At 28.0% G+C, this 72,089-nt stretch overlaps 3 protein-coding genes across 6 annotated transcripts; all 3 read left to right on the top strand.

The window, feature by feature from the left end:
• Window positions 1-16,947: 16,947 nt before the first annotated feature.
• Window positions 16,948-28,744, top strand: LOC129315395 (protein ZINC INDUCED FACILITATOR-LIKE 1-like). 2 transcript variants are annotated; one of them, XM_054959046.1, is made up of 17 exons: window positions 16,948-17,234; window positions 18,327-18,367; window positions 19,741-19,801; window positions 19,932-20,034; window positions 20,250-20,352; window positions 21,160-21,213; window positions 21,486-21,548; window positions 21,850-21,899; window positions 22,024-22,099; window positions 22,385-22,561; window positions 23,656-23,743; window positions 24,576-24,661; window positions 24,763-24,870; window positions 25,751-25,795; window positions 25,900-25,988; window positions 27,003-27,046; window positions 28,255-28,744. In XM_054959046.1, the coding sequence occupies exons 1-17, from the start codon at window positions 17,057-17,059 to the stop codon at window positions 28,365-28,367; spliced, it is 1,479 nt and encodes a 492-aa protein (XP_054815021.1). In that variant the 5' UTR covers window positions 16,948-17,056; the 3' UTR covers window positions 28,368-28,744. The 2 variants fall into 2 exon arrangements, with proteins under 2 accessions (XP_054815021.1, XP_054815022.1); XM_054959047.1 differs by lacking the exon at window positions 18,327-18,367 and having other exon boundaries at window positions 17,105-17,234.
• Window positions 28,745-40,086: 11,342 nt separating this feature from the next.
• On the top strand, window positions 40,087-49,601 carry LOC129315394 (protein ZINC INDUCED FACILITATOR 1-like). Of its 3 annotated transcripts, XM_054959042.1 has the most exons (17): window positions 40,087-40,779; window positions 41,302-41,342; window positions 42,552-42,612; window positions 42,700-42,802; window positions 43,333-43,435; window positions 44,074-44,127; window positions 44,212-44,274; window positions 44,575-44,624; window positions 44,749-44,824; window positions 45,326-45,493; window positions 45,918-46,005; window positions 46,398-46,483; window positions 46,582-46,689; window positions 47,508-47,552; window positions 47,656-47,744; window positions 48,208-48,251; window positions 49,060-49,601. In XM_054959042.1, exons 1-17 carry the CDS (start codon window positions 40,599-40,601, stop codon window positions 49,170-49,172), a joined length of 1,473 nt encoding a protein of 490 aa, XP_054815017.1. In that variant the 5' UTR covers window positions 40,087-40,598; the 3' UTR covers window positions 49,173-49,601. The 3 variants fall into 3 exon arrangements, with proteins under 3 accessions (XP_054815017.1, XP_054815020.1, XP_054815019.1); XM_054959045.1 differs by lacking the exon at window positions 41,302-41,342 and having other exon boundaries at window positions 40,089-40,779; XM_054959044.1 differs by lacking the exons at window positions 40,087-40,779; window positions 41,302-41,342 and adding an exon at window positions 41,462-41,472.
• A 7,818-nt stretch (window positions 49,602-57,419) lies between these two features.
• LOC129316639 (protein ZINC INDUCED FACILITATOR 1-like) lies at window positions 57,420-69,009 on the top strand. The gene is made up of 15 exons (XM_054961047.1): window positions 57,420-57,459; window positions 57,554-57,656; window positions 57,872-57,974; window positions 58,295-58,348; window positions 58,433-58,495; window positions 58,807-58,856; window positions 58,979-59,054; window positions 59,695-59,871; window positions 60,825-60,912; window positions 61,556-61,641; window positions 61,745-61,849; window positions 62,473-62,517; window positions 62,627-62,673; window positions 65,585-65,628; window positions 68,236-69,009. The coding sequence occupies exons 2-15, from the start codon at window positions 57,565-57,567 to the stop codon at window positions 68,346-68,348; spliced, it is 1,143 nt and encodes a 380-aa protein (XP_054817022.1). The 5' UTR covers window positions 57,420-57,459; window positions 57,554-57,564; the 3' UTR covers window positions 68,349-69,009.
• Window positions 69,010-72,089: the final 3,080 nt, after the last annotated feature.

Here is a 72,089-nt window from a genome sequence, read left to right as displayed (position 1 = left end):
TGTTATAAATGTTCATTATTCATAGCCTTTAGAATTTTTTTATCCTTAATGTCCTCATAAATGGCATGAAAGAAATTTCTAATCTTAATAACTTGTAACCTTCAAATGTTACATACACCATTATAGACCTCATTATATTTTTGTAACATTAAGGTAAAACTTAAATGGTTGGAGACCTACAAATAAAGGTCATGTTCAAAGTATATGTACACTGATGAATAAGAATTATTTTTTATTGTTTTCTCTTCATTTCTTATATTATCTTGTTCTTCTCTACTTTTTATATTAACTATATTTTACAACAATTTTGATAAAATTAAGAATATTTGAATATTTTTTTCAGAATTAATTTTGAGTGAATAATTTTACTATTCAAAATCAATGATGGTCAAAATTTGAAATAAAACAAATTTTAATTCATCTCAAATGGAGTTTCAAAAATCAAATGGGACTTAAAAAGATTATGGTGTTTGGATAAAATTTTTTAAAACTATAATTTTAAACCTAAAATTGATTCTAAAAATATATCCAAACAGCCTCTTAATTATGCCCTAATGCAGTGGTGATGCCAAAACCCTAGGTCAAGAGGTATAACATTTTAAAATTAATAATTTAAAAATAATTTCATAATTTAAAAAAAAGCATATACATACCTTATAATTGTACCTCGCGTGACTTCATGTTTTGAAATTGTTGAGCTATTATCTATTCATCTCATTATCAATACTAAGGAAAATATTTTTTTAATATAAGTTATTAGACAATTATTCATCGATAAATCTCCCATACGATTCCGCATTTAATTTTTCACAAATTTCAAAATAGAAAAGGCTCTTTACACCATTGCTATGACAACAGGTAATATCATTGTCAACTTCAAAAGAATATAAACTAAGGGATAAACTATATATCTTCTTGTTTCCATCAATTTTTGTGCAAGGCTATCAATTTCTTGTAATGATACAAATTCAATATTACTTCGCATATCAATGATGTAAGTCTCAAGTTGATTATCAAGCACGATTGAATCAGAGCAAGAAAATTCACATGAATAAAACTTAGCAAATTTAATTAACCTTTCTTTATTAAAAGTTAAGAATGAATTTGTCAAATTCGAACAAGACATAAAAGGATTATAGAATCATGACCCAATAGCTTTAATTGGGTTGAGAGAAAGAGTTGTTATAAAAAGAGAAACCCAATAAGGAGTGGGCCTTATGAATTTAGAAGCCCAAATTTGTTTTTGGATATTTATTTTTTTAAAATTTTGATTATTTTTATAAATTCAAACAAACATCATGAAAATTTATAAAATAATTTTTAAAAAAAATAAGTGATTTTTTCATGAAACAAACTAAAACAAATGAGCCTTAAATCTATTACTTGGTAAGTTGCTAACAAAACTTGTAAAATCAACTACATTACTTATTAAAAATTTTACCATGTTTATTTCCTTGTATTACTTGTGTCACTGCAACATGTTCAAAGAATGATATTTTAGTCATTTTATCTTACAATTTTATTTTAATTCGGGCCCAACATCCCACAATGAAATTTCATATTATATTCAATTTGATTTGACAATATGTCATATCTGAAGTTTTTAGATGAAATTATCCCTTAAAAAATCCACCTAGCTCTGTGTATTAAAAAAAGATCTTATTGAAATTAATACCTTATCATAGAATCTTTTTACTTCTCAAAAAAAAAAATTAATATGTTTTACATACCAAAATAAAAAAAAATCTTAAACTCATTAACTCTATATAAAAATTCAATAATTTTTTAATTTTTTTTTATATATATATATATTTATATTTTCTCTCACTAACATTTAATGAAAGTAAAAGGAAAAACTTATGATAAAAAATCAATAACATATTTTTCATATCACATGTGCTAAAAAAACTATAATTGACCGGGAAGCAAGTGGATAGATCCTTACTTCATTGATGTGTGAGTCCTAGAAAAAAAAAATCATTTCAATGACACCCTTTGATTTTGACATTATTATAGAGATATGTCATAATATTTGCTACTTTAATGTATATCTTATAGGTATAATAGATACAATATAAAAGTATCATGTAAGGAAAGTGGTTGTTTCTTATCAAAATAACACCCCCACCCCCCCCCTATGTTGGTGTTTGAAATATATCCCTTATAAAGTAATTTTTTGATTTCATAAATGGGAATACTAGAAATATAAGAAAAATTATCCAAGTCTTATATTAACTCAAGAGGGATTAAATTAATTATAAAAAAAATTATTCATTGGTAAATCTAAGACATTAAAGGCACAAGTTCAACTAAGAATAAATTACCTATAGGGTTACTTGTGTTAATTCATAATAGAATTTTTAATATAAATGATTGAAATAGAACCGTCAAGCTTATGCAATAAAGGCAAAACACCTTGTATAAAAAGAAGGAAAAGAAATGGAGATATTATCTTGTCTATCAAATGTAAGTGAGAAATGTTAAGTTATTCACCTTGTAGCTCAAATCCAAAATATAAGCCCAATTATAAAATGGGATCTCATTAGAATAATAAGAAATTCTAAGTATTTATATGTGATAAACCCGAGCTCTTAAATGTAATGAGGGAGCAACATCCTGTGACCATTTTCTATCTCTACACAACGTGTGATGCTCTCTCTCTCTCTCTCTCTCTCGCTCTCTCTCTCTGCGCGTGCGTGTCAGTGTGTGGGAGAGAGAATTTTGTACTAATTTAATTAAAAATAAAGTATTTTTAGATATAAAAAATGAGTGCGTAATCTTTTCCAAGGAATTATTCCATGACGTACACATTTAATACAAAAGGATGACTTCGTTGGTTTTTGTTTTTAGGACCATGAGATATGAATTTGTCACTATATGGGGTAGGTTGCATTCTTGATTCTTCCCATCATTATCATTTTATATATAGTTTGAGCTTTGTAGATTATTCATCCGACCTAAAGATAAACAGATAATCCAAGTTGGACTTGTTGTCCTTGTACGTATTTTATTTGTACAAATTTAATTGTTATGAGGTGATCGACAGAAAAAATCATATATGCTGGGAAAAAAATATGGCATCTTATAAAATTGGATTTGATTGTCATTTGATATGAAGTAGACAAAATTAAATACTCCATCCATCCCTATGGGTACAAGTATTTTTTTATAAGCTTATTTTATTTCAAAATATAAAGAATGTCATGATATTTTTGAGTGATTAGATAATTTTTTACTTGTCTTGAAAAATGGAGAAGATATTAATTATATATTTTACTCATCACCATCATAATATTAATTGTGACATTATTATGAGTAAAACTGAAAAATCATTATAATCTTATGTTATTTCAACTAAGTAACAAATTTTTATTGATATATGAAATTTGATTAAAAATATTTTATGTATAGAAATAGAAGGAGAAATTATCCATGCATGCATCAAATTAAGCGTCTTAATAATGAATAAAAATGAGTGAGACTGAATTAATGATGGAGTCGTACTAGTAGTAGTAACTGCTAGCAACAAGAGTGTTGATGGTGAAACCTAATAAGCACGGCATTCTAATTTCAATTAAGTCTTGGGGGTTTGAGTTTCTGAATGAGAGGAGCTTCAAAACAGAAAATTAAATCTAGACAATACCTTCAATTAAATCGTGAACGATTAAGTATTCAGTGGCTAGATAACTTAAAGTCATCATATAAACGATATACTCCTATACTTTACTCCTTCATACAGTAATATAGAATATTGAATAATTTTTTTAATTTTTTTCCCTTTATATATCCTAAATAAATCTAATTCGTCCCACTCTTTTCATTTCATGTCCGTGTTTTTTTTTTTTTAAGACATAGCTTTCCTCCTCCTCCACCTTCTGCTTTTACCATGTGAGATTTTTAAAATTTTTACAAGTATGTCATCGATTGGTATGTTGTATATGGCAACAGGCTATTAGAGACACATTAATCATAGTACTTAATTGATTTATTTAAATTCTTTTTAAAAAGATTTTTGTTATAAATAAATAAGTTGAAAAATAATTGCTATGTGAGATTTTGGGATTTCGGTAGGTATAAAATGAATTAATTTTTGTGTGAGATTTTTGAAATCTCTGCAAAATTTTAATTTAATTTTTTTTTAAAAAATCCTTTTTCAAATAAGAGAATAAGTCTTTTTTATAAATTAAAAAATAAAAATCTAATTAAAAAAATTAATAACTAATAATTTTATATAATAAGGGAAGAGGTTTTTTACAATTAAAATTATTTTTATTTTTATTTGAACTAAAATTTTAAAATTTTTTAAGACTAACTAGTATTATATATCACAGCCTTGGCCTTTATTTAAGATTCTCCCTGTAATTTATTTTCCAGTGACTTTTTTTTTTTTTGGGAGATCTTTGACCGTCCTCGTGAATGCCATGGGGAGAGGGGGTGACAGAAACGACAAAAGCGTGGGGATGCATCGCCTGCATGCTTAACTACTTTTAAGAAAAGATTGAACCCTTTAAATTAATCACTCCTCTCCCTCTAGATTTAATGATTTTTTTTTATTCAGCGTCTCAAAATATTCCTTCAATCTTAAATTATAAAATAATTTAAAATAACATTATATCAACAAATAAAAGTTAGTACCACGGTTTACAAATTTATTTTAAAAAAACTATAAAATTTTAAAAATATTCATACACACTTAAGCATTATTCTCTCCTTTTTATAATATAAATCATTTTTAAAAGTATTATTTGATTCAAAATATATTAATTTTTTGAGTTGTAATTATTGGTTTTTTTTCAAAAATAAATTTATTGATAATGACTTTATATTCATCATAGGATGTTTAATAGGGGTAGATATAAAAAGATAAGATTAATTTAAAAATAGATAACTATTTTATTAAGATGAGATTCAATTAAATATTTTATATTTTTAAAAAAGGGAGTATAATACTTGGATGGTGATATATCTTTTTTTTAATTATACACTTATTTTAGTGAGTATCAATGATTATGTCTTGCATTAGTCAATGTGATGAGTATTTGCTATGCTTTACGGTATGATTGGAAAAATGTAAAATGTTTTTAAAAATCAAGATTTTTGAAAAATATAAATTAATTAATACTGATTTATATTATAATTCAAAGGGAGTGTGTTACACTCGTTTTCAATTCTCAATTAATTTGAAGGATATATTAAAAAATATTATTAATAAAATCTTCTTTTTTTGTCACATTGTCTTATATTTTAGAATAACAAAATATCTCTAAAATTATTTTATAGCTTGGAATGAAGGTAGTATAAAATACTTTGATAAAAATATTTTTTTTTAAAAATATTTTTTCCAATGTTATGTTTTCTATTTATTATTTTCTTTTTTAATACTCTTTCATAAAATAGAGTATTTAAAGAATACCTTTAATTTTTTTTGGAAAGTAAAATTATAAAATATATTTATTGAAGTTATTAATATACATAGTTTTTATCTAAAAATATCTTATAATTTAATAATATATAAAAATAATTATATTTTCAATATTAAGTTTTATTTAAATTATTTAAATGTCTTACAACTTGGATAGGAGGGAGATTTTTCTTTCTGGGGTTAATTTGTCTCAAGAATTTGATTTTTAATTAGTCTCAAGGATTTGATTTTTTATTTTATTTTAATAGCGTGTCGGATTCCTCCTCCTTATACTGTTAACTCCGTTGATCAAGAAGTTAACTTTTACTCATGCTTCCACACTCAAGCATCTTAACTTGCCTTTTTTTGTTATAAAAATTACCAAAAAAATATTATTAGTAAATTTTATAAAATTTATAAAATATTCATAAATTTAAATCTTATGTATTTATAACTTAATTAAATATATTTTATAATTAAATAACGAGTATTTATAATTTGTAAAAAATGATAACTTGTAAATTAAATTGTAAATATTCAATGTTTTAATTATAATGCTTTTACAGCGTGTTTGGAAAGCTAATTTATTTTTTTGCTGAAAAATTGATTTTGGTGTCAATTATCCAAACACCAATTTTTTTTCAAAAAATCAATTTTATCCAAAAAAAATTGATTTTTGCCAAAGCTGGAAGTGTCTGCGTTCAAAATTACAAGGCATTGAGAAAAATTATAAAAAAAAACCAAAAATTATAAAAAAGGCATAAAATTTAAAAAAATAAAATTAAATTTTCTTCTCTTCTCTTTTTTTCTTAATAAAATTTAAACTTTAAATTCTTAAAAAAATTACTAACATAAGTTCTTGTCAACCACCACTTTTCACTTAACAGTTACTATAAAATTAATTTAATAAAATATTAATAGGTGGAGGAAAATTAATTTAATTTAATTTAAAATTGAGGATCATTATAAAGATTATTGCAAAGATCTAGATAGAGATTTTGCTTCATTTGTTACATTGCTATATTTTTTTATGTTGTCAAATTTTAATGCGATGTTTAATATCTTCGTCAGATATGACTCATATCCATGATGTCATTAGGTATCAATTTGTATATTATCATCTTCATTGATTATTGTAAAATTAATGTTGGGTATTTAAAAATTAAATCTTTATCTTTTGTTAAATTTATTTAAATAACTAAGATATATTGAGTTACTTTTTTATGTAAATTTAAAAGTTAATATCAATGTAATTTAATTTTTTAATTAATTAAATATGTAATTTAAATAATATATTTTACTTCTTAAATAAAGGTAACAATTTTAATAATATTATATACAAATTTATTAATAATTTAATTTCAAAAAGCAATGTCTTTATGGTAATTTATATAGTTAAAATTAATTTTAAATAAATTATCCAAATATTTTTAATTTTGTTAAAATTAATTTAAAAAAATAGTATTCAAACAAATTACATTATAATATAATTAATTATGATTAAAATTTATTATTTAATTAATTATTTTTATAATTTATTATACCCAACTAAAATTTAAATGGATACTTAATTAAGTTATCCATATATATGATTTAAATTTTAAATATTTTATAAATTTTATGAAATTTTTTTGTACGAATCATTTTTTGTGAGAGCTGTTTGTATTTTTTCTTTCTTTATTCATGGAAAAAAAAAAAGAATGAAATGACTAGAAGAGAGATTGGAAAAGAATTCCTTTTTCAAGGGAATCATGGTGAGTTTTAAAGGATAAAAAAAAAATTGGGTCATATTAAAGGATTAATTAATTCACAAGTGTTAAGTTTTAAAAATTATAAGTGTAGCTCTTAATTTTATAATTTTCTTATAAAAAAATTATAATTTATATTTAAATTTTTAATAAAAATTTATTTTTAATTATGTTAAAATTTTAAAAATAGTTATAATTTATTACAATAAAATATAAAATTAAAATTAAAATTTATAAATTTTTAAAATTTAACGCTTGAATTTAATTTAAATTAATTAAACATTTTAAAATTTATTTGTCATTATTTTTTTTTTTTCACCTTTAGAGGAAAAGAAAGCTGAGAGAAATATATGATTAGAAAAAGTAAAGTAGTTACATTAATCATCATACAATATCAAATTATATTGAAATTTTTCCTCAACAAATCTCCACGAGACACATGTTTTATACTGGCAATGTTTATATTGAAATTATATTGAAAAAGTAATGTTTATATTAGGTCCTAATTTTTTTTTATTTCCACGAGACACATGCATGCTCCTTAAAAGGAGCATTGCCAATTAGCCTAGTGATTAGGATTTAGGACCTAATTGACCTACCCAATAAAGGTTCCAACCATTTTTAAAACATTTTTTTTGTCACATGAACAGCCATTCCTCGAGTGAATTAATTATGCCATTCTTAGTTAATTGCAAATTAATGAAATTGAATTTTTATACTTTTGATTCAGTTAAAACTTAGCCCCTAAATTTTATCTTAACATATTTCAGTTTTATAATTTTAATCACTTAAAATATTAATTTTTATATTTAAAAAAATAAAAGTATAATGACTAAAGTTTTTGTTAAGTTGAGAAAATGTATAGATTATATAAATTAGCCTGAATAATTTGTCATGAGCTGAGTTCCAAAAACTCACTCAAATAAAAAATGAGTTTTTTTAACTTAACTATTCAAGCTTTAAACCAAATTAATCATTGTTAGCGAGAATAAATACTTAAGTAGGCCGGGTGCACTACATCGTTTGTGATCTGTTCAATAAACATATGACATATGGATAGCATTAAATACAAGTTTATTCAGATATTAATGATAATAGAGAGAGAAAAAATAAAAAATTAAATGGTTATTATGTTATAAAAAATAAATTAATTAAAAATATTACTCAAAATTTTATTTAAATTATTTGAAGCATTTTAATTGAACAGACTATAGATGACTTGATACACTCAATTTACTGAAGTATTTCTCATTTATAAGTTAGGGATTGACCGCATAACCTATATTTTAAAAAATCTATGAGGTGATCGTAAACTATGGTGGATAATTATATTTTTGTAATGATTTATGTTGATTTTTCTATTAATATAGATAACTATGTTATTATATGAATTCTAAAGTTTCTTTGGCCAAAAAAAAAAATTTTAAAGTTGATGAAATATTGACATGAGTTATATAGGTACAATGAATTTAAAAAAGTTCAAAAAAGGAAACAAGTTAAATAAATTGATGGGTTGATTCATTTAACATACCTACTCACACGATTTGACCCAAAAATGAGTTGAAACCAACTCAATCAATTTTCTCCCTAACTTATATGGTTGAAATTACTCATATTCCTATCTCAAATTTCTTAAAGTTTAGAGACTAATATTTTAACTGTTAAAACTATATGACTAAATTGTATTAAGTTTAAATTGAATGACAGAATTATAACTAAGAAAAAAATTATAAGAATTAAATTATATTGAATTAAAATTTAAAAACAGAACAAACAAACCAAAATTATACTGCCAAATGATTAACTCTTCTTTTTATTTTATATCCATTTCATTGTTTTAAAAAGTTGGATGTTAAAAAATATAAGATATTTTTAATATTTTAAGGCATAGTTATTCTTTTTTTTCCTTCTTAAAAGTGCATCTAATGAATAAATTACTTTATATTCATTTAGAGTGAAATAATTTATTAAATGAAGATGTGTATAAAAAGTAACGTTAATTTTTAAAAATAATTATTTTATTAAAGATAAGATTTAATTAAAATTATTTTATATTTTTAGATAAAGTGAATACCTATTTGAACCAAACAGTTCAAATAGCTTTAGTGGGAATGCAAACCGAAGCAAGTTAAAAACAAATGGGTAAAACTAAAAGATTATGCTTTTGGGCAAAACGCTTTTCCGAGCAAAGCTTGCATTCAGAAAAGCAAAAGGTTAGAAATTTACTTGTCATTATAAGCAAAAAAAAAAAAAACTATTTATTAAATATTTAGATTTATAAAATAAATATATATACATTTCCTTTAGTTATATATAAAAATTAGGGAGAATATAATTTTTAGTCTCTCTAATTTTATTGAGTTTTGCTTTTAATTTCTATAATTTTTTCAGCATTTTCAATATTTATGGAGATTAAAAACACTAAAGAAAATATGAGGACTGTAAAACAAAGATTACTTGATATTTCTAAAATTATAAAGGTTGAAAAGACTGAAAAAAATACAAAAATCAGAAATAAAATACGATGAAAATATACGAAGAACTAATGGTTATGGGCATGTTCGGAAACTGATTTTTGGGAATAATTTTTGTTTTTTAGAATAAAAAAATTAAAAAATATGTTCTGTAATATGTTTTAAAAAAGTATTTTAGAAAAAAAATATTTTTTTAAAAAATAGATAAATAAAAATATCTTTTAAGTATTTTGGGATTATTGTTTTTGAAAATAAGGGAGAATAAAAAAACCTTATTTTTATTATTTTTTATTCTCAAAATATGTTATACAAAATATCAATTTTCAAAATAATAAAATAAAAATAATTTTAAAGAGATCATATATTTTCCCTATAAATTATTTTTACTTACCTCATTGTAATCAAATTGAGTAGTTGAATTATTGTTATTATCTAGAAAAAAAAAAGAAATTTCTAATTCACTCTCTTTAAATGCTTTCTCTCATGCAACATTTTATTCTATTAAAAAAATCATGAAATGATGAAATTAAAAAATAATTAATAGAGCTAGGAAATGGTTCGCTCAACCCCTACGAGCTAAACCCGTTAAGGCAAAGCCATGTTTCCTTTAAACATGTCATTTCTCAAAGCTGGCATCAATTATTAGGACTCAAAGCCTGGCCTTAAAGCTTGTACTTTTTTTTTTTAATCTTTACAAAATTTACTTCATTTCAAAATATTCAACAAAATACAAAATATAAAATAGAAAATTTCACGTATAAAGTAAAATAATAAAAAAATCGTATAAATGTTCTCAATATGTCATAAGAAATCACTAAATGTTTAATTATCAGTCATGATTATTTATGAACAAAAAATCTTATTATTTGATCATTGGTCTCCCAACAGTGAAACACTTCAGTGGTTATGGTTTGACTTCTTGAATTTTTTTTTTTTTTGGACAAGAACATTCAAAGGTTGAGGCTGAGTAAGTTTGGAGAAAAAGATTGACTTAAATTAACAAAACAAGGCAAATAATACAAAGTTAATGGCAATAAGAGGAGAGCTAAAAGAGGAAGAGTGTGTGACAGTGGTTGGTCTTCACAAAAGATCAGCTAACAAAATGATTCAAAAGAGAATTAATAACCCAGCAGCACAATGTTGTGACTTGCTTTATTCTGATTTCTGATCTAAACTAACAAGTTTTAAATATATGACTCCATGAATAGATTTGGTAGTAGAAAAGCAGATTTTTGAAACATCATACTCTGGATTTCTTCTTCAATGAAAATGATATGAACTGTGACCATAAGGTAACATTTTTCTTTTGAATTTTTATATTTTAATCTCCCACATTAGCATTGAGTTCAAAACGTAAGGGTTTCTTTTAGACAAAGGGTAAGGATTTAAATTTTTTTTTTAAATGGACTTTCTGTTTGTAGGGTTTTTAAGCTGGAGCCTGAAAAAATTATTACTAATTTTTATAGCAATTTCTCTAATATAAAATACGGGAAAAATGAGTAGCATGAGAACTTCTCATTGAGAACTGAGAAGTCTGGCCTGAATTTTCAGTTATAATAATTAATAATATCTCTTTTTATACAAAGTTACTCTTTCTAGTTATATTTATAAGTCATTTTTAATATTTTTAATAAATTTTTAACAATATTTTTATAATTAATGATATATCTTTTTATACAAAGTTACTTCATTTAGTTATATTTATAAATTATTTTTAATATTTTAACAAATTTTCAACAATACCTTTATAATTAAAAATATATTTATTAAAATATTATTAAAAATATTCATCTATTGATGACTTCTAAAAATATTTGACTCATCAAAAATTAAATGATGCGTTTTAAAAATAAAACTAAATTAAATATTTTTTAATATATTAGAGAAATGGGTTTAATAAATAATGGATGAGTACCTTACATCTTTATCCATTTCAGACGACCCGTGGCCATAGATTAGGCGAAGACCTGCATCCCCGTGCTGTCCACGTGAATATTAATATTATTGTCTTGTTTTAACTCGAACACCCTTTCAATCTATTCTATCAGTCAGCTTTTAAAAAAATAAAATAATTCACTTTATAAATTATTTAATTAATAATAATATTTATTTTAAATAATATTTAAATTATCTTTAAAATAAAAAAATAAAATTATATAATTTATTTATTTTTTAAAAATTATGTTTGTAATTTTATTAAATTTATTTTTATATTTTTATTGTATTGATATTGATAAAATTAATAAAAATAATTTATAAATAAAATTTAAAAAATATTTTGGAGTGACGTGTACCAAAAATAGCATCGACCTTTCTTGATTTAGCCACATGCATGCGACACGATATTTTTTGTTTTCTTTGTGGCTGGTTTATTTATATATTATTTAATTTATTAACGTGCATTGAATCTTAGTATGGCACGTTGTTGACACTTGACAGCCAGGGTGTGACAATGACCGCCAAACTGCGTCAATGTGTAGTCCCTGTCTGAACCTCAATAAATACTTTCTACTTTGTTAGATATAAAATACTGCCTCCAACTCCCTTTTTAAATTATTTTATTAACCTTATTAATATTAATATAATAAAAATATAAAAAAAATAAAAATAAATAAAATTTTAAATAAATTCTTAAATAAAATAAAAAATAAATTAATGATGTAATATTATTTTTTATCTTTTTCTTACTTTTTAAAGTTAGTATAAAATTTTAATTTTTAAAAAAATCTCATTAACTAATTATAAGTGAATCAAATTATATTTTAAAAAGTTATTAATATTCAGGACCGAGGAGTATTGGATATTAGTTTATTGTTATATACTTTCATTATAAAAATAAGACAATTCAATTAAATTTTAAATTTTTTAAAATATTTTATAGTTTAGGATACTAATTTTTTTTCAAAAGTGTCTTTTAATTGGTATGGAGGGAGCACAATATTTTTTCAATTATACTCTTATTTTATTAAATAATTAATAAGGATATTTTGAATAAGTTAAATATTATATTTAAAAATACAATTGCAAAGATGATTTTTTTAAAAAAAATCAAGATATCAACCAATATTTTTTAGGAAATATAAATTAAGAATCGCATAATATATTAAATATATATAAGGAACTGCAAATCATAACACAAATTACACGACAAAATTATAAGCATTAAAAAAGCAAAACATATTGGAGATTGAAGTGACTAACTTTAACTTTATCCTTATCTACACAAACTAAACAAAATGAAAAATTTAAAGGTGGTACTGTGTTACTTTGTTTGAATGTTGAATCATGGAATCGCTTTGCTAATTTGGTTGAATCAATGAAAGATGGGCGACGGCACAAAGTTTTCAAAGCTCAAAAGCAAACGCAAAAAAGGAAAAAAAAAAATAACAGAGAGAGAGAGACATGCACATATATTATGTTTATATACGGACGTTTTAGATATTAATTTTTTTCAACTTTATATATATTAGTTTTATATTTATTAAAACGAAAGTAAATATTATGTTTAATATTAAATACATTATATATATAATATATTTTGGTGGGGTCCGGATAACTATTATATTTTATTAGAAAAATAAAAATTTAGAAGGGGCTGCGGCTCTCTAATCCCCTACATCTGCCACTGATCAAGATACTGAAAATGAGTACAAGAAAATATGAAAAAGTAGTAATCATAAAAAAAAGTTTAATCATAAACTTTTTAAAATTAAAGAAAGAATTACTTTAAAGTCTCATATAAAAAATTAAAAATACTTAAATTTTATAATAATTAATTTTTTTATGTGGGGCTTGTAGACAATTCCTTTTAAATTAAATCATTATAATTTACATTCCTACAAGGTCTTTAAATGTCATTTCTCTTTATTATTAATAATAATATTTCATAATGATAATAATAATAGTAATAATAATATGTATGTATATAAAGTAAATGTATATACGTATTCCCTTTCGTTCTATATAAATTAATTCTAATTACGTCATTGAAATCAAATAGAATTGTTAAAATATCGTTGTTATTTAGGAAAAAAAAAGAAATTTCTTAATTCACTATTTTTGATGCATTATATTTAAAAATATGTTTCTCTCATGTACTCTCCTCATTTTTATTTCTAAGAGAACAAAACTGTATCATACAATTTAAAAAAATTGATTAAATATATTAATTATATCTAAAAATAAAAAAATAAACTACATTATCCTTTATTTAACCCTTCATTAACCATTTCTTATAAATGTAAATGATGAAATTATAAGAGATAATTTAAATAATGTACAATAAATGTCTATTGAAAAATATGATTTTATTTATATAAAAATAAATTAAAAGTGATGATTTTTTCTATAAATCACAATGAAGGAGTAACATTTTATTCTATTAAAAAAATCATGAAATGATAAAATTAAAAAAAATTAATAGAGCGAGGAAATGGTTTGCTCAACCCCAATTAGCTAAACCCAATGAGGCAAAGCCATATTTCCCTTAAACATGTCATTTCACAAAGCTGGCATCAATTATTAGGACTCAGCCTTGCCTTAAAGCTTGTATTTTTTATTTTTTTTTACAAAATTTAACTTCATTTCAAAATATTCCACAAAATACAAAATACAAAATTTCATGTATAAAGTACAAATAATAATAAAAAATCATATAAATGTTCTCAATGTGTCCTAAGAAATCACTAAATGTTTAATTATCGGTCATTATCATTTGTGAACAAAATATTTTATTATTCCATTATAGGTCTCCCAATAATGAAACACTTTAGTAATTATGGTTTGACTTTTTGAATTATTATTTTTTTGGACAATACTTTCCGAAGGCTTGGGGCTGAGCAAGGGTTTCTTTTTTTGAAGAAAAAGATTGACTTAAATTGACAAAAAAAAAGAGAGGAAAATAATACAAATACAATAGCAATAATAGGAGACCTAAAAGAAGGGGATAAAGAAGTGCCGTGTGTGGTTGCGGTTGGTCTTCATAAAAGATCAGCCAACAAAATGATTCAAAAGAGAATTGATATCCTACAGCACAATATTGTGATTTAATTTATTCTGATTTCTCATCCAAACTAAAAAGCCTGGCCTGAATTTTCAATCTAATAATTAATAAGATACCTTTTTATATGAAGCTAATTCATTGTATTATATTTATAAATTATTTCTATCATTTTAAATAAATTTTTAACTATACTTTTATTAAATATACATATTTTAAAAATTAAATATCCTAACAATTAATAGCATTTCTGGCATTGAACCTGTGCAAAGGAATAAAAATAAACTCAATGACTCTTGTTTTATAAATGAAATTAAAATAAATATTTTTTTTATTTTTAACATTTAATTTTTTTAATAGAAATTAATTTAAATATTGGATGAATGAGATTAATAGATGAGCACCTTACATCTTTTATCCATTTTAGACAACTCCTGACCATAGATTAGGCTAAGACCTACATCCCAATGCTATCAACATGAACATTAATGTGCCCATTTGGATTTCAGTTGGGTATAATAAATTATAAAAATAATTAATTAAGTGATAGATTTAAATTATAATTAATTATGTTATAATGTAATCTATTTGAATACTATTTTTCTAAAATTAATTTTAATAGAATTGAAGATATTTGAATAATTTAATCATAACTAATTTTAGCTATATAAATTACTATATAATTTAATTTTTAAATATAAAATATTAATTTTTTGAGAATATAAAGGTTAAATTTTACTGAGAAAAAAAGATAAGAGAAGAGAATTTAATTTAATTTTTATTTAATATTGTGTCTTTTTTATAATTTTTTTGAACTTTTTTTTATAATTTTCTCCAATATTTTTGATCAATTTTTCTACAAAGCTGATCACCAGAGCTTTCCAAAAAATGCGCGTTTAAACTAATAATTGATTTTTAATTTTTTTTTGGCTGTTTGTATAATTTGGTTCAAAAAATGGATTTTGGACTCCAAAATTGATTATTACTCCTATCCAAACACACGCAATATTATTGTCTTGTCTGATACTCCTCGACGTTTGGAGTGACTTGTCCCAAAAATGGCGTCTGCCTTTCTTGATTTAGTCATATATATATATACACACGACACGATAATTTTTGTTCTCTTAGTGCGAGGTTTATTTATTTATTACTTAATTTATTAACGCGCATTAAATCCCAGTATGGAAGTTGTGACAGGCTGACAGCCACGGTGTGCATGTGACCGCTGGACTGCTTCAACGTGTTGTCTCTGCTGCCTCACTAAATGCTTTTCTACTTTTACAGAGATAAAATATGCCTTTAAGCCTTTATATATAAAATATTTTTAATTAAATTATGTGAATCAATAAAAATTAATTATTTAATTAAAAATATATTAATATTTTATTTTTACTCTTAATTATTATTAATAAAAAATAAATTATTTAAAGTAAATTAATAAATATATTTATATTTTTTAATTTAATAAAAATATAATGATTTATTTATTAAAAAAATAAGTTAACAATTCTTTATCTTTAAAGATAAAAAAAATTTTAAAAGACTTTTTATATGTAAAGGAAGAAAGAATAGGATATTAATTTTAATTTATTATTATATACTCTATTTTTTTATTTTAGATTATAAAATATTTTTAAATAAAATTTTATATATCAATAAATTTTATTAAATATATTTATCCAATCATTTAATATGTTAAAAAGAGAGTGATAAAAATTTAATAAAATTTTACATACCTCAATTGTATATTAGCAATTAAAATTTGAAACTTTTTCTATTTCTTAATATATATATTATAGTATATTTATAAATAACCTACATTTTTTATGTTAAACTTTTTTAACTTTATATATATATATATATATATATTAAAAAGAAAGTAAATATTATGTTTTGTATTAAATATATTATACCCAGAATATATTTTGGTAACTCTTACATTTTATTAAAAAAATTAGAGGTGACGATGACTCTTCAATTTCCCTATCTCTACCACAAGTCAAGATATTAAAAATGAGTATAAGAATCTGGGAAAGTAGTACTCATGAAAATAAAAAAGGTTTAATCATAAAATTTTTAAAATTAAAGGAAGAACTACCTTGAAATTTCACGTGAAAAAAATTTAAAAAATCTGAATCTTGTAATAATTAGTTTTTTTTTATAAAATTTTTACGTAATTATCTCAAAATTAAATCATTGTAATTGGCATTCGTAAAAGGTCTTTAAATGTCATTTCGCTTTAATAATAATAATAATAATAATAATAATAATAATAATAGTAATAATATATTTTGCTTGCCCTACACAAACCTGGATGATTGTGAACAAATCAAATTTACATATATGAATCACATCACATGCTCTACTTGCTCAAAACTGCTTTCGTTCTGAACCAGAAAGAAACACCAGAGAAGAACCTCGGAGGAAAAAAAACATGGCGGACGACAACAACAACAGCAAAGAAAGCAGTTCGAAAGAGCCATTGTTGTCGAAGAAGAAGAATCAGTACCATGAAAACTGCCCAGGCTGTAAGGTGGATCGAGACAAGGAAATCAACAGAGGCTTACCTGTGAGGCAGCTTCTCAATATCTGGATGGTCACTGTGTGCACCGGTGAGTGATTATTTGGTTAATTAATTAATTATTATGTTTAATCAAGTTTAAAGATAATCCAGTTTTACGTCATTGGTTTTTGAAATTTATCATGCTAAATCAACCTATTTTTCGTTGATTTGTTTTACTAACTAATACCTATCTTAGACATTTTCGGCAGTCTTTTCCAGTCACGAAAATATCGTTTAAGTCTAAATTAAGTCAATTTTTATAACTCTTTTCAACATTGAAGTTAAAGAATCTCATATTCATTATCAGGTATTCTTCACCTGTCATGATCAAATTATTTTTAAGAAAGCTTTTGGTCAGAAAAAGTGGCTTGCCGCCGGTGAGATTTTCGGCAGCGGCGGGCGGTTGACGGTGACTGGCTGGCCACCTGTCTGCTATTTTTGGCAAATGAATATTTTTTTAAAATTATAATTATAGAACAGATTTTTAAAATAAATTTCACTATTTCGAGTATCATGCTGCTTTTTTGTCCTTTAGTCAAAGATATCCTTCCACGCTATTTGTTATTTAAAGTTTTGCTTTGATATCTTAATTTTATAAAATATTTTTCGGTTTTTTAATTTTAACACAGTTAATTTTATTTAAAAATTGTCTTGACAAAATATTATGAAATACTAATGTGTTAAGTTTAATTTTTTAAAATAATACTGTTTGGCTCAAACAATTATCATCCGAGACTAGCAATATTGTTTTCTTTGACCAAAAAAAAAGGGCTAACAGTTAAGGGATTAAAATTAAATTTTATATGAAGTTGGAGGATTAAATTTAATTGTTATTGCAAAATTAATTTGTTCTTTTCTAATTCTTGGGGAAAGCCTATACTGGAATTGTATTACTGTTTTTTTTTCTCTCTCTATTTTTCTTTTTTGCGAAGAAGCAGTCAATGATTCAGTACATGAAAAAGGTTTCAAAACAAACAAAAAGTTGAATTTATTTTTTGCAGATGAATTATATCTATTTGAGTATTTATTATCATATTTCATGCTCACAGATTCTCCAGTCATTTATTCCTACTTCTTCTTTTTTTTTTTTTCCCATAGCAAAATTAATTATCTGATTCGTTCTTTCTTGGCTTTTGTACAGTGCTGCCTGTATCCTGTCTCTTCCCATTTCTTTATTTCATGGTAGGTTTGTGAAAGCGTATGCTTGCTTCAAGATGGGAACAGAAGCTAATAAATAGTTAGTTTGATTAATTACCAAAATTAACTTTTTCAGGTTAAGGAAAACTTATATACTTAATTTTATATATTTAAAATATTTATTTTTAATTAATTCAAGATATTTGTATCATTTATAGATTATTTATTCTAAAATAATTTTTTATTATTAATATTATGAACACATTAAAATTCATTTATTTTAAGTTGATTGGATATAAATTTATTAAATATACGAGGCTAAGTATATAAGTTTTGTCTTCAGTTATTATATTTAATTTTTCAAATTATTTTGGGGAATTTTAATAAATGAATTTGAGTATCAGTTAACTGTTCAATCCTACCTTTTTTCCATATTCCTAATTATTTTGGGGCATTTTAATAAATGAATTTGAGTGTCAATTAACTGTTCAATCCTACCTATTTTTCCATACTATAATTTTTAGTCCTTAAACTCTCTTTCAATTATCAATTTGGTTTTTAAAATTTAGCTTGGTACAACTTAGTCTTTGTAATTTATTGAATTATAGTTCTAAGTCAAGAAATTATAGAGACTGTGCTGTTCTAAATCAAAGTTCAGTGATTGAATTGATAATTGAGAATAAATTCATTGACCAAAAATTATATTTCCCTTTTTTTAAACTAAGAAATTGGTTTTCTCTTCTTGTTCTGATACAGTTGGTAGAAACTTCTGCATTTAATGCTTGTTTCAATGTCAACATCTTTTTCTTGCAACAAATGATGAACTTTTCTATATCTTCCTGATTTCTCTTCAAGGTTTTTGTGCAAGCAAGACAGTCCTTATATTGCAGTTTTCTCTCCTATTCTTCTACGTCAACCTAAATGGTTTGTTTCTTGAGATTGCCACGAATGGATTCCGTTTGAATCATCTCAAATTGTAGCTTTTGACTTTAATAACAAATACTTCCTCCAATCCTATTTACAGAAAAGATCTTTTTTTTTTTGTCTTTTTATCACAAGTTTTTTCATTTTATTCCCATTAAATGTTGGAGAGAGAAAGTTTGTTATTAAAGTTAAAAACTTATTAAAATTTTATAAAGTTAATGAATTTTAAAGTTTTTTTTTAATTTTAATGCAATATGTTGAAAATGATTTATAAAGGCCAACCGAGTATATACTAAGTTAAAAGCTCAGCTAGCTAATACCTTGGCATACATATAGAAAAGCATTTCCCTCCCGTGAGAGCCAATCATGCTTGCAATAGTCTAATGCCACTTTAACCATGAAAGAGTACTGTTCAGTATTGTTTAATGTTCATTTCTATTGCATACAACTAATTCAGAATAGAAGATGCTCTATTGATAAAAATTTGCTTGCAGGTCAGAGATTTTGATGTTGCAAAAACAGAGGCAGATATCAGTTCCTATGCTGGTTGGTTGGGTAAGGTTCTTTTAGCCTTTTCATTCTGTTTTTTTTTTTTAAATATATATGGCTATTTGTTCAAGTATTGTAAGTTTAGAAAGATTTATAAGGTTTTAAAATTCTGATCTCCATATGACATATGTTGTAGGATCGTCATTCATGTTTGGCAGAGGTTTGACATCAATTCCATGGGGAATGTTCGCTGATCGATATGGTCGAAAATATACTATAGTTATGGGCCTTGCTTCAATGTAAGCACCCTTGAACTGATTTGGATTTCTTTCTAGCTCTGCTATAAACACTGATGAATAGAAAGAGGATGGAAATTAGATTATTTAGTGAATCTTGGAACTTTGTTTCATTTATTTTCTGTTTTATCCTTTTGTTTTTCTTATCATGGACTCTCTGCAAGATAAATTGAAATCAATTAATCCACCATATGGTATTGATTCTTATTTGATTTCAGTGTAGTGTTTAACACACTATTTGGCCTTAGCACAAGTTTTTGGATGGCTGTGAGCACAAGATTTCTTCTTGGAAGCTTAAATGGTTCACTTGGGCCAATAAAGGTACCATTTATAGATGTACCAGATTCTTATCATCTAAAAATGAATGAATTTACATTTGGTCTTTAAAAGATATGATTTGTCTCTTTTTTGGTCCTCCGAAGTTTTAATCTCTCATTTTTAGTTCTTCAGAGATTTTTCTGTCATCTCTATCATTCGACATTTAACCTGGTTTTTAATTGATAATTAGTAGGGAGGGACGACATATCAACTTGTTCTATTTGTGTCTTCGCCCTTGGAAGTCAATCAATCTTTCTTTCCTTTAAAAGACTTACTTGTTCTATTTTACTCTAACTTCCACTGACATATCAACTTTATTACAAGGGCATTTTAGTCTTAACATTTTAATTTTAGACATAATTATCAAGATTAACTGACTTTCATAAACTGTATGAGTTGGTTGAAATTCTCTTATATTCAAAAATGGAGGAAGTATATCATTTTTTCATGTAAGCCTGATGTGATTGTTAAATGAGTAGCTGTCTTTGAAAGTAGGCATATGACACAGCACCATAACATTTTGATGCACAGTTAATGGCAGCTACAAAGGTCATATTAACTTCATATTTGGCCACATAGCTCTTTTTTTTTTTTGGTTAGTTTTTTTTAATGGGCTGAATTTGATGGTGATATTGAAGATGAAACAATTTTTAAGAGACTGAAAATTTACATTGAACAGAACCAGGGCTTAATCAGAAGTTTGAATTTGTGTACTTGAATGTCAGTCATTCTGTTTATTTATTTTTCCCCTTTTAGAAGATTTGTTCTATTTGGTTCTAACTTCCACCAACATATTAACTCTGTCACTAGGCTTATGCCACTGAAGTTTTTCGTGAAGAACACCAAGCTTTAGGACTCTCAACTGTAAGTCTAGCTTACTTTAAATAATATAACTTTTAGTCTTTAAAATTTCTTTCAATTATTTATTTAATCATTGAACGTTGACTCATTACAACTTAGTTCTTGTAGTTTATTGAGTTAAGAAATTATAAACACTAAGTTGTTTTGAGTCAAGAAACTAGAGAGACTGAGTTGTTATGAGTAAAAATTCAGGAACTAAAAATTATGTTTTCCTATTATTGATTATTCGAAATACATGTTGTTTATGATAATTCGATTGTGTGATATGGTTTCAGGTTAGTTCAGCTTGGGGCATAGCTTTAGTCATTGGTCCAGCACTGGGAGGCTATCTGGCTCAGGTACTTTGTTCCTTGCCTTGTGTAGCTAACTAGATCCTGAGAATGGGTTGGTTTTTTCAGAGATACATAAAGACGGTTTTTTTGGTACCGAAAAACCCATCTAAGCTGAATTCCGAACAGATTTAGCGTTAACGTAGAGTTCAAACTTACCATTCTCTAAAGTCAAGTTATAAACAAGCTTTCTCTCATTCACTGTAATTTTGTTCTTCTCTTGAACTGTACATTGCAAGTGTGTGGCAACATGCCCTTGAGCACACTTATCTCTTGTTCATCTAACAATTTGGGAATTTTGGGATGTCAGCCAGCAGAGAAATATCCACGAGTATTTCCAAAAGGTTCCTTTTTTGATAAGTAAGTATACTTACCCTACTTTTAAATGTTAACAGTAAAGTTGAATTCTTTTTTTCTTCTTTTTTTAAATCATTTCCTTGTTGATGTGCTGAAATTTGTTTGTCCAAACACAAATGGCCTACAGGTTTCCATACTTCTTGCCCTGCTTTATAATATCAGCCTTCGCACTTGCTGCATTAGTTGCCTGCACCTGGATCCCGGTATGTATAGCCATAAATACAAGTCTTACTTCTTAATTTATGCTCAATTATTCTTTGCCATAATTTCATAGTTTCACTTATATGCCTTATTCCTTAGTAGTTTGCACGACACTAAATATCCCGCTTATTTTTATATGTAGTACTAAAGTGTTTCTTCTCCATTCTTTCAGCATTTTCTTCTAAACACTTTCACATTTCAGTAAGAATGCCAGCAAGACTAATGGTTCAGATTAAGATAGAAGGGATACCTTCTGATATTAAAATTTCTATTTTGAAAATCTGCAGGAAACATTGCACAACCACTATGTTGGTGATGAGTTCAATAAGGATGAAGAAGCTATAGAAAATGAAATCACAGAAAAGAGAGTTCAGAGAAATGAAAACCTCCTCCTGAATTGGCCATTGATGTCTAACATCATTGTTTATTGTGTTTTCTCACTGCATAGTACGGCTTATAGCGAGGTATGCTTCTTGTGTTTTGCATTTCATATAATATGTATGTTGCTTGGACTTTCTTGATTTCTATCTTGTTATCCATATCTGTATTTATTGATTGTGATCTGACATCTAAGCTGATTGGTGGTACAAATTGACATTCATTAAAGGCAACAATTTCATGTTTGATCCTTGAAAAAATGATGTGATTAATTATCATGTGGATACTCTAAATTATGTTTTTCATCTCTTTGATTCATTTGATTGATATTATGCCCTCCGGTCCTTAACACAAGACACCTTTTAAAAGTTTTGTTTGGTCCTTAATAGAAGACACCTTGTGAAACTTGATAAAGTATTATTGAGTTATTTTCAAAAAGGATTAAATGGCAAATTTTCTCTTAGATTATAGGTCTAGTAATTTTGCTGCAATATTCTCTGTCAACTTTTGAAAACAGTGCAATATTACCCTACCATTAACAAATGTTAATTTCGACTGTTAATTGACCTCAAATATTATAGAAATATTTTTTTTTGTAATTTTTTAGGTCCTTGTTTGTAATTTTAGGTACTTTTCTGTAATGTTTTTGTCATGTTTTTTGTAATATTCTAATCAGCTAACGGTTAAAGTTCACTTTTATTAATAGTAAAGATGACGTTGCATTATTTTTAAAAGTTGAAGGAAAACGTTGCACGAAAAATAGTTTAGGGTCCTAATCATTCATGGACCCATAGTTTAAGGGTGAAATTATCATTTTCCCTTTCCAAAAATGCCAACATATCCAACTGGTTCATTTGGGTGGCATTGACTTTAAGATTTAAATTTAAAGTTAATAATTTTAATCAAGGATAAATTGGAATTTGAAAAAAAATCAAAACTTTTAGCTAATTTTAACCGCATTTCTTAATCCATGTTTGATTAAAAGTATCTTATAAATAGGATCAGAAGGAGTACATGATATTCCATAAAGTTGAAAGAAATTTTCTCAAACACTAAAGTGATTAAAAAAAAAAAGTTCATGGAGTATCAAGCTGACAATGACACCATCATTTGTGGAGCAAAATGAGGTTTTTGTCTTTCATCTAATAGGCTATATGTTAGCACTATTTTACTTTTGCAGGTTTTCTCTTTATGGGCTGTCAGTCCTCAGAAGTTGGGTGGTTTGGACTTTACAACTGATGGTGTTGGTAATGTTCTTTCAATAGCAGGTATATCCTTGATGGCTATGGAGTTTTAGATAATATTTATGTTGTAAATAATGATTCCTTCCCGGCTTTCTAACCTCAAATACTATATGCAACAATATATCCCTATACTTTGATTGCGTTTGGATTTTAATAGTTTTATTTCGTTATTCTCTCTTTCCCAGTAGTTCGATTGGTCTACAATGTTGCTCCTTATAATTTTAAAAGTGCACTTAAAGACCATTAGATGGCGTTCACGGAGTTAATTTTGTTGTAACTTTGCTAACCACTTTGTTGACATTGTAAAAATATGCTGACATGGAAATAAATTGACTGGGTATAATTAAAAACAAAAAGGTAAGGGTGCAGAAAAGCTTTATTTTATATTTGACTTAAAACAGAATGTGGGAGGCGAAAGCAAGATTAAGTATATGTCAGCAAAGTGGTTAACATAATGAAGTACACATCAGCAAAATGAATTCCGTTTGTGCTAACTCATGGTCCTTATGTGCATTTTTAAAATTACAGGAACTAACGTTGCGAACAATTCAAACTAAAACAACTGAGAACAATGAAATAAAATTATGAGGATTAAAAACAAAACAGAATCAAAGTACATGGACCTACTGTTGTATTTTCCCTTTCAGTAATTTTAATTTAATATGTGAATACCTGTACTTTTGTCTGTTTTGAGTTGATAGACCTTTGGGAAAGCCTCTTTGGTGTTTGTTTTCAAATTCATGAACAAAAAACATAACTTACAAAGATATATAGTCTTTACTTGTTTCCAATGTATGAACATATCTTTCTCTTCAAGATTATGATGGTCAGTACTGACCTATCCTCAACTGGTCAGGTGTTAGTCTGTTGCTCTACCAAATCTTCATTTATCCATTTTTGGAGAAGCTTTGTGGACCTTTGAGACTTTCACGCATTTCAGCGGTTAGCTTTCTCTTTCATGCAGTAATTACTATGATTCATCATTTTTCATTTTCTGTTGTTTATTAAACTGTACTGTTTTTGTTTTTTGGTACTGAGTGCAGGTTATATCCATACCTGTCTTGCAAAGTCACCCATTCATAGCATTGTTATCAGGCTTTACAACGCACCTGTTGATAACTATTGCTTCTGTCCTTGTGTTTTGTCTCTCTGTAAGTGAATCTGTTTCTTGATTTTAGCATGAACATTGACATAGACACAGGGACAAGCATTAAAGGGTATTTTTGCCCCTTAACTATTCACTTAGGAGCACGCAAATCCTAAACTTTCATGTAGTGCAAGTTCAAAAGACTCATAACTTTTTACCATTTTCAAAAAGTTGAATGGAAAAATTGCACCACATGAAAGTTTATGATATCAGGTGCTTCTATGTGAATATTTGAAAGGCAAAAATTCCCTTTAACCTTTTAAAGTATTTGAACACTCAATTATTGTGCATATGCGACTTTAAAGAAACACTAACAAGTGTTCATATGCAATTTAAGGTATTTTCAGTGTAATATGGTGTATACTTCAAGTGTTTGTTGGACAAGGACACAATTTTTTTTTTCCAAGTGTGCTTCATAAGTTGTACTTTTTCTGCACGCAAGGAGGAAAAGGAGAGAGAGAAGAGAAAGAGAATCATTGTTAGCTTTCAAACATATCAGATGATGGAAATATGAATGGATCCTATTGCCCTTTTAAAACATTCAAGTTTAATCAATAGAGCAATTAAAAGTGCTAATTAGGCTTTTCAGCCAAAAAAATCAAAATAAAAGTACTAATTAGGCTTGTCAATATTTAAATTCCACTGTCACTAAGAAAAACATCTTCAGTCACTTGTGCTCTTTTGTTCTAAGAAAAATATTTTAAAGATGGAAGACTCTTCTGACAGAAATTGAGGACTAGCTGGTGAAAATAAGGACTTTAGAGGGGCTAAAAGGGAAATTAAGCCCATGAAATATGGGAATGCCAAAAACAGAACTCTATCTCTTTCACAAAAACCTACATACTTTATGAACTCACCTGATTGTAAATTTTTTTCTTTGTCAGTCAACCACTATTACTGGTTTATTCCTTCTGCAAAACCAAGCAGTGGTAAGGTTTTCTTAGTTCAGTTCATTATTTATTATATTTATATTTATTTTTATTTTCAAGTTGTGGAATTTTCATGATTGAGTTGGGCTAATATGTAAAAACAGGAACAACACCAAAGAGGAGCAGCTAATGGTATTGCTATGGCCGGTATGTCAATTTTCAGAGCAGTTGGCCCTGCTGGAGGTGGTGCAGTGTAAGTTTACTTTTTCATTTACTTGTTTAGATTCTTATATGACTCTTCAAATTTAGTATAAACTTGTCAAGAAAGGTTCATGTCAGCTCATCTAACTCATAACTTTTTTTTATTTATTAAAGAACAAAAAATTTGGCCAAAATGGAAATGCAAGTGTGGATTTAGTTAGTGACTCAGTGTTTTCATTTATTATCTGAGACTTTAAAGATGATTTTCACTCCAAAAGTCTTCACATTTAATTTTGATGTATTCCCTCCTGTCTTATGTATATACTCCTTGGGTCCTCTTTATAGGACAGAAAGAAGATTAATTTTGATCTTGTATAGGACATTTCACTATTTTTTATGCATATCTTTACCTTCCTAGCCTTATTAAATGTTAGGAAAAATTATTAAAAATAATTTTTTTTTGTACTTATTAAGGGATAGAGGTGGAAACTTAATAAATTTTAAGACAGTTAATGAAATTTAAGGTTTTTTTTTTTAGTTCTTGTAAAACATGTTGGCAGTGATTTATAAATAAGATTAAAGGAAGTATAAGTTTTTTCTAACTATCTCACCGAAATAAATGAGAGATAGTTAAATCATTTATATTGTCTAAAAAGAAGAAAATTTCTCAATTTATTTTTATTAAATGTATTATCTTTAGGGACGCTTTCTCTCTTATTTGTAACCTCTTGCCTTGCTCATAGAAAATTGTGAAATGATAAAATTAAAAGAAACTAATTAATAATATATCTTTTTATATAAAGTGACTTGTAAACATGATTATTAATTTCTTCTAGAAGATGAATTTTGTCCATAAGCCTTAGTTAAGCAATACCAATATGTATTTTCTCTGATAAAAACTGTTCAAGTGAAATTCCATTGCTGGTTTTTTCTTTTTGTTTTGTTTTTTAATCTGTAACACAATTCCTTAAATGAACACATTGACTAACTTGTTTTTCCCACAATATATAATATGTTGATTTGAAACTTATATGTTGTTCACTAATTATGATCTTGGTCGATGCAGATTAACTTGGTCACAAAAGCGGTTAGATGCTTTTTTCCTCCCAGGTATGAAGCTCAGCTAATCTTTCTATGCTGGATTCTGTTTATGTATTACCTCTGCCCCATTTTATAAGATTTTTGTTGAAGTGATTTTAATGTCCCATAATGTAATCTGTTTTGAGAAAAATAATGATTCATTAATTAAGCTTATTCCAAAATTACCCCTCATTTCACCCCTTAAATACATGCTACTTCGTTTCTAATTCGCCCCTCATAATTTACATTGACCAAAAATAATTTATGATTGCTTATGTTGATTAACATAAGGCATTTTAGTCCAATTTTTTTATTTTCAAACACAATTATTATGGTTAACTAACTTTTATAAATTGTGTGATGCATTTTTTTTATATATAGAAACAGAGGTAGTATATTATCTCTCCTCCTTAATAAATGAAGGGTATTTTTGGTAGGTCATTGAGTAGTTAAGATTTTATATTTTATTTAATTGCTTCATTGATATTCAGTTGCATCAAAAAATGTAGAGTTGGGAATAAAGGTTTGAGCTTGAAAAAATTGTTATTTTTTGAAAAATCAGGCTTTTAGGCTTAGCCCTGATAAGGTCCTAAAAAAAGGGGCTCGCGCAGCCTTCCAAACCCTGTTCCCCAAAATGTTGATGATTTTTCAAGTATTGTGTTGTCAAAATAATTAATATTGGTTCTTTTGCCATTTATTTAATACAATATTGACGGATATTTTATTAATTTTTTACACACGATTACTTTGTAAGGTCTATTTCTTGGTTTTGATTAATATTATACTTTATGATACACAAGTTTTATGTTTATTGAATTTGATAAGGTTGATCTGGATTAAAAATTTCTATCTTCGTTTAAGATTCTACATCTATATTTGTATTTATTTATCTTATTAAATTTCTTATTTTTTTTATTTTTTTTAAAAAGGCTCGCAGATTCGGCTCTAAACCTTTTCAAATAAAGGTTGGACTTCAGATATCAACCTTTTTTTTTTTTTTGAGAAAGCAAGCTCAAGGACTTGAGTGTTTTAGGGTTGGACCCATAAATGCCAAGTCCTTAGGGATTGGGCCCATCCATTGTCCCACCTCCAAGAAAATGTCTTATACAAGACCACGCGTGTTCATGAAAAATAGACTGATTCTGAATTCTGAGAAAATCAGGATATCGATTCCCTTCTGTTTCATATGATTAAGTGTAATACTGAAAGCTCACTGACCATTAGACATTTAAGTGCAGGTCCTCAGATGGTATTTTTTATGCTGAACCTAGTGACAGCACTTGGAGTGCTGATGATGTTCAAACCATTCCTGGCTGAGGAAAAGACAACCCCATCACAACAGACACAATGATATCACCAATAATATGTTGCTGTTGAAGAGTGAAGCAAGCATATAGAAAGAAGGCAAAAGCAGAAAAAGAGAGAGAGAAGTGGAAAGAGAAGGACTCATCTGCTTTTTCTTGTGAAGAGTAGAATCATGGTGACTGCATCAGCATTTTGGTTATTCATGTTAGTCATGAATCCAATAAGTTGTCTACTTAATGGCAATTTATTATATGCATGTTTTGGTTAGTTGTTATGTTGACACTAGCTACTCATTTCACTTTTGACAATTTTGTATCTTGAATGTAACAGTGAATCTCAAGTTGGCAATGTGTTTGGTAATTTGTATAAACTGTTTTACCGGAGGATTTGAATTTATATTGGAGCCCATGAAATTTTTCATCATGATTTTAAATTTATTTTATACTTTAGTTATTCGAAGTTTCAATCACTCCAACCTTTTTGTTCTTTTCATGTTTTTACTTAGAAGTAAATTTATCATTTTCAATCTTCCGCTTTCTCTTTAAATCTCAACTTGCTTTTATTCTTCCTTGAAAATTTTTTATACTGTCTGAAATATATATATTTTTTAAAATCATCAATGAATTGGGGAAAAAATGAGAATAGGAATCAAAATTTAAAAGTATGTTGTATATGCAAATGAAATCTTGATGCAATGTTGTTTAATATACACATGTAGAATATGAAAAGATTAAAATGCTCTTTTTATTTTTATTTTTTAAATCTTTCCTTGAGAACCACCGTTGTTGAAGATCCTCCATCATCAATTTAGTTTGTGTTTCAACTTGAGAATGTTTTTTTTAAGACGATAGCTAGGAATCTATTATTTTAAAGTAAAAGGATGTGTTGAGATTGATCCACAACAGTAAGTCATACTATCAAAGTTCAATTTATTGAACTAACAAAGACATATTTAGTTGATAAAAATTTGACTCATCATCTAAAAGGTTATGGGATTAAATGTTACTATCAATGTGAGGACTTTATTAATGAATTATACAAGCAATTTAAGTCTAGAGATATATCTTATTTTTGGTGAGCTTTCGAAACTCAACTCATCCAAATATTTTTATATTAAAAAAAAAGTTCAATTTATTGAGCGTAAGATTTCTTCCCCCATTGTTTTGCGGATCTGTGGGCTTACCTGATCACACATCAAGGTCCTCACATTAAGAGTTGGACGACTTAATCCAAATCAATTTCTTCCTGTTGTTTCAATCAGAGTTGTTTGTTATTCATTTTAGTTTGATATACTAAGTTATTGGGCCTAGTGGGCTTTTTCTTTTTGGATCTTTGGTGGATGGGTAATGTAATTGAATATGGTTCAGCTTTTCTCTATTTTGCTATTTTTAACAACATAATAATTTACAAGCTGAAAATATAGAAATAGAAATTTTATACAAATGGATACAATTTACAAGCTCAAGAAAACTCAACCTCTCAAAGCTGGATCAAATAATAAATTATTTCAGTCACTTGCCAAATCCATTTCCAAAATTAAAAAATGTAGAACGTGAAAAGTTAAAAAGATGTGCATAACGTCTTAATCAATAATAATAAGAGATGCATTTAAAAAAAAGAGAAAAAAAAAAAAGGCTTGCTTCACACATCCTCACCTTCACCATAGCTTCATCCTTCATCTCTAGTAACATAAATTAAATAATTTAACTTTAAATAATGATTACTTAATTATTATGATATAGGGAGTTTCGCTCTCATATTTCATACAAGCAATCTAAATAAAAAAATCTTATAAGATCAAAAATTACTCTCAGATCTCATGTCCTTTATTAAAATTGTCAAATTGTAATATTAAAGTAATCGATAATTGTTAAATAGTTTTTAGTGGAGTTGTTCAATTAAAAACTAAACAATACTCTCTTTGTTAAAAAAATATAACAATTTTTTAGGTTAAATATTAAAAAATATAAAATATTTTATATTTTTTAATGTGTAATTAATGAGCTCTTTTTAAGAATATCCTTGATAAATAAATCACTCAATTTTCTCATTAAATAAGGATAAACATAAAAAAATGATATTAGTTTAATAAAAATTACCTAACTTATTAGGGATGAATTTTAATTAAAAATATCTTATATTTTTCTAATGAATGGAGTAATAATTAACAATTTAATATTTTAAATCTAAAATTAAAATCTAAATTCACCAATCCAAATATTACCTAATGAAATTATGATGTATGTCCTATAAGAATCCCCCAACTAGGTGAGGGGTGCTCAGTTAATTAGTTGAGGGAATCAAATAAACTTATTTTGAAATTTTGGATTTGTGTTGTGAGATATACAATCATGCTAAATAAAAATACCAAAAATATTCCCAAAATATCCATGAAACAGTTATCAGTAAGAACTTATACAATGACGGTCAGATTAATTTGGATAGGCGATATTAATAATTCAAATTTTTCAAAATACTAGGTGATGAAATTATAAAAAAAAAATCCCCCACTTTAATCAATTCATATCAAAGCAAACAACGCTTTTACAACAAAATATGTAAAATCTAAATTATTATTTGAAACATGATGAGTCAATCAAATCAAAAAATCCCCCTCTGCTATGGTATAACAGGCTTATCTTACAAGAAGCTGCTATTAGGTGATAACCGGGTCCTGGGTACGGGCACGGGTACGGGCCCACCATATCAGAATTTAGGCTCTTGTATTAATTCTCTGTTCTGTTATTTCCTTTTCGGTAGTGTGCACGCGAAGCTCAATGAAATGTCCTAATGCATCCCTCACAGTTAGACTCAGGAATAAAGGCCAGATCTTGAGAATCATTCGTTTAAATTTATTTTTATAAGAATTCAAACTTAAAAAAAAATGATTTTTTTTTTAAAAAGAAGACTTTTAAGCCCGATCCTGATAGGTCTTGAAAAAATAGCTCAGACGGCCCTTTTAGATTTATTTTTATTTTTTCTTAAAAAATAAAATATTTTAAATTTTTAAATTAAATTTAAACTTTAGAATATTTGTTTATACTTTAAAATTAGAATTTCTATCATCTATTTTTAATTTTTAAACATTATAATTTGTAATTTTAAAAAATATATGAAATATTATAATTAAAAATTTTAATTTTTAAAATTTTTAAAAAATAAAAAATAATAATAAGAATTTATGATCTGACTCTGAACCTTTTATATAATGGTTAAACTTTAAAAAATAAAATATTTTAAAAAAATTAAATTTAAGAATTTGAGTCTCTAAAAATCGAGCCCATATAAGTTGAGCGGCCTGTTCCCGACTCCACTCACAGCACCATTTTACTGTTTGATTGATTGGACAGTCAGGATATTTTGTTTTGAAAGCAAGTGCATTAAACTTAAAAGGCTGCTCGTGTCTATGCATGATGATGCCTTTACACACACGTTGCCTTTTGCCCTTTTGGTACTGTTGGTTAGATATAATGAATTATAGTTTTTTTTTGTATTATTAATTTTTATCTAAATACCGCATATATGCATGTGTGAGAGAGACATTTCATATTTAATGGGTTCCGCTCGAACTAACTCATTAGCAAGTTGTGCTAACTTAAATAAATATTTTAAATTCAATTCCTAAAATTGCAGTCCGGTTAAATATTCTTTTTAATATCTTTAATAAGTGGTTTTTACTAACTTTATTAATATCAATACAAAAAATTAAAAGAAATAAACATGTGTTAAATTTCAAATATACTCATATATAAAAAATTTAAAAAAAGATGTTGTGTTACTTTCAATCTCTTACAAAGGATAATTTTAAATATTACGTAAAAAAACTACACTATAACTTATAAATATGATCAAGTGGACTTCTTAAAATGTGTCCTATAAATGATACCGGAAGGAATACTTGATATGAGAGCTTGTAATTCAAAAATATCCTACAAGTGCTCAATTCATTTTAATCCTATTAAGTTCTTGAAAAAAAAATTACACAATATATTTATAGCTAAAATATACAAGATTTGTTAAACTTTAAGACAGTTGTACGGAACCTCCTTAGCCTTTTATTTTTTACCATAGTCTCCCTTGTTGTTATTTTTTAATTATCTTAATAATAAAAGTTGTCATGTTTTATTAAAAAAAGACACATGGTAGTTTGTGTGATATCTGATGTAGACTAATAATAATGAAAAAATATATAGATACAATTTTTATAAAGCTATTATTAGCTTACATGAAATGCCACACAAGCTACTATGTTTCTTTTTTAATATGACATAACAACTTCTATTAGTAAGATAATTAAAAAAATAATAGTATGTGAGCCTATTTGTCTATGATCAAAAACAAAGTAAAAGGTTGGAAATGTTAATTTTAAACCTTTAAATGTGGGGATATTTGTACAACCTTCTCAAAGTTAAAAAAATTTTATATATTTTAACCCTATTAGTAATAAATAAAAAATGTATGAATATTTAAAAAAAGATTAATATATAATTTAAACTTTAAATTATAGATTTATGGGCGATTTAAATCAAAACTTTTATTTGGTGTATTTTTAATTCTAAACAATTAAAATTGAAATTTTTTTTACTATTAAATTTAAACTAATGGCCATTACTTTTTAAAAAAATTAAGCATAATGTGTGATTTTACTCAAAAGACGGTAAGAGAGATGGAGGGACAGTATAATATGATAAAAATCACATAATAAGCCCCATTTTTTTTTTTAAAGTAATGATAATTTGTTTAAATTTGATGACGAGAAAAATTACTCTAACTTAATTATTTAAGATTTATAATATACCAAATAAAAGATTGTATTCAAATTACCTTTAAACTCATAATTTAAAATTCAAATTATATATTAATTTAAAAAAAAGAAAAAAAATGAAAATGTATCTATTTTCCGTTCTCAATTGTCTCTGTCTTTGGTCCTCACCCTTAAATGATACTGTAATTGCTTATCGCCAATACCTATCACAAATGATATCTTAGAGCACTCGTCTTGTCAAGAGTCACCACATGTACACTGACACAAGAGGCGTACGCCTTTGGCACCACGTGAACATAATACATGATGTAATTTTGAGCTTTCCATTTCATTCTAAAACAATATTTTTATTTAAATTATTTTTTAAATATTATATTTATTAATGTAAATATTATAAAATATTTTAATATTAAATTTGGATTGTCGCCTGTGCTCATTAAGGAATAAGCATTATAGCACTCATTACATTTGATGAAACCTAAACAATATAAATTAAAACTTTTTATTTCATTTTACATTTATTAAAATAAAAATTTATAAAAATTTTAATAAACATGTTCATCATCAAGTTGGTCAGCACAGATTTAATCTGGATGATTGAATTTAAAATTAAATTTTTTTATAATTTTAAAATTTGACAATCCATATATATTTTGAATAGTTCAGTTATAATCTGAATAATTCAATTTAATATTAAAAATTGACCATAACAGATATGATTTGAATAGTCAAGATTTAATAATAATTTTTAATTTTAAATAATTTTTATATTAATAAAAACAACATTCAAAAATATTTGAAAATTAATTTAGATGAACGCCATAGCTCATTTCAGAGTGAACTGAGTGCTCAAATTGAGCCACATGTGATGAACACCGACGCAAACAAGAGACCGTGTAATTTAAATTATTTTCACATGCATACATTGTGTATTTCAAATTAGACCTTGTAAATTTAAATCATCACATATTTTATATAGGTAAATTTGAGATATTCACTCGTAATCAATATAATGTTACTTGTAACTATATATACTCTTTCTATTTCTTAATATAAAGCAAAGTTAAATCAATTTCATGCTTATTAAGAAATATTGGTTATAAACTTAAAATTATAATAAAAGATGTATGTACTTTTGAATTTTGTTCTTGTTTACATGCAATTAATAACCATAATAAATTGTGTGGGAATTCAAACCATAATAAATAAAGGGTAAATTTAAAAAATTAAATTAATTACTCTAACTTTAATGACCAAATAAAGTTATATGAAGAACCGGAGGGAGCATATTTTTAACATAATTAGACTTTAATTTAAAATACTTCCAGTATTCTAGTTTAGAAGATAAGTTTAGACAAAATTACACATATCTCATTAAGTACATTTTGCAACATTGTTTTTTTTTTAAATATAAATTTTCAAAAAAATTCTTCATTTAATAACTTTAAAGGGAGAGAATATAATAAGAAGGAAATGATAATTTTGAAAATTATATTTAATGATTTTTTTGTCAAAACATCTTATATTTTAAAATATCAAATCATATTAAAATTGTTTTATAACGTGAAATGAGGAGTACATTCAACAAATTGTAAATCACATAAAATTCAGTTCAAATAATTGAGGATCACTTTTAACTCATCTCTAAAAATAACAACCACAAACTTCCAACTTCAAAAACAACATTCACGTACTGGTCCAAAACAAAAACAAAAAACACCAACATAGGACCACTTTTTCATAGAAAACACATGGGTCTTTGAGGCATGACCAACATTTAATGCAAAACAAAAATATAAATTTTTTAAAATATTTTTTGTTCAATAACTTTAAAGAGTGAAAATATAATAAAAAGGGAAATGTAATGTTAAAAAAAATATTTAATAATTTTTTTCATCAAATCATCTTGTATTTTATGATATTGAATCACTTTTAAAACTGTTTTATAAACTGAAATGAAGGGAGTACAGTTCAGTAAATTGTAAATTAGATAAATTTTAATTCTAAATGATTGAGGATGACTTGTAGCTCATCTTTAAAGAAACAATGACATGAATTGGGGGCTACTTCTTTCACAACACCAACTTAGGACCACTGTTTTCATAGCACAGACATGGTCCATGAGAAAATTAATTGTAAATCGATAATAATTTGCTTGTAAATATTCTAGAATCACTTATAAATCACCCCAAGACATCAACTTTTTTCACATGTATGATTTAAAACACGTAAGACACATAACAAATTATTCACCCATGTCAAGTTCGAAGTTCTCAACCTGGTCTAAAATATAATAATTTCACTTCAGTTAACTTTAATTTAAAATATAAGTAATTTAGTACATGTATATAAAAAATTCTATCATACTCTTCATATTTATTAGTATTAAGGTATAATTTTATTCCTGTATTTATTTCTTAGGAGTGCTGGGCACTATACTCTTAAGTGGAGTAATTTTATCCTTAAATTATTTTTTTGATGAGCAAAAAACCCCTTCAATTAGGAGGCTGTTAATTGTGTTGTTTTTTGCTAATGTAACATGTGCGTGGGGTCTACACACAGTGACATGTAAGACTTTGACCTTGTCTTTTATTGTTAATTTGCCTCTCAACTTTTTTTCTAAGAGTATTGAGCATTTTAAAGTTTTTTTACAAGTGCTGGATGCCGTGAAGTCTTGTCAAAATAAAATTTAATAAATACTGTTAAAATATTAAGTATGTTAATATTTAATAATTTAAATATTATTATTTAAAATATTACACCATCCAATTTAATATTTTAATATTTTTGATATATTGCAATTTTGTGTTAAAAATGGAGGGAATGAACCTTTAAATTAATGAAGGAATTTTTTGTTCTCATCTCTTTATTTTTCTCTTATTAAGTAACTTTTTTATAACATATTAATGGAATGAGTGATAAAATACAAATAAACATTTTTGTTGGCATATTATTGATCTTGATTTGTCATATTTTTAATTGTATTCTTAAAATTATAACATACAAAGAGTATTTAATTTTGGGGGTGCAATATTTTGAAAGAAGATCTTTAGTTGACCAAACAAATTAGAAAACATGACCTAAAAATTTAAAAAATTTAACTAATATAAAAAATATAAGCAAGTTTCGATACGAATAAAAAACGTACCGATTTAAGCACTATCTCGAAGAGAATATCAAAAATTGATATATACAAAATAAGAAGTCATTTATGAATTTACAAAGGCTAAAATACATACAATCTTCTTAAACTTTGAGACAGTTGCATATAACCCATTCCACCTTTAAAAATTTAAAATTAACCTCCTAACCTTTAATTTCATTTTTCAAAACCTTCTATTATTAATTATGTTATTTTTTTCATGAAGGTTAGAATGTCATTGAACTAAAAAAATTTATTAAATAAAAATATTTATTGTGTAACTATTTATAATAAATTTTTTATATTTTTTAAATAGTTGAGGCATTGATACCAAAAAAATGTTATTATCATTGTATAAAATTTTAAATATTTATGTTTATATTATTTTTATTCATGTTTTTTTTGTTATCAATGGTGCATGATTTTATTATTTTAAAAGATAAATTTTTATTTATTTTTTATATTAGACTAATGTAATGCACATGGTTAAAAAATTTAAAATATTTTAAACTAATGCCTCAACTATTTAAAAAATATAAAAAATTTATTATAAATAGTTATATAATATAACATTATTGTTTAATAAGATTTTTTATTTGAATGACATTTTAACCCTCATAAAACAATAATATAATTAACAGTATAGGGTTTTGAAAAATAAAATTAAAGTTTAACAGGGTTAATTTTAAATTTTAAAGGTAAGGAGGATTATATGCGACTGTCTTAAAATTTAAAAGAATTTTATGCATTTTTTTCATTTATAAAACACTAGTTTGAGTTGTTGATATTTTAAAAGTAATTTATAGATTTTGAATGAATATTTATAAATAATAATATTTAAATTATTAAATATGAAAATATTTAATACTTTAGCAATATTTATTAAATTTAATTTTAATAAGATTTTAAAGTGTCTAATGCTCTAAAAAAAATTTAAGATGTTCTGTGTTCTTAAAAAAAGAGTTTAAAGGCAAAACAACGTCAAAGAACATGATTAAAATTTTATTTGTCACTGTGTGTGGGCTTCCATACATAAATCACGTCAATAAAAAATGACATAGCTAACAACCTTTTGACAGAAGGACATTTTTAAAATTTTAAAAAATACTTTAAAAAAAATTACCTCACTTAAGAGTATAGAGTATCCAGCATTATTAAAAAATAAGTACATGAACAAAAATGTATCTTAACCTCATTTGTTAACCTAAATATTTGTATAAATGTATCTCTTACTCATAATAAAATGTATTAGTAATTGAAAATAAGGATAAAAATAATATATATTTTTATGAAAAAAAAAATTTATTAATATATATTTTTTTCAAAAACTATTTATGTTTTGGATCTGAGAGAGTAATTTATAAAGATATAGCTTTTCAAAAATATATGAAGATGGTGAAGAGAGAAAGACAACAAAAAGGCGAGTAGTGGATAAAAGGTGTTTAGAGATATGATACAATAAATAAATAAATAATCGTTGCAGACAAACAACAACAAAAAAAAAAAGAAAAAGAAAAAAGATCGTTACGTAAATTGATTCGATACGCTAGTTGGTCATTATTTTCATAACGTTAGATTTTTTTTATTTCCATGAGACCAATATTAATATTTCTTGGGCAAATCACACTCAACGACAACCGAAGATAATTAATTACATTACAAAATTAAATGATTTTAATATTAGTTTACAGGATTAAATGACTTAAATATAATTAAAATTAAAATTTATTATAAAAAAATAAAATTACCCTTTATGTGTGTATATATATATACTCTTTTAACAACTCTTTATTCTAAAATAAAGTTTTATTTTCATTTTAATAATAATTAATTTTTTTATTAATAACTTTAAAAAATTAATTTGGTGGTGGAGAGGAATAAATATTGTAATTTAGCAAATAAGGACTGATTCAAAAAACAAAAGTTTTATTTTCATTTTAATAATAATTAATTTTTTTATTAATAATTTTAAAAAATTAACTTGACAGCGAAGAGGAACAAGTTTTATAATTTGGTGAAAAAGCCCTCATTCAAAAAAAAAACAATCATATTTTTATTATAATAATAATTAATTTCTTTATTAATAATTACAATATATTAATTTAATAAAAGGATTGTTATAATCTAGTGATAAGTCTTTATTAAAAAAATTTTATTTTTATTTTAATAATAATTAATTCTCCTGTCACAACAAACATATATTAAGGATAATTTTGTGTTTTCATAATAAATTTTAATTATATTTATATCTCTTGATCCCGCCTAATAATATCAAAATGATTTGACCCTGCAATGTACTTGAGTGTCTCCAGTGGTCTTGTGATTTTCCCATCTTTCTTTTAGTTCTGGTTTTTAAAAGGAGAGCCTAAACGAATAATTAAACTAATGATGATATCTTAAGTCGGCTACGAGAGCTCAAAGATTAGACTGCAGAAATTATTATGGGCTTAGTCTAAGTAGGCTGCAGGCAATGTGAAGAGCAAAAGTTTCAAATTTATTTATTTTTATAAAAAAAATATTATTACTGTTTATCATGATATCACATAATTATAAAATAAACATGTAATAAAAGGATTGAATAATTACAACGTTCATTCAACCAGATGAAATGAAACCATTAACTTTTGAACGTTGACAGGCTGGTACGGTCTTTAATACTTCTTTAAAAAAGTTAAATAAATGATAATACCAATACTCCTTATATTTTTATATACATGTCACTTCTATCTATTTTATTAAAATTAAGGAGATGCAGCTAAACTTTTGAAATTATTTGAAAAAGAAAAAAAAATTTACCCTTATTAAAGATGCATCATCTTTAAAAATGTTTCTCAGATATAACTTTTTAGTTTACTCAATCCATGAAAAACATGAAAGAGTAAAATTAAAATAAAGTAATTAACAATTTATTTATTTTATATGAATTGACTTATAAAAAATCGTTAATTTTTGAAGTGATTTATATATAAGACATAGCCTATATACATTAACCACATGAAAAATAAATCAATGATCTCTCACTTTCATACAACCACAGTAAAGAGTATTTTCTTTTGAATGAAAACATATCCTTAATCATATAATATTACAAGCTAATCAAGCCTATGACCAGCCTCCTTTCATCCTCCCTGAATAGAAAAGTGAGAGACTAATGTTGCAGCTTTTGAAATAATATTATGAGTATTTTAGTCTTTTTATTAATTTAGATTATTAGATACTCCAGACTAAAGGTTTCATAAGTGTTTTTATCTCTTTTTCTGATCTACATCAATAAAAAAATATCAATATATATTTAGATATCAACTGAACGGTTAATTTTTGAGAGGTTTAATAAATTGATTAGATAATATTAGGAATATTTTTATTTTTTTATTTTAAACTATTATGTACTTCGTACTTGGCTTCTCTTTATTTTCTTTCCTCTTTACTTCCCATCTTATTAAACGGTTGAGATTTGATATTTCATAATTTCAATCGTTCAAAAATGAATTCAATAGTTAAGATAAAAAGTGGAGAAGAAAGAAAATGAAGAGAAGTTGAATCCATATAATTCTATTCAAAAATTTTGCCAGTATTTTTACTTTTTTATTTTATTTTAAACCGATATCCAAACAGCCCAACTTGTAAATGTCATTCTCGTCAAGCCATTCGTGTTTGGATGTTCTCGGATCTTTCTCACCATACAATTCCCGTTTCAGTTTTACTGCGTGATTGGACAATAATGCTTTTTTTTCGTTATTTTTTTTTTTGTTTGAGTCTCTGAGATCATCCACGTGCATTAAATCTTAGGATATTAATTGGCAAGAAACAATGCACCGTGAAGTGATGATCATTAACCACGTTGCGACAGCAGGGGGTGACAGTGACCTTCATCTTGTTCTTTTATTTCAGCTCACCAACAGCGTGTCTGAACTCTGAGACACTCTTTCAGCCTTTCAAATTCTTTTATTTCATTTTCTTTTTTTGCCAACCTTTTATTTCATCTTCCTGCTGTGTTGTTGTTGTTGTTTCTTGCCCTGTACAAATCTGAGTTTGACGATCTTCCTTTATTCGATTGAAATTACATGTCTGACCTGATCATGTGCTCTGCTACTCAAGCCGAGATACTCAAGCTTCTTTTATACTAGCTTCGTAGCTTGCCTTTTTGTATCGGGGAATAAACTAAAAAAACCAGAAATTTGCAAGTCGGTGTTCTTGTGTTTGACTCAAGTTTTCATTTTTCCTCTCCTGGGGTTTGCAAAGAAGCAAAAGGCCCTCATCTTTGATAAATTTCTCTGGTTTTAGTTACTTTAATGGTTGTGTAATGTTTTCTGAACCAGAAAGAAGCAACATAGGACGGCTGAAGAAGGAGAACCTCGGAGGAAACAAACATGGCGGACGACGACAACAACAATAACAACAAAGAAAGCAGTTCTAGAGAGCCATTGTTGTTGAAGGAGAATCGGTACCATGAAAACTGTCCTGGTTGTAAGGTGGATCAAGACAAGGAAATGCAGCAAGGCCTACCCGTAAAGCAGCTTCTTAACGTATGGACGGTGACTCTGTGTACCGGTGAGTTTATTTTGATCTTCTCACGTAAAACTCTATAAAATCTCGTATTCTTATGTTGTTTCTGAAAGTTGCTTAATTATTTCTGTGAAGTCAAAAGAATCCAGAATCCACTTTTGGTGATCTTCTTGTTTTGGAGTACTTCAGTCATCAATTCTTGAACATTAAAGCTAAACGGACCTGTTTCTTTAAGTTCAAGATATCCTTCCAAGCTATTTGCTGGAAATTTTAGTGCCTTTTCTAATTCTTCTCTCAGCTGAAATGCCCATTATTATATCAGATTACTGTTCTCTTTTCTTTCTTTCTATTTTTCTTTTCTTTTTTTTCCTTTGTGGTAAGAATAGAGGTCCTCGGTGAAGGATTTATTAGCTCTTGAACGGGTTTCAAAACAAACAAAAATATAGTCTGTTTGATTTAGTATTTATTATCAAATTTCGTGCCAGCAGATTCTTCAGTCAATTATTCCTTTTTCCCCCCTTAAAAAAATTATCTGATATGTTCTTTCTTGGCTTTGGCTCTGTTCAGCGCTGCCTATATCATGTCTCTTCCCATTTCTTTATTTCATGGTGAGTTTATTTTCTTCCCACTAGATGCATGTCTTTTCCTGATTTACATTTTCAAATTACATGCCTGCGGATTCTTCAGTCTTTTTTTTTTTTTTTAAATGACATTCTTAGGTCATTTCTTTATTTCATGGTGAGCGTATCATGTCTCTTCCCACTTGATGAATTCTTTTGATGGCCATTGTGTGGGAGATTTTTTTGCGTGGATGATCTAGATTATTAATTTCCGAGTCATTTTTGCATAGTATTGAAATCTGGGTCAATCCGGTGAGTTGAACTAGTAAACTATTAAAATAATATTTTGACTGGTTCAATGAAATGCTTTGTTCGTAATCAGTGACCGCAGATGAGTCTGATTTCAATAGTTTGCAATTTTATAATGCTTTCTTTTTAAATATTTTCATCAATTCTTGAAAGTGACTCTAACTTGTTACGATGTCAACAGTTTTTTTTTTAATAAATATTTTTCTTTCTTGAAAGTGTCAATTAATAGTTGGTTTGATGATTAATTACCTAAATTAACTCTTTTCAGGTTAATATATTCAGTTTTCCTAGTTATTTGGGTCATTTGAATAAATGAATTTGGGTGTGAATTAACTGTTCAATCCTACCTTTTCTTCCATAATTTTTTTGACTAAGAAATTGGTTTTATCTTGTTCTGTTCTAGTTGGTGGGAACTTCTGCATTTAATGCTTGTTCCAATATCAAAATATTCTTTTTTTTTTTGGGCCAAAAATGATGAACTATTCTATATTTTCCTGAGTTTTCTTCATTTCCTTTGGAACCTGTAACAAAAGGTTTGTGTGCTAGCAGACAGTCCTTTTATTGCAGTTTCCTCTCCTATTCTTCTAACCTTAAATTAAATTTGTGGTTTGTTTCATGAAATTGCTATGAATGGCTTGCAAAGGGGATGGATCAAGGATACATTTGAATCATGTCAAATGGGTAGCTTTTGACATAAATAACATGAAGAAAATGTGTTGGTATCGTCCAAGTGTGCTAGGCGTGTAGATCACATTTTCTCTTATTGGGCCTTACTCATTTTTTGGTTCCAACGCCATAAAAGAGTATTTTTAATACCTTCAGCTTTTTCGTTTGTTCCTCAAGAAATAAATTTTGTTTAATGTTCCTTTTTATTCCTTATCTTGCAACAGCATACAATGCAACTAATGATGAGTGGAAGATGCACCATTGATACTAATCTGATTGCAGGTAAGAGATTTTGGTATTGCAGAAGTGGAGGCAGATATCAGTTCCTATGCTGGTTATGTGGGTAAGAATCCTTTTAGTTCTTTCAATCTATTATTAGAGGGACTTATGAGCTCTTAAAATACTGATCTCCATATGAAACATGTTGTAGGATCTTCATACATGCTCGGCAGAGGTTTGACATCAATTCCTTGGGGAATATTTGCTGATCGATATGGTCGAAAATATGCTATAGTTACAGGCCTTGTTGCAGTGTACGCACCTTTGCACTGATCTGGATTTCTTTCTAATAAGCACCCCTGATTGTTGGAATTGTACAAAACTTACACTTGAGGGGGGGATTGTTGGAATGTCAACCCAACTCTATCTGATATGGGATTTTTCTATCCATACCAAGTCAAGTCAACTCACACTTGGCATCCAAACATGTAAAACTTACTCTAGGCATCATCAACAACAAGAACAACGGCAAGCCTCATCTATTTAGTGCATCTCGGAAGTTAAAGACCTAGGAAATTGAGATTATTTAGTGCATCCTGGAACTTTGTTTCATCTATCTTCTGTTTTATATATATTTTTTATTTCTTGTAATGGACTCTCTACAAATAGTCCTCCACTAATTGCATGCCACTTTTTTTTAGACTAGTTGAAATCAGCTTAGCTTATTAGTTTCTCTTCTAACTTCATCCCTCCCTCTCTTTCTCTCATTATCTCCCTCACCATCCTTGTACTGTTCTAGTCAGTACACTTATCCATATATCTACCGATTCTTATTTGATTTCAGTGTTGTGTTTAACACACTATTTGGCCTTAGCACAAGTTTTTGGATGGCTGTTAGCACAAGATTTCTTCTTGGGATCTTAAATGGTTCGCTTGGTCCAATAAAGGTACCTTTTTTTTTTTCTGCATTAGATAACAACAGTTTAAATTTGAATGAATTTATATTGGATCTTCAGAAGGTACACTTTGTCTCTATTTGGTCCTCCAAAGTTTTAATGTCTCGTTTTAGTTCTTCATGGAGTATTCTATCTGTTATTAAGCTTGTTAATAGATTATTAACGGAGAGGGGCGACATGGTTTATTGTTAACCTGATGTGATTGTTAAATGAGTACTTGTCTCTGAAACTAGGCATGTGATAGAGCACCATGCCATTTTGATGCATGGTTAATAGCAACTGGACGTATAAAGGTCATATTAACTTCATATTTGGCTATATCACCCCTTTCTGTTAGTTATTTTTTAATGGGCTTAATGTGATGATGATATTGAAGATGAAACACTTTTTGGTAGACTTAAATGAGATATGCTGGCTTTCAGAGATTACATTGAGATGAAGGGTATCGTATCATTCAAGGTCTAAAATTTCCAGTTTAGTCTTTAAATTTTCATTGAACAGAACCAGGGCTAAGTCCGAAGTTTGAATTTGTGTACTTGAAGGCTAGTCATTCTGTTTTATTTGTTTGGCTTTACATGACTTGTTCTATTTGATTATAACTGCCACCAACATATCAACTCTGTCACTAGGCTTATGCTAGTGAACTTTTTCGAGAAGAACACCAAGCTTTAGGACTCTCAACTGTAAGTCTAGTTTACTTTGGTCTACTATTGATTCCTGGAAGTACATGGTCTTCATGATAATTTGATAGTGTGATCTGGTTTCAGGTTAGTTCAGCTTGGGGCATAGCTTTAGTCATTGGTCCAGCAGTGGGAGGCTATCTGGCTCAGGTACTTTTTGTTCCTTGCCTTGTGCAGCAAACTAGATCTTGATTGGGTTGACTTTTATGGAAGGGCACGAAGATTGTTTTTTTTTTTTTTTTTGGTTACTGAGAAACTTATCTAAGCTGAATTCCTAACAGATTTAGTGTTAATCTAGAGTTTAAATTTACCATTCTCTAAGGTCAAGTTATGGCAGATTTACTGTTCGTCTCTTAAATTGTACCTTGCAAGTGTGTTGGAACATGCCTTTGAGCGGTGAGCACACTTATCACTTGTTCATCTAACAATATGGGAATTTTGGTATTTCAGCCAGTACAGAAATATCCACATGTATTTCCTAAAGGTTCCTTATTTGACAAGTAAGTGCTAAGTATGCTTGCATTACTTTTAAGTGTTAATAATAATTTTAGATTCCATTTTTTTTATTTTAATTTCCCAGTTGATATGCTGATATTTGTTTGTCCAAACATAAATGGCCTACAGGTTTCCATACTTCTTGCCCTGCTTTATAATATCAGCCTTTGCACTTGCTGTATTAGTGGCCTGTATCTGGCTTCCGGTATGTATGACCATGAATTTTATGTGTCTATTAATACTAATAATAATGGTTGTGATGGCAAATTATATTGAATACAAAGGGCAGCCCAAGCCCAGACTTGCTAATCCTTATTGATGTTCTTTATATAAGCTCTGTCCTCATGATGTTTTGAGACTGCTGCTGCTACTATTATTAATTTATTTTTATAGAAAAAAATCCAATTTTGGGTTGGGGACTTGAGATGGAGGCAAGGTTCTAATATATTTCTTAAGGGAATTAGTGAAACTTTTAAGTTCTGTTTTTTTAGTATAAAGCCTCATATTCATATTTTTTATAGACTAGAAATCTATGAATATTTTTCCCCTTTCTATTCTATATATTTTTTAATAGTTCTTCAAGTATTTTAAACATGCCATATTTGGGGCATACATAATTATTTATAGCTATATTTTAAACTGTTTTTCTGATAAAAAAACAAAGGTTTCCTTCTCATATTAAAGTTTTTGTTTACAAAATCTGCAGGAAACATTGCACAACCACAATGTTAGCGATGAATCCCATGAGGATACTGAAAATGAAATCACAGGAAAGACAGCTCAGAAGGATGAAAACCTCCTCCTGAACTGGCCGTTGATGTCATCCATTATTGTTTATTGCTTTTTCTCACTGCATGATATGGCTTATACTGAGGTATGTTTCTTACGTAAGTATAAATAGTTTCTTGCATTTTATGATATGTTTCTTTCTATCTTGTTATCCACACCCGTATCTATTGATTTTGATCTGACATCGAGCTGATTGGTGGTAAAATCTCGCATTCATTGGAGAGAAAACAATTTCCTATTTTTTATCCTTGAAAAATGATGTGATTATGTATAAGTTGATACTCTAAATGATGTTTTCCATCTTTTTACTACTTCGAGAGTCATTTGATTGATATTATATGTAATTACAATATTTGATAAGAGTCAAGAGAAATCTTCTCAAGTACTAAAAGTGATAGAAAAAGCTCATGGAGTGTCAAGTTGACAGTGACACCATCTTTTGTGGAGCAAAATGAGGTTTTTGCCTTTCATCTTATAGGCTATGTGTTTGCACTGTTTCACTTTTGCAGGTTTTCTCTTTATGGGCTGTCAGTCCTCTAAAACTAGGGGGTTTGAACTTTACAACCGATGATGTTGGTAATGTTCTTTCAATATCAGGTACATCCTTGATGGCTATTAATTTCTAGACAATATTAACCTTGTAAATAATGATTCCTTCCTAACTTCCCTTCCTCAAATATCATATGCATAACTTAATTGCATTTACATGAGGTCCTAACCTTGTAAATTTCAGTTATTTCAATTTAAGTGCCAAACATCGGAAAGATTCTTAAGAGGCATTCAAAAGATTACCTTAACTTTCTTTTCTGGGCTGAAAACTTCAGTTAAGCTTCTTGATTTTTTTTCAAATTCTTGAACCAAAAAAAAAAAAAAAAAGTAGATTAAGATATGCATCACAAAGTTATAGTGTCTACTTGTTTCCAATGTATTGATATACCTATCACTTCAAGATTATGTTGATTAGTACTGAGCTTTACTCAACTGGTCAGGTTTTAGTCTTTTGCTCTACCAAATCTTCCTTTACCCGTCTCTGCAGAAAGTTTGTGGACCTGTGAGACTTGCCCACATTTCAGCGGTTAGCTTTCTCTTTCACGTGACAATTACTATGATTCGGAAATTTCACTGTGACTTGCTCTTTAAGCTGTATTGTTGTGTTTTGGGCACCATGTGCAGGCTGTATCCATACCTCTCCTGCAAATTTACCCTTTCATAGGATTGTCACCTGGCTTCACAATGAACCTATTGATAACTACTGCATCTGTCCTCATGTATTGTCTCTCTGTAAGTGCATCTTTTCCTTGATTTTACCAGCCACAGTGCCCATTGCTGGCATAGAATCATTTTTATGGGTATTTTTAGTCTGTAAAATACTTCTCCTAGCAAATGCAATCTGCAGAACGTCCTTGTTGAAATTTAAGTGGTACAAACATTGATACAGATAGAGTAACATGACAAGAATTGAAGTGTTCATCTGTAATTTAAATTATCTTGCTGTGTCACTTTGTGTCTGACACACGAGAGTTGTAAAAGGGAGTTTATTCGATCAAAAGATAGTAATTCATTCACTAATCCTTTATTTATACTAGCACACTGGTTGTCTTTGCTGACTAACTACACATCTTAACTAACTATTACAACCACATGACAGTGTCTAATATAAGTGTTTGCTGGACATCGACACGAGTTTTTTGAAGTGTCTATGCTTCATAAATTGTACATTTTCTGCACAAAAGCAGAAGGGGTGGGGGATGAGGCAAGGGAGGGAAATTGTGAAGGGAGAATTACAATCAAGTCCCAAGTAAGGAAATTAATTATTCTCAGTCCATTTACAAGTCAAACTTCTATATTTGCACATGAAACTTCAGTATTTACAAGTAGATGGGACTTGTTATTAATTAATTTCCTTATCTGGGCCTTCTACGTGATTCTCTCAATTGTGAAATTGACGACCAAATTGTGACAAGAAGGAAACTAGAGGGGCTAATGGTCAATCAAACCCATAGATGTGAATGCCAAAAAGGCAAAAACAGAACATTATCTCCTTGACAAAAACCTACATGCGGTATGAGCTTGCCTGATTGCAAATTTTTCTTTGTCAGGCAACCTATATGACTGGTTTATTCCTCCTGCAAAATAGAGCAGTGGTAAAATTCTCTTAGTTCAATTCATTATCTTCATTATTTTTCTTTTCTAGTTGTGGGATTTACCGAGTCGGGCTAAAATGGAATGCTTCATTTGGAAAAACAGGAACAACACCAAAGAGGAGCTGCTAATGGTATTGCGATGACTGGCATGTCAATTTCCAAAGCTCTTGGCCCGGCTGGAGGTGGAGCAGTGTTAGTTTACTTTTTCATTTACTTGTTCAGCTTCTTATATTGCTCTTCAAATTTAGTATAAACTTGTCAAGAAAGCTTCACATTGGATGGAAAACAACTCTGCTTTTTTTTTATTTATCAAAGAAACAAATTTGGGCAAAAAAAAAAAATTGTTACTGTGGATTGGTTAGAGGTTTTCATTTGTTGTTTGAGACAGTGAAGATGATTTCAACTTCACAAGCTTTACATTTATCTTTCATATATTTCTGAAGCTGATGTACTCATTTTGTCAATAAGCCTTAGTTTAAGTAATATGTATTTTCACTGGTAAAAAAATATTCAAGTGAAATTACATTACTGGTTGTTAAGAGGGGGGGAAAAAACCTTCAACACACCTCTTCACATGAACAACTTGATTAACTTGTTTTTTTCTCCGACGTATAATATTTTGAAATTTACTAATTATATTCTTGTTCAAATGCAGATTAACTTGGTCCCAAAAGCGGCTAGATGCTTCTTTCCTCCCAGGTATGATGCTTGGCTAATTTGTTTCTGCTAAATTCTGTTTCGTGCACTAATACTATTAGGTAAGGTGGCAAACATATACACAACATATAGGTAATGTTTGGTACACCAAAAAGTGTCTTCTATAAGTTGACGGAAATTTGGTAGTGTGAGATACCAAGTCCCGTATTAAGTACTGTGAGATGTTCAATAGGGTATTTAAATGGGTTGGTCTTCCCACCTTAACAACCAGCTTTTGGGGACCATCCAACTTAAATATCCATCAATTGGTATCTGAGTTAGGTTGTTGGTAGTTTTAGAAAGGGCTATCCGCATAGAATTCTAAACAGTAGAAGGCTGGGTTAAGTGTCATAGAGTGCTGCTGCGGGGATGTCAGTTTTTCATGGGTAGCCAATTGATGGAGACTTAATATTGGGCTGTTCAATGAGGCATTTAAGTGGGTTGGTTTTCTCATCTTAACAGCTAACTTTTGAGTAGGGTTTCTCATTTTACGTAGGTACCCATCATAAATGAAATAAGAAATGTATCTAGAAAGAAAATGGAATAGGTACATTTCTCATTTCCTTTTTAGAAAATAATTTTCTACATTCCAAACATTGCATTATCTTGTTGGGTCTTGAGAACTAATGTTATCAACTATTGGGTCCATCCTTCTTGTTGCTAAGGCTCTTACTGGGCCTCACTTTTACTTGAATATTATATTATGTTTGTTCATCAAAAATGGATTGACTCCAAATTCAACACTGTCATGCCATGAATATCATCAGCCTTATTTATGTATGCTCACTAACTGTGGGACATTTAACTACAGGTTCTCATATGGTGTTTTTTGTGCTGAACCTCGTAGAAGCACTTGGGGTTCTGATGATGTTCAAACCATTCCTTGCTGAGAAAAAGACATCCCCATCGCAACAGATACAATAATGTCAATAACATGTTCTTTAAGCTTGTGGTGATAAAGCAATAATCAGATTATCAGCAATAACATGTTTCTGCTGAAGTATGAAGAAATGAATGAAACCAATATATGAGATCAGTGAAGCAAGAATTGAGAAAGAAAGTGAGAGCAGAACAAAAAAAAAAACAAAAAACAAAAACAAAAACAAAACAGAACAAAAGAAAACAGAGAGAAAGAGAAGTGGAAAGTGCAAGGTCCATGTGATTTCTTTTGTTAAGAGTAAAGAGTCATGGTGATTCCTTCAGCTATGCTAGTTATGTACCCAATCTGTTGTTGTCTATTTAATGACTGCTTATTCTATGTGTGTTTTGGTTAGTTATGTTGGAACATGGTCATTATTGTACTATTTACATCTATTTTGATTTTGAATAAAATTTTGTATTTCAAGTTGGCAATGTGCTTGTTATGGACTAGTTATTCTATTAGTGTAATTTATTAATATGCTAGGGATTGACGTAGTGTTGTACAGCTAGAGTGGAGCCGGTAATCTAAGTGCACGGATTTATTTCAGCCAGCCTAAATACCTGAATAATTAGAGACTTTTTCATTTTTCTTGTTTTAAGCTAATTTTAATTTTTGCCTTAAAATTAATTAGTTATTATTATAAAAAATATAAAACAAAATAATATTTTTTATGTTTTGATGAAGATTTTCAATATACATTTTGAAGATTAATTTAAAGTATTTTCTAAATTAAAAAAAGATAGAAATATAATGATATGGACTTTTTATTTTTTTTAAGAAAATCTCTCATGGCAATGTATCAAGATATACATATAATGCTTTAAGTTTTAAAGTCTGAATTATAAAAAAATGATCTTTTCCCAAGTTTGGTTTTATTTTATTATTATTTTTTTTGGGGTTTGTTTAGTTTGGTCTATTGAACTTGGTTCAAATTATCATTCTAACATAGTGGAGTGAGTTGAATAGGTGTTTGTATAATTTTATATTTAAATTTTTTTCAATTTTTAAATTGTAATTTACTTTGAAAATTAATTTATAGATCAACAAATTAAAGTGGTTATAGATAACGATTTAATGTAAATAAAAAAGTTATTAAGTATTCAGCAAACGAAATATCCATCCATAAACCATACAAGTCTTGATGTCTTGCATAATATTTAATTAAACAACACTATTCAATTATGCATCCATCACAATTCTTCAAATCACTAGAACTAATAATCATTAACACCAAAATATTCTTTATATTCATTTAAATCTACAGGCACTAAGGCATTGAAAGTCTAATGAGAAAAACCACAGCCAAGCTAATAAAGGCTGGTCTAGTTGGTGGACATTTATAAACACTTTTATAATGTGTTTTTAATATGAATCCATGTAGTAAAATTCTGAAATTTAACTCACCAAAACTTTTTTTTTTAAAAAAAAAAAAGACCATAACCAATGGCAACATCATTCGTAAGTCCTCAAGGGTTTACATGACTTCTTTTTCTTTTCTTTGTTTTTTTTTTTTTTTGCAAAATTGTATTTCTCACCAGGTACAAAATAAGAAAAAGTGTAGTTGTTAAAATATACTTTTGACAAAGTTTTAAAAAACATTGGCCTTTAATATAAGATGAAGTTAGAATAATTAATTTTTTTTTAATTTTACCCTGTCTATTTGTTGTTGCTTGAATTTGTAAACAACTCATTATGATTATGATTATCAAGGCTGTATGAAGAAGTTTTGAACCTTAAGGCAAAATTATTAATAAAGCCACGTGTAATTGCTCCTTCAAAAAAAAAATCCACTCATCATTTTTTACAAAATCATATATTAAAATTTTATAATATGGTGATTCTAATAAAATACTAAATTAATTCAACAGTGATATCACAATTAGTGTTGACAAAGTGCTCCTATTTTATCTTATATATTGAGATACAACGTGAATATTAACACTGATATGGAGTAGCAATACATTTTTAACAAGAAAGATCAATGATTAATGTGACAAACCAATAATAATCATATAAATTATAAACAAGATTTTAATAATAAGGCCTCACTTGTCTTGTGGCTTACACAGCCTTGATGATTATTATTTGTAAAAGAAAGGTAAAAATTGAAAAATTACATATTTTTTTAATAATTTTAAAAATATGACTGCCATTTCTGAAGTTAGTTAACTTGGAGTTGATATCAAGAATGCATTAATAATTAATAATGATACGGAGACAGAAAAATAAGGAACGGTGAGAGGGTAGCTTCGGGTGGCACAAAAGTCATCTTGACTGATTATTTGGTGGCACGCTATTAATTTATTTATTTAAGTTACAAACGCACGAATTCCATATTTAAAAAGTCTATTCATATGAATTTCATATTTTGAAAAAGATATTCATGATAAAGATATAACTTACCTGAAGCTCATATCAACAATCAAGCTTTTGATAAAGTACATGGAAAGAATCGAAGCCAAATGGAATCTCCCTCGATCATACTTGACGTTAACGGATGACGTATTGACGACATTGATGATCTGGTCAAATACTAATAAGGTTACTACTTGTGAAGACATGGTTCGAGATAATAAAGGAAACTAAATCAAATAATTTTCTAAATATTTTGGATATTTCTAAATATTTTGGATATTATTCTATCACAAGGCTAAACTTTTAAATATTTTGGAAGAGCATAACATTTGTTAGAGTGCTAAGTTTTCAAAAATCAACTTCTACCTTGATTCCCTTAAAATTTTGTCACTAATTCAACACAATTTTTCCAAAAGTCACTTTTTATAAAAAATTATCAAGAAAATCATACATTTTATTATGAGAGATTGAACGATCACTTTCAATCATATATTTAAATAAGTAAATAAATGTATCAATTTACTTATTCACCATACATCTTGCACCAACTTAAATATCATGATCTTCAATTATCTGTCACATGCTCTACAAACTTTATAATTTATGACATTTTGTTTTGTTGCATGAATTTCCGTGATCTTATATAAAAAAAAATAAGGGAGAATTTTATTAAAATTCTTTAGATATGACATAACTTTTAATCAAATCCCAAAAAATTTTAAAATTTCACCGCAGGCCCAAAGCGTTGAAATGAAATAAATTATCTCACTTGTATGACCAACAAGCCATTTAATTATAATTAATATTGCTGAAATAACAAGTTAAAATATTGTTTATAAAAATAAAATTACTAAAATAACAAGTCAAGTTATCATTTTTACAACTAACATTATTATAATAACAAAATAATTTACGTTTTTACAACTAATATAATTAAAATAATAAGTCAAGTTATGATTTTTATAAGTAATATTATGTGAATAATAAAAAATTATATTTATTCTATTAATGTTATTTGTAAAAGTAAAAACCTTAACTTGATTTGTTATTATGTAAATATTACTTGTAAAAAATGTAAGTTGACTTATTATCTCAATAATGCTAATTATACTTCAAGGGCATTTCAGTCATTCAAGTAAGGAAATTTATTTTATTTCAATGCTCTGGACTTGTAATAAAATTTTAAAATTTTTTGAAACTCAATTAAAATTATGTAACATTTTAGGGACTTCTATAACATTCTCCCAATAATCAATTCATTTTTCATTGGAAAAATAACAATAAAATTCTTTAAAATATATAAATGATAATTTGATCCCTCAAAATGTCATAATTTTTTTTAAAATTTTAAGAGAATTTTCTTTCATTAATGAATTTATATAAATTATCAAATTATTCTTATTGAAAATAAACAATTCACAATTTTCTTTCTTATATTTACAACTTTCTTTCTTAAATTCACAAAAATACAACAGAAAATTACAATTTCACATGTTAAATTCATTATTTATTATTACATTATTGCCAATACAAAATGAAAAGTTTTGAATCAATTATTTTTAATAAGAATAATTTGATAATTTATATAATTTTATTAATGATAAAAAAGTCTCTAAGGACTTCAAAAAAATTAGGACATTTTAAAAGATTAAATTATCATTTATATATTTTAAAAAAAATTATTATCATTTTTTCTTTTTCATTCATTCTTTTCTTTTTAATCAAGGCAAAAAGCAAGGGACTTCAAGTAATCCTTTTCGCTTCTCTAGAAATAAATTTTGGTCACGTGACACTTTCTTTTCCGTGGCCGGGAATAAAAATGAAAAAGATGTGCTAGAAAAGGGTATGTTCAATATGTTAATTAATACTAATAATAATAATAATAATAACAATAATAAACAGAGAGGCGCATAAAAAAATAAAATTATTATAAAGTAATTTTAATTAATTTTTTATTTCTAACACAGTTAACATCATTAAAAATTAATTACAATAGTAACAGGTCATTGTGTCCTAATGAAGTCCTGATAACTAGTCAGCTGCATAGATTCCAAATCGTCATTATTTCTAACAACAAATACATTTTAAAAAAAATCGAAGAATATTCCTTTCAATAATTACTTTTCTGCCAACAGTTTCAATAATTACAAATAAATATAAAAATCTCATTTCAAATATTTTTAAGGATATTTTAAGAAAAATATCATTAATTATTCCTAAAAAAATTAAAACGTTTTATTCCTGATTTTTTAAGAGGTTTGATATTAAAAAATATGAGATGTTGTTAGTGTTTTAAAGTAAAATTAATTTATTTTTATTTTTCAAAAATGATCTTAATAAAAAAATCATTTTATATTTCTTTATAAGTAAAGCATCCTATAAAACAAAGGTAATATAAAAAGATGCCATTAGTTAAAAGATAATTAATTAATTTATTAAGGGTGAGATTTCATAAAAAATATATTACATTTCTAAAACGGGGAGGGTATATTTTTATTTTTTAAACAAGATACTCTAAAAAAATGCCTTGTAATTTTGATTGAATGAGTATATTAAAAAATGAAAAAATTGTATCCAAAAATATGTGAAAAAAGATATTCGCAAACCAGGATCAACAACAATTCATCATTGAAAAAAAATAAATTTTTATTTTTATTTTAACAATAATACATTTTATATTAATCATTATCTGTAAATAATTTTTTTACATGTCATTTGATGCAATTTTTTCTTAAAAAAATAAATTTAAATAATAATCTATATATATATATATAATAAAAAAATAACAACCACTCTTTTAAGTGTGACATGTATGCATTAGAATATTGCAATTCTAGGCTATCCGTCTTTCCATTAATTTCTAAAACTGTTTTTTTTTAAATTGTTATCTATAAAATTAACAAAAACTTCTTTCCTTTAACTTGGATATGTTCTTCCATGATCTTAAATATAACCTTTTAAATTATAATTTAATTTTTAAGAATTCAATTTAATTCAATCAATATATTTTTTATCTATGAATTATACTGACTCACGCCAAAATTCCTTTATCATTGATATGCTTTTCCATAATTTCATATATAACTTTTTAAATTATAATTTAATTTTAAAAAATGCAATTTAATTCAATCAATATAATTTTGTTAATTAATTTATCACCCCATGCATGCATAGACTAGTTGCTTTATAATTTGATACCATTCTATATTTGACTCCACAATACCCTCTTTCTGTCCCGTGACCACCACCTTTTTTATTTTTGCCCTTTGCCTCCTCTTAATCAGCGACGTGCATTAAATATAACTATTGGCATGATTGCATCAATCATCATCTACCACCTTGTCATCACTACGAGGAGTGACAGTGATCGGGAGCTTCTTCTATAAAATGAGTCTGAAACATTTAGGTGGGCAGCTTGCAAGGTTTTCTTCTTCATCACATGTTATAGTTCTTGTCCTCCAGAATAATCTGTAAGTTCGAACTTTGAAGTTCGTTTAGATTGTGAACAACTTTACATTATTGGCCTCAATACCTGATCACGTGTTCCTCAGCTTGTTTAATGTTTGCTCAAGCTTATCATTAGGATCTGCAAGTTTGTGTGTTTTTTAATGTCTCACTCAGTTTTGATTTTTTTCCCCCGCCCCCTCCCTTCTGGGGTTTCAAAAGAAGCAAAAAGCACTCACCTTTGATAAACTTTCTCTGATTTTTCTTTCTTGGTTTTGTGTTTTCTGAACCAAAAACATAGACCGACTTAGGAAGGAGAACCTCGGAGAAAACAAATATGGTGGAGGATCATAACAACAACAACAACAAGAACGAAGATAGCATTTCGAAACAGCCATTGTTGAATAATCGTTACCATGTGAACTGCCCTGGGTGTAAGGTGGATCAAGACAAGGAAATGAATCAAGGTCAAGGCACACCCATGAAGAATCTTCTCAACATATGGATCGTAACTCTGTGCACTGGCAAGTATAAATTAACAAATTTGGTTTTCTTACGTAGTTTTTGGAAGTTAGTTGCAAGAGTTGTTCTGACTTAATGAGGTATCAAGTTCGGGTCTTGAAAGTACAGAAGCATAAGTGGTTAGGGGCGTCCACTCTTGTGGTGCTTGTCATGCCTCAATTCAGATTAGTTTGGGCCCTATTAAATCTTCACAGCTCGAGTGAGGCAGCCCAAAATACCGGGTGCTCATGACTTTTTTCTTTTTAAGTTAACCAAAAGAATCAACTTTTAACAAGCTTTTTGTTTTTGATGGATTAGTTTGCTAATGAGCCACCTTGCCTGGACTCAGAGGCCGTGTTTGTCAGAAATAAAATTATTATTCATTGTTCAAGATATCCTTCCAAGTTAATATGTTGGAAATTTTAGTGCTTTTCTAATTCTTCTCAGTTAAAAACCCATAATTACATATCATGTTACTGTTGTTTTTTCTCTTTCTATTTTTCCTTTTTCGTGGAGAAGCTGTCCTTGGTGTATGATTTGGTTCATGAAAAGGTTTCAAAACAAACAAAAAAATTAATATATTTTATGCAATATTTATTATCAAATTCATGCCTAAAGATTCTTCAGTCATTTATTCCTGCTATATCTTTTCAAATAAAAAAAAAATCTGATATGTTCTTTCTTGGCTCTATCCAGCTCTGCCTGTGTCATCTCTCTTTCCATTTCTTTATTTCATGGTGAGTTATTTTTTTCACTGGCCTCTAGTGTTGCCTTTTTTGTGCATTGATAAATCTAGATTATTAACTTCATCAACTTTTATTGTTTATACTTCTCTCCTTGTATAACCAAAAGTGAAAATTAGAAGCTCCTACACTTTTCAAATATCTACATGTCTTTTCAAAAACTTTTTAAATTTTCTTTGCTTTTTTTTTTTTTAAGGGATCAAATACAAAACATCCAACACACCTACTTATCTACCCTTCCTCCATAGGGAACGGTGACTCTTCCATACAGGGAAGGGTGACACATACACTCACAACACTCACACACACACCCCTTGACTTGATCCATTGTTTCATGTAATTTGTTTGCCTTTTGTATATTCTCAATTAATAATTTCAATTCCAATTTTTTATGCTTTATTTTCTTTTTGACATCTCCAGCCAAGACTGCAAATAGTGCATAGTTTTATTTTTACTGAACACATCAATTTTTGAAAGCGGCTGCTTGCTTCAAGATGGGAACAGAAAATTAACAAATAATTGGTTTGAATAATTTCTTAAATTATCTATGTTAAGTTTACAATACTCAATTTTCCTAATTATTTGGGGCCTTTGAATTAATGAATTTCTTCTTCAATTAACAGTTCAATTTCAATTCCACCTTTTCTTATCAATTTCAACTAAGAAATTGGTTTTATCTTTCCCCCCCGCTGTAGTTGGTGGAAACTTCTGCATTTAATCATTGTTCCAATGTTAAAAGGATATTTATGTGCTGCAGACAGTCCTTTAATTGCGGTTTTCTCTCCTATTCTTCTAATGTCAACTTAAATTTTTGGTTTGTTTCTTGAAATTGCCATGAATGGCTTCCAAAGGGGAGGGATCAAGGATCCATTTCTTGTGTCTTAAATAACAAACATGTCTTTGTGTGTGAGATTTGAAAGTGCAGCTTTCTAGTACCTTGGCATATGTGGGAAAACATTTCTCCTCAAGTGAGAACTGAGAATCAATCTCAGTTGAGGCTTGAAATAGTCTAACTTACCACTTTAACCATGAAGGAGTATTGTTTTACCTTCTGCCTTCTCATTTGTTATGAGATAGCTCAAGAAATGAATTCTGTGTTTGATGTTTGTTTAAATCGCTGAATTTGTTAGAGCATACATCTAATGCAGAATAGAAGATGAACTATTGATACCAATTTGCTTGCAGGTGAGAGATTTTGGCATCGCAAAAACGGAGGCAGATATCAGTTCCTATGCTGGTTATGTGGGTGAGGTTCCTTATAGTCCTTTCATTCTATTGAGGTCTATTAGAGGGATTTATAAGCTCTTAAATTACTGAACTTCATGTGAAATATGTTGTAGGTTCTTCATTCATGTTTGGCAGAAGTTTAACATCAATTCCATGGGGAATGTTTGCCGATCGATATGGTCGAAAATATGCTATAGTTATTGGCCTTGTTGCAGTGTAGGCACCCCTGAACTGATTTGGATTTCTTTCTAGCTCTACTTCTAAACAATGGTGAATAGAAAGAGAATTGAAGATTGAAGATTATTTAGTTCATCTTGGAAATTTGTTTCATTTATTTTCCGTTTTATCCTCTTTTCCCCTTATCATGGACTCTCTACAAGATAAATTGAAATCATTTTATCCATATGGTATTGATTCTTAGTTGATTTCAGTGTAGTATTTAACACACTATTTGGCCTTAGCACAAGTTTTTGGATGGCTATGAGCACAAGATTTCTTCTTGGAAGTTTGAATGGTTCACTTGGACCAATAAAGGTACCATTCATAGATTTACCGCATTCCTATAATCTAAAAATGAATGAATTGCTATTTGGTCTTTAAATGATGTACTTCGTCTCTATTTAGTCCTCCAAAGTTTGAATCTCTCATTTGACTTCTTCAATGATTATTCTGTCATCTATATAATTCACATTAAACCTGTTCTGTTAATAGATGATTAATAGAGAGGGGCGACATATCAACTCGTTCTATTTGTGTCTTTCTCATTGGAAGTCGGACAATCTTTTTTTCCCCCTTTTAAAAGACTTTGTTCTATTTTATTCTAACTTCCACCGACATATCAACTTTATCACTAGGCTTATGCTTGTGAACTTTTTCGAGAAGAACACCAAGCTATAGCACTCTCAACTGTAAGCTTGATTTACTTTTGTCTACTCTTTGTTCTTAGAAGTACTTGTTCTTTATGATAATTTGACAGTGTGATCTGGTTTCAGGTTAGTTCAGCTTGGGGCATAGCTTTAGTCATTGGTCCAGCATTGGGAGGCTATCTGGCTCAGGTACTTTAAACTAGATCTTGAGAATTGGTTGGCTTTTTCAGAGGAACATAAAGATGGTTCTTTTTATACCGAGAAACACATCTAAGCTGATTTACTAATGTATTCAGTATCAATCTAGAGTCTAAATTTATCATTATCTAAAGTCCTAGTTATATCATTATTTATGGTTAGTCTCTGTCCTTGTATTTAGCCTTCTTATTCACTGTAATTCTATTCTTATCTTAAATTTGGCATTGCATGTGTGTACGAATATGCCCTTGAGCACACTTATCTTTTGTTCATCTAACAATTTGGGAATTTTGGTATTTCAGCCAGTAGAGAAATATCCACACGTTTTTACGAAAGGTTCCTTATTTGATAAGTAAGTATACCTGTCCTACTTTTAAATAATACAATAATTTTGTATTCCTTTTTTTTTTTAATAATTTCCACTTCCTTGTTGGTATTTTGATGTACATCTGTTCTAACACAAGTGGCCTGCAGGTTTCCGTACTTCTTGCCCTGCTTCATAATATCAGCCTTCACACTTGTTGTATTAGTTGCCTGTATCTGGCTTCCGGTATGTATAGCCACAAATTCTGTGCATGTTAAGATTAATAACAATTGCAATTGTAAATTATATTAAATACGAAGGGAAGCACAAATGATACAAGCACAAGCCCTAATATGCAAATCCTTGACGTACTTATGTTAAACTTAATCATCACAAACTCACTATTCTATCATAATGTTAAACTCCTATGTATCTATTAATCTTCTGAGTGTAGCTTTGTCCTCATGATGTTTTGAGAGTACTATTATTTTATAAAAAAATAGGGCAACCTTCAAAAAAAACTATGAGAAATTATCCTATTAATTAAAGTTGGTTACATGGATTATATGATACCATTGTGTCCTATCAATAATCAACTCTTTTTTGCACACGTCTAAATCATCTTAAATAATTTTCTACCATTTTTTTCCTTATTAGGTGTCATGCCAACTTTGCCTCATTTATGGTCATTATAAATCTTTTCTTTTCTTATATGGTCACACGTCACTCAAATCCTTATCTCTACAACTCTACCACCCCACTTTCTTGTTCGTGTTGTCCCTCCAACAACCATTGTTCACTATCATATCACTACCATCATCCATTTTCTTAAGATAATAAAAAGGCTAACTTCTGATATTAAAATTTTCGTTTTCAACATCTGCAGGAAACATTGCACAACCACAATGTTAGTGTTGAGTCCAATGAGGATGCAGAAGCTTTAGAAAATGAAATCACAGAAAAGACAGTTCAGAAAGATGAAAACCTCCTCTTGAATTGGCCATTGATGTCATCCATTGTTGTTTATTGTGTTATCTCAATGCATGATATGGCTTATACAGAGGTATGCTTCTTGCTTAATAAAAGTATAAATAGTTTTATGCATTTCATATAATTTGTGTGTTGTTTGGACTTTCTTGCCTTTCTATCTTGTTATCCATACCTGTTTTTTTTTAATTTGATCTGACATATAGCTGATTGGGGGTAAAAAGTGGGAATGATCAAAGAGAAAAGGATTTCCCAAAATTTCATCCCTAAAATATGATGTGATTAATTATCAAGTTGATTCTCGAAATGATGTTTTCCATTCCTTTAACTCTTCCATAGATATTAGGTTGATATTATACATGATATTCTAGAATCATTATTCACAAGTATAGTGTGTATTGGATAGCCATATTAATCGATTTTCTGAGGAAAAAAATCAATTTTGGCTTTAATTACCCAAACGCCAAGAAACTTGGTTAATCGATTTTTTGGGGTGAAAATCAATTTTTTTCCGAAACTGGGAATCCAAGCTTTTGGGAAAAAGTTTATCAAACAACATTGGAGAAAATTACAAAGAAAGGCTCAAGAAAAAATTACAAAAAAAAGCACATTATAAAGAAAAATAAAACCAAACTCTCTTCTCTTCTCTTCTATTTTTTCTCTTAATAAAATTCAAACTTTGTATCCTCAAAAAATCAATGTTTGGTATTAAAAATTAAATTATACAGTAATTTATATAGCTAAAATCGATTATGATTAAATTATTCAAACATCTTCAATTCTATTAAAATCAATTTTAGAAAAACAATATCAAAATAGATTGCGTTATAACATAATCAATTATGATTAAAATTTACTACTTAATCAATTATTTTCATAATCTATTATACTCATTGAAATCCAAACGGGTACTAAAATGATATAAAAATTCACTGTTAAGTTGATTGTGACACTGTCTTTTGTATGGTAACATGAGGTTTTTGTCTTCCATCTTATAGGCTATAAGTTATCTCCATTTTACTTTTGCAGGTTTTCTCTTTATGGGCAATCAGTCCTCTTAAGCTGGGGGGTTTGAACTATTCGACTGATGATGTTGGTAATGTTCTTTCAATATCAGGTACACGGTATTAAGGTTATAAATTGTGATTCCTTCCTAACTTTCATTCCCCAAAGACTACGTGCATAACTGCATTTACATGAGGTCATATATACTAACTTCTTTGGCTTATTATGTTTCATTGAGTAAATTTCAGGAATTTTAATTTAATTGCCAAACTTATGAGGGATTCTTGAGAGGCATTCAAAAAATTACATTAACTTCTTTTTCTTTCTTTTGTTAATAAAACTTCAGTAAAGCTTCTTTGGTGTTTGTTTCAAATTCTTGATTAAAAACATACTCCTCTGGTCCTATTTATAGGGCACAAAGAGAGAGTATTTGTTTTAATCCTATTTATAAAGCATCTCAATGATTATTATATTTATCTTTATCCTTTTACGCTTATTAAATGTGATTAAGTGCTAAAGTACTTTATTTTTAAAATATTCATATTTAATAGGAGTAAAGTTGAAAATTTGTTGAATTTTTAAACAAAATTAGTGGGGTTTAAGGTTTTTTTTTTTTTTGTTCCGGTGAAAATGTTGGAAGTCATTTATATAAACAGGATCAAAGAGAGTAACTTGTAGACTAAGATATGCATGACAAATATGTAGCGTTTACTTGTTTCCAATGTATTGACATATCTTTCACTTCAACTGGTTAGGTTTTACTCTTTTGCTCTACCAAATCTTCCTTTACCCATCTGTGCAGAAAGTTTCTGGACCTGTAAGACTTGCTCACATTTCAGCGGTTAGCTTTCTCTTTCATGCAACAATTACTATGATATGATTTGGCATTTTCACTGCTTGATGTTCTTTAAGCTGTACTGTTGTTTTCTGGGTGCCATGTGCAGGCTATATCCATACCTCTCTTGCAAATTTACCCTTTCATAGCATTGTTATCTGGCTTCACACTGCATTTATTGATAATTGCTTCTGTCCTAAAGTTCTGTTTCTCTGTAAGTGCCTCTGCCTCTTGATTTTAGCAACCACAATAATATTGTTGAGGGGTTAAGGTGAAGTCAAATGACCATTGGCTAGCATAGATTTATTTTTATGGGTGTTTTCAATCTGTAAATTATTTCTCCTAGCAAATATGAATGCAATCTGCAGAATGTAAATGCGTTGTTTAAAAATTAATCAATTAACAATGCTAATTATTCAGGTCAGTATGTAAATTCCATTGTAAAAAAAAAAAAAACCATCTTTAATCACTTGTACTCCCTCAAGTCCTTATTATAGAGCACCTTCTCAAAGGATTCTTTAGTCCTTAAAATTGAAGGCTTATTATATTTTCAGACAAAATTAATGATTTAACTGCATTTCTTTAATTCCGGTGAGACAGTTAGAGGTGCTTTATAATGGGAACAAAGGGAGTACTTTTTTTAAAAAATATATATATTTTAAAGACAGAATACTGATCTAACTGAAATTGAGGACTAAATTGTGACATTAAGGAAACTAGAGGGGCTAATGGTGCAATTAAACTCACAGATGCGGATGCCAAAAACAAAACTCTATCTTCTTCACAAAAACCTGCATCCATCGTGAGCTAGCCTGATTGTAAATTTTTCTTTCCCAGGCAACCATTGTGACTGGTTTATTTCCTCTTGCAAATAGAGCAGTGGTAAAATTTTCTTAGTTCAGTTCACTATTCATTATTGTTTTTCTTCTCAAGTTGTGTGATTTTCATGGCTGAGTTGGGCTAAAATGGCATGCTCCATTTGGGAAAACAGGAACAACACCAAAGGGGAGCAGCTAATGGTATTGCTATGACTGGCATGTCAATTTCCAAAAGTGGAGCCTCAAGTCGCAGATTGATTTTCTTTTGGTAGGAACACAGATAGAAAACTTTGTAAAAATTGTAAGGTGATCCCTGGAGATGTGTGTAACGACACAACACAGGGGTCCTAGTCCTTGATGTGTGTATTATGAGTAAAATCCAAAAACGTCGACAAGTAGTAACACCAAGGATTAGGTGGTGGCAATTAAAAGGTGAGAAGCAAGATATTTTCAAGCAAAATCTTTTGGATAAAGGAATTGGGATTCTCAGGGAAGTGCTAACATCATATGGGAGGATATGGCTAAAAAGATACGGGAGGTTGCAAAAGTAGTTTTGGGAGAATCGAAAGGTTCTGGTCCGAGAGATAAGGAGTCTTGGTGGTGGAATAATAGTGTACAGGACAAAATCAAGTATAAGAAGAACTGTTTTAAAGCCATACATTTGTGTAACAATGAGGAAAATTGGGAGAGGTACCGTATGGCTAAGAAGGAGGAAACTAAGAGAGCTGTGGGTGAAGCTCGTTCCAAAGCTTTTGAAGAATTTTATAAGAACCTTGAGACGAAGGAAGGAGAGCAAAATATTTATAAGATTGCCAAGAGTAGGGAAAGAAAATCAAGAGATCTAGAACAGGTAAGGTGTATTAAGGATGAAGAGGGAAGAATTTTAGTTACAGATGATGAAATTAAAAATAGATGGGAGACTTATTTTCTAAACTTTTCAATGATGGAGAGGATTCATCTAGTAACTTGGAGGATTTAGTAACTGGTGAAGGAGAACAAAATTTGTCATTCTATCGAAAAATACGTGATAAGGAGGTAAAGGAAGCTCTTAAGAAAATGGCAAATGGTAGAGCTAACGGACCTGATTGTATATCTATCGAAGCGTGGAAATGTTTAGGTGAAGAAGGGGTGAGATGGTTAACTAAGTTATTTAATGTGATTTTACGGTCCAAGAAAATGCCTGATGAGTGGAGGAGAAGTACATTAATTTCTATTTATAAAAATAAAGGAGATATTCAGAATTGTACTAACTATAGAGGGATTAAACTCATGAGCCACACAATGAAATTGTGGGAGAAAGTAATTGAGCACAGGTTGAGATTGGAGACAAGTATTTCTGAGAATCAATTTGGTTTTATGCCAGGTAGATCAACTACAGAGGCGATTTATCTACTAAGGGGATTAATGAAAAAGTATCGTTGTAAAGATAAAGATCTACACATGGTTTTTATTGATTTGGAAAAAGCTTATGACCGTATACCAAGAGAAGTGCTTTGGAAAGCGTTGGAAAAAAGGGAGTACGGATTGCTTATATTAAAGCCATACAAGATATGTATGAGGGGGTAAAAACTAGTATAAGAACGCCTAGTGGTCAAACAAAGGATTTTCCTATAAAGATTGGACTACATCAGGGATCATCTCTGAGTCCTTATTTGTTCAACTTGATTTTAAATGTTTTGACGGAACATATTCAAGAGGAAATCCCGAAATGTATGCTCTTTGCGGATGATATAGTTCTTATAGCAGAGACAAGAGAAAGAGGTTAATTGCAAACTTGAGTTATGGAGGAGGACATTGGAGTCGAAAGGTTTTCGTCTGAGTAGAAGTAAGACGGAATATTTATATTGTAAATTTGGTAAAGGACTATTCGAAAATAATTTCGAAGTGAAATTGGGAGATCAAATTATACCTCAAGTGGAAAAGTTTAGATATTTGGGAGCCATTATTCAAAATGATGGCGAAATCAGTGGAGATATTTCACATAGAATTCAAGCTGGGTGGTTTAATTGGAGAAAAGCTAAAGGAGTTATTTGTGACCGTAGGGTGCCTAATAAACTTAAAGGAAAGTTTTATCGTACTGCTATCAGACCGGCAATGTTATATAGTAGTGAATGCTGGGCTCTAACGGGACAGCAAGAGCATAAAGTTGGAGTAGCAGAGATGAGAATGTTACGATGGATGTGCGGACATACACGTAAAGATAAAATTCGAAATGAGCACATACGTGAAAAAGTGAGGGTGGCACCTATTGAGGAAAAAATGGTAGAAAATCGGTTGAGATGGTTTGGGCATGTACAAAGAAGACCAAGGGAGGCACCAGTGAGAAGAGTGGAACATATAACTTTGAGTCCGATTAAGAGAGGTAGAGGAAGGCCTAAGAGAACACTCTTGAAGTTGTTGAACGTGATCTCTTAATTAATAATATTTCTAAAAGCTTGATAAATGATAGAGCACAATGGCGTCTTGCAATCCATGTAGCCGACCCCACCTAGTGGGATAAAGGCTTGTTGTTGTGTTGTTGTTGTTGTTGTTTAGCTTCTTATATGACTCATCAAATTTAGTAATAATTTGACGAGAAAGGTTTGAATTGGATCGTTATCAATCCGTGATTTCTGATCCTTTGTTAGCGCGTGCTTACCAAGTTCTTTTCATGTTACATTGGTTCTAAAACAACTCATCTCATACCCTTCATTCGTTTGGATGAGAAGAAAAACAGGGAGGAAGGAAAACTCCTAAAAATAGTTTTTTCAAAGAAATATTATTTTTGGAAATTTTTCTTCTTAGTTTTCTCTCCTCCCTATTTTCTGCCTAACTTTCCCTCCATTCAAACCAAGTCACAGCATTTTATGTATCAAGGAAAAAAATTTGGTGGGAAAAAAAAAACCTTTGTAAGTATGGATTTGTTAAGAGGTTTTCATTTATCATCTAAGACTGTAAATATGATATTAACTTCCCAAGTCTCTGCATTTAGTTTTCATATGTTTCTGAAGTTGATGTACTTGTTTTGTCATTAAGCCTTATTTTCCCTGAGAAAAACTATTCAAGTGAAATTCCATAGCTGGTTTTTTCTTAAAAAAAAAATTTTCTGGAACTTATCTTCTGTTCACTAATCATGATCTTGGTCATTGCAGATTAAGTTGGTCACAGAAGAGATCAGATGCTTCTTTCCTCCCAGGTATGATGCTTAGCCAAGCCTGTTTGTGCTGAATTTTGTTTCATGTGCTGTTTGGAAGGGTGGCAAAGGTAAGTGCTTGACCATGACAGACCGAGAAATTTTGCCATGTGGGGGCAAAAGATTTATGCATGTATTTTGTGGAGACATTAGGATTAACATTATCGAATACTGGGGGTTTATTGATATACATTATGTATAAGATTTAGGGGGAAATGAAGGGATGATGAAACTTTTGGCCCCTCAAGCTTGTTTCAGATATCAATTTAATCCCTGAAATTTAATTTGTATTAATTCAATCCCTTAAGTTTCATGAAAATGAATAAGTAGCCCTTATTGTTTGAGAAGGAGATAATACTGTTAAAATGTTGACATGGATAACAGAATATTGAATTGGCAGCCATGTAAATTAATAAAGAAATTTAATTATTTGGCCAAGCAAAAGAAAAAGAATTCACACATACATGCCAAGTCATCATAAGAGAAAATAAAGGAAAATCATATGGTGACTTATGAGGGCAAAACAATAAGAAAAATACATAAAAAAGCCTACTTGTTCTCGTTTAGCCACATATACATGTCAAGTGATTGATATATTTTACGCATCAAGTTAACATCATCAATATATTTTACACATCAAGTTAATTTGAGAGTGTTCGCCCTCACTCTTCATAGGGTTTACCCCTTAGGTTTCTTTGGTGGGGCGGAGAGTGGGATCCTCTCAAACCCAATTTACTCAGGACAAGGTATGCTAGTAGTACAGTCATCCCAAAGGCTTCTCAATAATCGAATTCCTGGGAGACAAGTGTAACGCCTTCCTCCAAGGTTCGATCCCATAACCTCTCCTCCTAAGCGAAGAAGTAGGCAACATTGGTACCACTGAGCTATCAAAAACTTGTTGCGCTCCGCAAGTGCATAGGCCGTGACAAGTAATATAATGAGAGTAAAACATTATTTTCGCAGATATTAGTTTAAAAATAACAATCAAACAAAAACTAAGCGAATTTAATCAAGTTAAGCCAAACCATAATTAGGTGAAGATCATGTTGCAAACTAAATTAACACGAGAAAATAAGAAAAAGAGAATGAGTCACAAACTTGAAGCACGAATTGAGATCTAGAATTATTTGTTCCTTTGAATTTCATAATAATAAAATTATCTCCTCTCATAAATACTTTTAATGAAAATAAGTGCTAAACTAAAGTTCTAAAAATACTTGGACAAACTCTTTTAAGTCATAAATAAGTTTTTAGTTAAATTAATTGTCCAGTCTCCTATTACAATTAATAAAACTCAATTTTAGATTCCAACCCTACTGTGATTAAGTAAGGCTAGCAAGTATATCTCTATCTTACTAATGAAACTATTCATTTAGCATGTAAATATCAAGTTCTTGCATTATTTTACCTAAATTCTACACTTAACCTAGCCCTTTTAAACATCAATCAAGTGAACCCAATATTTAATTAGTAGCCAAACACTTAGAAACTTTAAGAACAGAGTAAAATAAATACATATAACATTAATCACAAAAGAGAGGAGGAAAATAATATCAATCCATAAAAGCATTTAAAATAATCCTAGAGTAAAGAATTTAATTACTCATAAATATCAAAAAGGGTTTAAAATAGTCCTAGAGTAAAGAATTTAACTACTCATAAATATCAAAAAGCTATAAATATAAAAAATATTCACAGCCATATCAAATTAGAAGGAGAGAAATGGAGAAGAAACAAAAGAATTGAAGAAATTGAGTTTCAAATGTCTTCAAAGCTTCAACTCTTAGACCCAACTCATCTTTAGCTTAAATCCTAGCACAATTAAGCTCCCAAAAGTATTTTCAAGTATGTGGAATATGTTCTGGGTCAAACTCTCAGCATTTAAATGTGCTACCCAACCAATTTCAAATTAATAAAACGCAATATTCTTCTGACAGTAATAAAAGTTAACAAAAGTCGTGACTTTGTGACGACTTTGACAGTTTTAAATTGTTTTTACAGTTAACAAAATTTATCATTTTTGCACTTAATTTCTTCATTCAAAAGCATCAACAAAAGCTCATAAATGCATTTAATCAAACCTTAGATCAAAATAACACAAAATTAGTCCAAAAAAATATCAAATTAAAACCAAGTATGCAAACTTAAAGTAAGATGCACATTTTTCTAATCTGGGCAATCAAAATATATACAATTTAGATAAAATATATTAATCTAAGAAAAATATGATAAAGTGATATGAAATTTTAGAGGTTATTGGAGAGTCAATTTGTATTCCAAAACCTAGAAGAGTGACATGATAACCTTAAGAAACATAAGGAATTGGATTGATAAAAATTAAACGTTAAGGATCAAATCGATAACTGAGACAAATTTAAAGGACCAAAAGCCTTGTTATTCAAAATAAAATTCTTTGTGGGGGCAACTGCCCTTAGGTCGAGGACCTAAAATTTAGGCCACCCTTGTCTATAAGGTTTTGACGGGGTTGTCATTTTGTTTGACAATGCTTGTTCATAAAAGATGATCAGAGCCCAGAATATTCATTCCTTTTGTTTCACATCATTGACTGTGATATTTGAAGCTCACTAACTGTGGAACATTTAACTGCAGGCTCTCATATGGTGTTTTTTGTGCTGAACCTAGTAGAAGCACTTGGGGTGTTGATGATGTTCAAACCATTCCTGGCTGAGAAAAAGAAAACCCCATCACAACAGTTACATTGATTATATAATCTAAGAGTTACATGTTGCTGCTGAATCCTGAGGAGATACATGAAAGCAATAAGGTTAGTGAAGTCGGAAGAGAGAAAGAAACAAGGGAAAATCACACAGATCCCACACAAGAATTCTAATTTCTAATTACCAAAAAGCTCCACAAAATGCAAAAATAACTCTGAAGTCCCATTGGTTTTAATTGCAAATAAGTTTTGGCGTGCATTTACCAAAATGTCCGCTTGTAACCATGGGAAGAGGTTTTTAATTTTAAAATAAGGACATTTTGTTAAATGCACTTCAAAACTTTTTTTTACAATTAAATCTTATGAGATTTCAGAGGTATTTTTCCAATTTGTGAGACTTTTTGGTAATTAAAATTTTTGTGTAAGACCTCAGTGTGATTTTCCCAAGAAACAAGGACAAAAATAATGGAGAGAGGAGTGGCAAGATCAAGATCCATGTGCTTTCTTGTGTTGAGAGAAAAATCATGGTGAGTTTTGTTAGTCATGTTGATCATGTATCCAATCTATTATTGTTGTCTTTTTTTATAATGACGGTTGATTATCTCTATGTTTTGATTAATTTAATTGTTGTTTAGATGTTGAAACTACTTGATCATATTGTACTATTGGCATCTACTATTTGGAGTGAAATTTAAAACTTGAAGTTGTCAAAAGGGTGAGAAAAGGAAGCGAGAGCAAAATTTGGCTTGCAATTTCCTTTTTTTTTTTTTTAATGGTTTGATTCTGGTGCTTGTTTAAATCTCGCAGGTGAAATCTGTTAATATATATTATTCTTTTTTTCACCAGTTAATATATATTATTCATTGATATGTAACTAGACAACTTATATATATTTATTTATAAGATAAAATTGTTCTTGGTCACAATAGATAGATATATACTGTAAATACACAGGGATTTTATTTTTTAAATATTATTACAATAAAATTTAAGTATTAATATTTGATGTATCGTGTAAAATTTATAGATGAATTGTATCATACCTGAATTATGATTAGCACGGGCCATTTCAAACTATAAAACAATATGATTTTTTTGCCCAAAAAAATCATTTGATATTGTTTTTGAAATCAGAGGCAATAAAGGAGGGCCCAATATAATGATTGTATGGTACTCATATGATTAACTTTTATTGTTTATTTATATAGGAAAAAACTTTATTGTTACAGATTGGTGCAAAGAGCCCTTGAATGTGGGGACAGACATCTAAGGAAAAAAATAACTTTTATTTCCTTTTTTTTTCCTCAATTATTAATTTAATTTTTGAATTTTGACCCATGACAATTCAATCAATATAATTTTTTAATTTAAAACAATTCAATCATCATAATTTTTTCATTTGATATAATGAAGTTTTTGTAATTCCTTAAATAAATTATAAAGATTAAATTATATCAAGTCAAAGTTTATGAATTAAATCAATAATTAAAAGAAAGCTTACATATTAAAAGTTATAATATTCCAATATTATCAAAAAAAAGGGGGAATCAACAAAGACTTTAGTATGGATTTGGCCAATGATGCACAAAGGTGTAGGATTAATCTCTTTTTTTATATAATAATTTAAGTGGTGAGCAATCTGTAAATATATTAATAAGAGTTTTTTAAATTTAAAGGCATACACTAATAAAAAAAACTTTTGAAATCTTTTCTTCTTTTTCCTTTTAATTTAATTTTCCATTTTCCCTGCAAAATATATTAAAAAATATAAATATTTTGGATCAAAGTTCCTTCTTATCATATAATTGAGGGATAAGAGAGAAATTTATACTCCCTCTATTTAAAAACATAAAATATTTTTTAAAAAGTTGAATGTTAAAAAATGTAAAATATTTTTAATCTTTTGAGTTATAATCATTATTTTTTTAAAGTGCTCATGTTAATAATGACTTTATATTTATTATAATAGAGATAAATATAAAAAGATAAGGTTAATTTAAAAATAAATAATTATTTTATTAAAATAAAATTTTAATTAAATGTATTTTATATTTTTAAACAGAAAAAATATATAAAATAATTATGTAAATATAAATATATTTAAATTTTATGACAAGCTGACAACACTAAGATTACAAGGGATCACACAATAAAGGCCACAAAGTCGACGATCACCATTACTTTTTATCATTGAAATTGAAACACGTGAAGCAATGTGATTGGCTAATACTATGTAAGAGAATCGCCCGCTCTGTACTCAGTCCTTCCCTTAGCTTGTCCGCACAAACAAGATTAAAAAACTTCTTCTTCTTTTTGTTTTTTTTTGTTTTGGTTGAGCGACCAAAAAATTCACGTCACGTCCCGTCCCTTGTACCTTTTTTTTTTTTTGTCTGTTTTGTCAGAATACAAACTCAAACAACAAAAGTCTTTGTGGTCCCGTCGAGATGACTCATGATTCATGAACCATGATGCTCAATAAGAAGGATAATATCATAATAATGACAACTAGCCAAAGACAATCTGAAATAATATAATAATAATAATAATAAAATACTGTAATAAGGGGAGTAAAATACTGTAACTTCTATTTTAATAAAGTTATAGAGACATCTCTTCTATTTTTAAATTAATTAATTTTTTATTATATTGCTCAATATTTTGGAAAACATGAAGGTATTATCAACTCCTATTTAAATTAATTTGAATCTCATTGTGTGAAACTCTTATTACTAGCTACGGTCTATGAGTATCTCAAAGATGCCTTTGACTTTTTATTTAATGCAATTACATATCATATGACTCAAATTTAAAATCTCAAGATAGCTTAATTAATTGAATCAAGCATCTCTCTATCAAATCACACACTTTAGTCTACCTTTGATATCGTTAGAAATATTTTGTTAAAAATTCTAAAATAATTAGGAATTTTTTAGTTTTGATTTTTTAAAATAATTTTTTTAAATAAAAAATTAAAAAAAAACTTGTTTGGATAAATATTTTAAATTTAATTTTTTTTAAAATTATTCTATTTTTTATTTCTAAAAACAACAAATAGAGACATTTTAAAGTTATTTTTATTTTTTTTTTTCATTTTCAAAAGGCACTATATTTTATTATTAAAAAATATAGTTAGTTTAATCAATTTCTTTCATAAACTACTATCGTTAACCTCCTGCAATCATTATCATTATCATATTTTCTAATTCTAAATATTTTTTTGAATTAACATAATCAAATGAATTTTTTGTTTTAAAAAAATAATTTTAAAAAAATTAATAGAATTTAAAGAAGAATAAACATAAATTATATTAACTAATTTACCATTTATTATATTAAATTCCTATTTCATTGATTTTTTTAGGTGGGTTTGAAATATTATTTTAGCTAATTTATGTATTTTATTTTTAAAAAAATAATAAATAAATAATTTTACACAAATAAAAAAGTAAAAAATATGTGCATTACTTTTTGGGTGCCTTAAATGAGTTTTAGACAATATAGATGGATATTTTGATTCAACATATATAGTCAACTAATAATTTAATGAATGAAAATGAATTATTTAAAGTATGAGGAAGATTTGTGTTTTGTGATTATTAATTATATAAAAAGTATACATAGGCTTTTAAAATAGAAATGCATGTATCGGTAATTAAAATAAAATGCAAGGTTAATGCATTTTATGACGATGATGATGAAGTTTCAGTCATCCACGTTCGAATTCAATCAAGTGTAGAACAACAACAACAATTCAGGATCAAAGAATTAATAGACAACATCTCAAGGG

Source organism: Prosopis cineraria, unplaced genomic scaffold (genome assembly GCF_029017545.1).
Source record: "Prosopis cineraria cultivar Desert tree isolate PC_DT_omini unplaced genomic scaffold, ASM2901754v1 PC7, whole genome shotgun sequence".
Classification (NCBI taxonomy): Eukaryota; Viridiplantae; Streptophyta; class Magnoliopsida; order Fabales; family Fabaceae; genus Prosopis; species Prosopis cineraria.
This window is presented reverse-complemented; position numbering and strand designations above follow the sequence as displayed.

What these genes read in the sequence shown, in the direction of transcription:
- LOC129315394 (XM_054959042.1), top strand. Translation starts at nt 40,599, where the DNA reads ATGGCGGACGACGACAACAACAATAACAACAAAGAAAGCAGTTCTAGA. An exon ending in TCCTGCAAAATAGAGCAGTG is followed by an intron (nt 47,553 to 47,655) that starts GTAAAATTCTCT and finishes TTGGAAAAACAG; the next exon opens with GAACAACACCAAAGAGGAGC. An exon ending in AGATGCTTCTTTCCTCCCAG is followed by an intron (nt 48,252 to 49,059) that starts GTATGATGCTTG and finishes ATTTAACTACAG; the next exon opens with GTTCTCATATGGTGTTTTTT.
- LOC129316639 (XM_054961047.1), top strand. Translation starts at nt 57,565, where the DNA reads ATGTTTGGCAGAAGTTTAACATCAATTCCATGGGGAATGTTTGCCGAT. An exon ending in TGGGAGGCTATCTGGCTCAG is followed by an intron (nt 58,496 to 58,806) that starts GTACTTTAAACT and finishes TTGGTATTTCAG; the next exon opens with CCAGTAGAGAAATATCCACA. An exon ending in AAAGGTTCCTTATTTGATAA is followed by an intron (nt 58,857 to 58,978) that starts GTAAGTATACCT and finishes AGTGGCCTGCAG; the next exon opens with GTTTCCGTACTTCTTGCCCT.
- LOC129315395 (XM_054959046.1), top strand. Translation starts at nt 17,057, where the DNA reads ATGGCGGACGACAACAACAACAGCAAAGAAAGCAGTTCGAAAGAGCCA. An exon ending in TTGCCTGCACCTGGATCCCG is followed by an intron (nt 22,100 to 22,384) that starts GTATGTATAGCC and finishes GAAAATCTGCAG; the next exon opens with GAAACATTGCACAACCACTA. An exon ending in TAATGTTCTTTCAATAGCAG is followed by an intron (nt 23,744 to 24,575) that starts GTATATCCTTGA and finishes TCAACTGGTCAG; the next exon opens with GTGTTAGTCTGTTGCTCTAC.